This window comes from Schistocerca serialis, chromosome 2 (assembly GCF_023864345.2).
Source record: "Schistocerca serialis cubense isolate TAMUIC-IGC-003099 chromosome 2, iqSchSeri2.2, whole genome shotgun sequence".
NCBI lineage: Eukaryota > Metazoa > Arthropoda > Insecta > Orthoptera > Acrididae > Schistocerca > Schistocerca serialis.
The window spans coordinates 132,789,149-132,861,237 of NC_064639.1; the positions used below are offsets into that span (position 1 = coordinate 132,789,149).

The 72,089-nt window shown below is 43.8% G+C and overlaps 1 protein-coding gene across 1 annotated transcript; it reads right to left on the reverse strand.

Annotated features, from left to right (window-relative positions):
• Positions 1 to 11,040: 11,040 nt before the first annotated feature.
• LOC126455778 (venom carboxylesterase-6-like) lies at positions 11,041 to 57,934 on the reverse strand. Its single transcript, XM_050091543.1, has 6 exons — positions 57,916 to 57,934; positions 47,520 to 47,705; positions 39,586 to 39,785; positions 33,629 to 33,788; positions 29,795 to 29,985; positions 11,041 to 11,172 (listed from the first exon to the last, which is right to left on the reverse strand). Exons 1-6 carry the CDS (start codon positions 57,932 to 57,934, stop codon positions 11,041 to 11,043), a joined length of 888 nt encoding a protein of 295 aa, XP_049947500.1.
• Between the last annotated feature and the right edge of the window lie 14,155 nt (positions 57,935 to 72,089).

The window sequence follows — 72,089 nt, forward strand, 5'->3', positions numbered from 1 at the left end:
GATTCTCAGCTCCTGCACTTCACCCATCTCCTATCCCACCAGCTCAACACCTGGTTGCCTCTGTCGACCTAACAAAAGCCTTTTTCCTTGCATTCCATTTTGGTTTCTTTTTGAAACTTCGGACTTACGCACTTCCAAGTAATAATGTCACCTTGTTGCATTCTTTCTATCTAATCGTCCATCGTTTTGTCAATTAAGAATACTAATTCCTATACCATCAGTCCCGCTGCAGATGAACCCCAAGGCTCTGTCATCTCTCCAGTTCTTTATGTCCTCCACACTGCTGGCATGCCCAAACCGCCAATCCACCTCCTTCAGCATGCTGAAAATACTGTTTCCCAGGCCCTCTACCCTAAACTCCAAAATATTCCTCCAAATCCACCTGAATCAGTTTACCTCCTTGTGAAACCACTGGCTCCTCTAGACCATTCCCCCCAAAACCGAGGCAATAATTATAGTACAGACCACCCACACATTCTGTCTCCGTAACTTTTACCTTACGATTTATGACCTTCCTATCCAGTTAACGAATGCCTTAAAATACCTTAGACCAACCCTCGTCCGTCAATTAACATGGAAACCTCACCTACGAACCATCTAACAGGAAGCCCACAACAGACTAAGACTACTAACTAGCCAGACAGCACCCATGGCACCTACGGAGCCTTAATCCGACCTATCGTCTCCTATGCTAATGTTCTACGGATATCTGCCCAATCAAATCTTCGAACCTCATGCACTCTGCCTCGCTTTCTGCATCCGTTTACCTTCTCCCATGCGAATCCTCTACCGTTTCATCAAATTCCCACACCTCCTCGCCCACGTCGAACACCAGTACATATCCTACACTATCCAAAACTAGATTCCTATAACCGTACTGTTGCCCCTCTGATCGCTAATCCCGGTACACTGCCGCGTCTTTACAATCACATCCCATCGTTCCTACACCAACACAAATTCCAAAGCCTATCCCAACGGAACTTCAACCAACTCCCTTTCCCAGACAATGAGATCACTCCGATAATGATCCATCCTACGAACTGTAACTCTTCCCAACTTATTCCACTCCACATCAGGGTTCTCTTCTCCTTTGCCCTCTTCATTGCTCTCCAGCCCTATCCTCCTGATACCACTTCCCTAACTACACATTAAACTCCTCCTCACTTTGTCTTCCCACTTTCCATCCCGAAACCTATTTTCATCTCCTTACTTCCCTAAGAAATTATTCAGATAGTGAAGGGAGACGAAACTTTAATAGTCATGGGTGGCTGGAATTCGGTAGTAGGAAAAGGGAGAGAAGGAAACGTAGTAGGTGAATGTGGACTGGGGGCAAGAAATGAAAGAGGAAGCCGCCTGGTGGATTTTTGCACAGAGCATAACTTAATCATAGCTAACACTTGGTTCAAGAATCGTAAAAGAAGGTTGTATACATGGAAGAATCCCGGAGATACTAAAAGATACCAGATAGATTAAATAATGGTAAGACAGAGATTTTGGAACCAGGTTCTAAATTGTAAGACATTTCCAGGGGCAGATGTGGACTCTGACCACAATCTATTGGTTATGAACTGTAGATTAAAACTGAAGAAACTGCAAAAAGGTGGGAATTTAAGGAGATGGGACCTGGATAAACTGACTAAACCAGAGGTTGTACAGAGTTTCAGGGAGAGCATAAGGGAACAATTGACAAGAATGGGGGAAAGAAATACAGTAGAAGAAGAATGGGTAGCTTTGAGGGATGAAGTAGTGAAGGCAGCAGAGGATCAAGTAGGTAAAAAGACGAGGGCTAATAGGAATCCTTGGGTAACAGAAGAAATATTGAATTTAATTGATGTAAGGAGAAAATATAAAAATGCGGTAAATGAAGCAGCCAAAAAGGAATACAAACGTCTCAAAAATGAGATCAACAGGAAGTGCAAAATGGCTAAGTAGGGGTGGCTAGAGGACAAATGTAAGGATGTAGAGGCTTATCTCACTAGAGGTAAGATAGATACTGCCTATAGGAAAATTAAAGAGACCTTTGGAGAAAAGAGAACGACTTGTATGAATATCAAGAGCTCAGATGGAAACCCAGTTCTAAGCAAAGAAGGGAAAGCAGAAAGGTGGATGGAGTATATAGAGGCACTATACAAGGGCGATGTTCTTGAGGATAATATTATGGAAATGGAAGAGGATGTAGATGAAGATGAAATGGGAGATACGATACTGCATGAAGAGTTTGCCAGAGCACTGAAAGACCTGAGTCGAAACAAGGCCCCGGGAGTAGACAACATTCCATTAGAACTACTGACGGCCTTGTGTAGTGTAACGACGTATTAGTTTTCGTTTGATTTATGTATGACCATGTGCAGACTTCGTCACCTACGTCAGTTACAACCCACTTCAAAAATGATTCATATTCTTTTAAATTGTCATAGGATGGTTCTTGAACGAAACTGTAAAACATCCGTTGAGTCGTGTGCAAAGAATTACATCACTTGGGCCAATTGGTTTTTGTAACTTTTTCGAATTTAAATTTCGTTTGTTTCTCCTCAGAAATTATATTGACACACGTTATCTTGATCTAATCGATATCAGAATCACACATTAAATAAACTTTTTTAGATTCAAAGTTTCGGCGAACGCCGTAAGAATCACGAATCTTGTCAAATATATTATTAATCCGTTGACATAATTCTTCATAAATAAATCTTCAAGACACGTGTTTCAACTTTAGTAGCATACACTATTTTATTAGCTTCCTACACATACAGATGTGAACTTGAGCGTTGAGAGTTAGTGACTGACATTTCAATAAGATTAAGCTCTATATGACGTCATTGTTGTACAAAAAGAGTATAAAACTTCATTTTTAATTTTTAGAAGCACGACGCAACAACTCGGTTCCAGGATCTTCTGTTGCTCCTTGGCTGTCGACCCGCGACGTATAGCGGCCAGCAATTTCCTCTCTGGTCGCGGCAACGAAGATGCTGTCCCCGTTCGTTGCGCCGACCTCTCCGTACATGAAACACATAAAAAAAATACAAAACTTTTAGATAATTCACATCTATTACAAATAATAAGAAAACACATAAACAAAACTAAATTAAACTTATAGTCACCTGCAAACTGGGCTGACTTTGGTGGATGGGTGACGCTTAATTTCGTCCCACTACACTTGGGAGAGCCAGTCCTGACAAAACTCTACCATCTGGTGAGCAAAATGTATGAGACAGGCGAAACACCCTCAGACTTCAAGAAGAATACAATAATTCCAATCCCAAAGAAAGCAGGCGTTGACAGATGTGAAAATTACCGAACTATTAGTTTAATAAGTCACGGCTGCAAAATACTAACGCGAATTCTTTACAGACGAATGGAAAAAACTGGTAGAAGCCGAACTTGGGGAAGATCAGTTTGGATTCCGTAGAAATATGGGAACACGTGAGGCAATACTGTCCCACCGACTTATTTTAGAAGCTAGATTAAGAAAAGGCAAACCTACGTTTCTAGCATTTGTAGACTTAGAGAAAGCTTTTGACAATGTTGACTGGAATACTCTCTTTCAAATTCTGGAGGTGGCAGGAGTAAAATATAGGGAGCGAAAGGCTATTTACAATTTATACAGAAACCAGATGGCAGTTATAAGAGTCGAGAGACATGAAAGGGAAGCAGTGGCTGGGAAGGGAGTGAGACAGGGTTGTAGCACCTCCCCGATGCTATTCAATCTGTATATTGAGCAAGCAGTAAAGGAAACAAAAGAAAAATTCGGAGTATGTATTAAAGTCCATGGAGAAGAAATAAAAACTTTGAGGTTCGCCGATGACATTGTAATTCTGTCAGAGACAGCAAAGGACTTGGAAGAGCAGTTGAACGGAATGGATAGTGTCTTGAAAGGAGGATATAAGATGAAAATCAACAAAAGCAAAACGAGGATAATGGAATGTAGTCGAATTAAGTCGGGTGATGCTGAAGGAATTAGATTAGGAAAAGAGACACTTAAAGTAGTGAAGGAGTTTTGCTATTTGGGGAGCAAAATAACTGATGATGGTCGAAGTAGAGAGGATGTAAAATGAAGACTGGCAATGGCGAGGAACGCGTTTCTGAAGAAGAGAAATTTGTTAACATCGAGTATAGATTTAAATGTCAGGAAGTCGTTTCTGAAAGTATATGTATGGAGTGTAGCCAAGTATGGAAGTGAAACATGGACGATAACTAGTTTGGACAAGAAGAGAATAGAAGCTTTCGAAATGTGGTGCTACAGAAGAATGTTGAAGATTAGATGGGTAGATCACATAACTAATGGGGAGGTACTGAATAGGATTGGGGACAAGAGGAGTTTGTGGCACAACTTGACTAGAAGAAGGGATCGGTTGGTAGCACATGTTCTGAGGCATCAAGGGATCAGAAATTTAGTATTGGAGGGCAGCGTGGAGGGTAAAAATCGTAGAGGGAAACCAAGAGATGAATACACTAAGCAGATTCAGAAGGATGTAGGCTGCAGTACGTACTGGGAGATGAAGAAGCTTGCACAGGATAGAGTAGCGTGGAGAGCTGCATCAAACCAGTCTCAGGACTGAAAACCACAACAACAACAATACTTCCCTACCTCAAGGACCCCTATATTTTTTCTACCCACACCCCTCAACCCTGTAGAACACATTCTGTCCTCTAGAGATCCTTTTTCCCCAGTGAAAGTCCTTCAAGTTTTATGTGGAACTGCAGTGCGTTTTTCTTAGAAGAATGTCACCTTTCTGCGATGTGTTTTAAAAAAGTATGTACTTTTATTTTTTAGCTTTTAGTCCTATGATTTTAATTTAAAAAAGAAGACAACAGTCTTTTTTTATGTAGACGCCAGCAAAATTTATCCTCTTTATCGTTTTGATTTTGTTATTTTTTTAAGCTCTTGCCTGATGAGCGGAATTTTGTAGCGCTGAAATAATAACAAAGAAAACCAAAAGAGAAGAGAGGAAGAAATGCGTCCTTCCTGTATGGTGTACAAGGAACTAAAGACGACTGTTCATTTCCGTCAGACAAAATTAAAAGCTACAAAAGTGTCTGGAATGAAAAACAGCCCACAGTTGCACTAAATTGTGTCTGTTATACAGAGGTTGTGACAGAGGACATACGGTGCCATATGTAATTTTACTTATGTTCGAAACAGGCTTATGTCTGTTGAAGTTATTTTATTGGCCTTGACGCAGCCGCTGGGCTAAGAAATTTTTCATTTATTAGTGTGACTTCTGAAGAAGGCTATATTATTATAGCAGAAACCACAGTCAAGGTTTAAAATAAACATAATTTAGTGCAACTGTGGGCTGGTTTTCATTCGAGGCAATTTCTTAGCGGTTGTTGTTGTCCCTGCCATGATGAAAATAATGAAACTACAAAAGATCATTGTCGCTGATGTGGGACACAGTAACAGATACACTGTTGGCCATTAGAGCTGCAACCCCTTGAAGGCAACAAGTCATCAATACGAAACTGGCACAAAGTGCACAGTACATTTCATACGCAAATACTTGCATTTCATTGTCACTGCCGTACAGTCCTGCATGGCCAAGTTGAACAATATGTTCGCCCTCTCAGGCGCTAGTTATGTGGGGCCATAGAGGTGCTTCGTGTGGCTGAGTATGGCACTTCTGAACCCATCGATTCCATACTGGCGTGACAATCGCAGGATTCTGTGCATAATGGAAGAATACTAAACGCGTTTCTAGTTTCCAAATAGCATTTTAGTTGTTTGTTTGTGAGAAGATCATGTTAGGCCTTTTGTCAGAGAGGAAACGTCTAAGAGGATTAGCTGGAATTCACAGCTGCAAGATCGTGACTTATCGAGGCTGCAGTTTATAGTTCCGCCATATCGCTGTTCGTCTTGTTGGGAATCCTGCGACTGTCATGCCAATATAGAATCGAGGGGTTCAGAAGAGCCACACTCAACCTCACAAACGATCTCAATAGTCCCACTTGACTAGCACCTGAGAGGACACACATATTGTTGAGCGCCATCATGCAGAATTGTACAACAACTTCACGACCTTGAGCCAGTAAACGGGATTGTTTTGAGGAAGATAAGGATCCTCATGGGCAGCGCAACCACAGACTGTCCTGAACAGCGAAAGTTGTTGCGACTCCTCTTGGCGCTATGGAAGAGAGAGACGCGCCGACACTGGTGCGACCAACGACGACACTGGACGTAGGAATAGCATTATATCATCTGTCCAGATGGATCCCTGCTCTGTGTACAGCACCACGCGAGGTGTATCTGTAAGTGGAGGCTCCGACAAGAACGCACGTTGTCATATTACGTCCGTCACCGTCATACAGGCTCAGAAACTGGTGTTATGGGATGGGTTGCCGTTGGGCTCACAGCACGATCACCTCTGGTTTACACAACTCGTAATCCATTCAGAAGGTGTTACGTTTGTAATGTGTTAAGGGCAGTGACTGTGCCCTATCTCGGAAGACTCTGTATCATTATCTTTCAACTAAATAACACAATGCCTTCTGTAGCTGCCCTTACCTACCTTGACATAACTTGTTGGATTGCTGAGCTAGCCAGCATGTTCTTCCGATCTCTCACCCACTTAAAACATCTAGGTGCAGGTTGCCGAGAGACCAAAATGCCACCAATCACAAGCCACTTCGTTGTTGTTGTGGACTTCAGTCTCACGACTGCTTTGAGGCAGCTCCCCATGCCTCTTCATCTCTGAATAACTGCTGCAGCCTACATCCATTTGGACTCCTCTTTGCATTCATTGCTTGGTCTCCCTTTATAATTTTTTCCAGTCACACTTCACTGCAGTATTAAATTAACGATCCCTTGGTGTCTCAGAACGTGGAGTATCAACCGATCCCTTTTTTCAGTCAAGTTGAGACACAAATTTCTTTGGTCCTTAATTCTTATCGGTACCTATTCATTAGTTAGGCGATCTACCCTTCTAATCTTCAGCGTTATACTGTAGGACCACATTTCAGAAGTCTCTATTCTCTCCTTGTCTGGACTGTTTATTGTCCACTATTTTTTTCCGCGCAGAGTACTCTCCGGACGAATATCTCCAGAAAAGAGTTCCCAACACTTAAATTTATATTTAATGTTAACAAATTTATTTTGTTCAGAAATGCTTTTATTGTCGTTGCCGGAGTACAGTTTATAACCTCTCTACTGCCCAAATAGCAAAACTCATTTACTGCTTATGGCGTCCCTATACGTTGTCATAAAATGCAATTCGACGAAATATATGTGAGACTGTACTGTCATTTGGACGTGTAGACAAACCTATTAACAGAAATAATTAATTTTGCAAATCTTATTAATATGTTAAATCACAGATGATATCCGTCGTACAGACATATTGTGGAAATGTGTTAATGAGAATTATTATACATGATTTTTCTATATGTAGAGGAGACGATGTACGCTCCCTGTCTCTCGTTCTCTTGTTCCCGTATATGTGATAACAACTTACGTAGCCATATCAAGTTTGTAGCCGTATATGCTATGAATTAACTGTTAAAATAGAGAAATGTTTAAAACTGGTTATTTCATGTCTTTATTCCGTAGTTTTGTATGCCCTGAGTCAAATACCTATATCTGAATTATTTCACTATTCATAGCAAGCCAACGGCAAAACAATCTAGCAGCGCCTGATTGACCAGATCTCCGCCATTAAGCGGTAGAACTGAATTTAGACCTTTTTTCTTTCCAGCAGCACTCATATCAGCGCAACAAATACTAATACTTTCTTTCACAGGACTAACTTGATCTGGTGTAGCCAATATTTTATGGTTTCTTCCAAGTAGGTGGACTTTAAGTAATTTTTTGTGTTTCGGGCCTGGCTACGTGTAACGAAGAGCTATTAAAATTATTTCCTCAGTAAAATAGCATTAGACCAACTAAATGAGAACTGAAGTTAATCCAAACTGTTTGATATTTAATTTCGGTGAGAGATTTCACATGGAATTTTTGTTTTATAATGTCTATCTACTACGTAGTGAGTTAGCTAGCCACAGATGTGTGTTATCCCCTGATTTTAAAGCCATACTCTTATGCTAGAGAAGGCAGAAAGTACTATTAATTGCAATAATTCATTACAAGAATCAGTGAAATGACACTGTGACGCGTTAGTAAACAGGTCGAACTCAATGAAAATACATAGGCCGCAATTTCTATTAATGGACTTTAACTGGCAAACCTGTAAAGCTAAATAATAACCAGAAGTGATAATCGATAACAATTAAATCATTTTTCATTAGCAATAACATTTTTAGAGACATTACATGCTTTAAGCGTCTCGTTTTCTAATCTAAGTCAGCATCACCTGATTTAATTCGACTACATTTCAATATTTTTGTTGATGTTCATCTTATATCCTTCTTTCAACGCACTGTCCATTCTATTCAATGCTCTTCCAAATAATTTGCTGTCTCCGATAGAACTACAACGTAAACGGCAAACAGCAAACCTCAAAGTTTTTATTTCTTGTCCCTGAACTTTAATCCCTACTCCAAATTTCTCCTTGCTTTCATTCACAGCTTGCTCAGTGTACAGATTGAATATCGTCGGGGAAGGCAACAACCCTGTCTCATTCCGTTTTCAACCACTGCTTTCCTTTCACGCCCTTCGACCCCTATAGCCAATGTCTGGTTACTACACAAGTAGACATAACTGATGTCTGGCTGCTGAACAAATTTTAAATAACCTTATTCTTCCCGTATTTTACCCCTGCGACCTCCAGAATTTCGAAGACCTATTGTGAAAAGCTTCCTCTACGTCTAAAAATGCTATAAACATATGTTTGCCTTTCCTTAACCTATCTTCTAACAGCACTCCTAACCGCAATAGTGTCACATGTGTTCCTACATTTCTCCAGAATCTGAACTGATCTTCCCGTAGGTCGGCTTCTACCAGTTTTCCTCATTCAGCTGTAAAGAATTCTTACCAGTATTTTGCAACAATGGCTTATTAAACGGATAGTTCGGTAATATTCACATCTGTCAATACCTGCATTTTTTTAAAATTGGCATTATCGCATTCATATTGAAGTCTGAGAGTATTTCACCTTTCTGAGTCGCAGGTGGAATAGTTTTGTCATGACTGGCTCTCACAAGCATACGTCGTCTGCTTCAGGGGCCTAGTTACGACGTAATTCTTTCGGTGCTCTGTTAAATTATTCGCGCAGTATCATATCTCACATCTCATCTTCATCTACGTCCTACACCCTTTCTATAATATTGCCTTCTAGTACGTCTCCCTAGTGTGGACCCTCGGTATACTCTTTCCACTTTTCAGCTTTCCCTTCTTTGCTTAAGACCGGTTTTCCATCTGAGCTCTTGATATTCATATAGCTGATTTTCTTTTCTTCAAAGGCCTCTTTAATTTCACCGTAGGCGGGATCTATCTTTAACCTAGTGACATTTGCTTCCAAATCCTTACATTTGTGCTCGAGTCATTTATGCTTAGCCGTTTTTCACTTGCTGTCAGTAATTTTTGAGACGTCTGTACTCCCTTTAGCCTGTTTCATTTGCTACACTTTTGTATTTTCTCCTTTCATCTAATTCAAATCACCTTTGATATCCAAGGATTTTTACGAGGTGCGTCCAGTAAGTAAGTTTCCCTATTTTATAAAATAGATTACACGTGAGTGATATTCTACAACGCTTCTGTTACTTTTCTACATAGTCGTTATGTTTTTGGTAACGTGCCACAAGTTTTTCCAACCAAGTATTGTACCAGGTCGGGTTATGCGCTAGTAACCAGCTGTTTCCATGTAAGATAATCTTTGAGTCACTTGGGGAGCAAGATCTGGCGATACGGAGGACGCGGAAAACTTCCGGGTTGAGCCTCCCGAACTCCGCGTGGGTCATTGGAGCTTCATGAGGCCGAGCATTGTCATAAAGGAAGTGACTTCTGCGAAACAAAAGTCCACGACGTTTCTTTTGATGGCAGATTGCAGGTTCCTCGAGACGTTTTAGTACGTCTCTACATTTACTGCGGTGTTTCGAGGCAGGCGGTGAACGAGTAACAGCCCCTGACAACCCCAAAAGATGGTTTCCATAACTTTCCCTGACGAATATGTGATCGTTGCCTTTTTTGGGGCAATTTCGGCAGGTTTCTTCCAGGCCATGCTCTGATGTTTTGTCTCAGGGACCGAATGATGCACCTAGGTCTGATCCCCATTTGAATGCTCATACAGCCTTCCCCGCAGACAGAGATTAGCTCCTGATGGATATCGACAGTGGACAGTTGTTTTTCTGCGGAAAAAAAAACGAATGACAGAGCGCAGCTCACAACCGTACACACTTTGTCATGGTGCGAGCACTGTAAACACATACCACTCGAACTCGGCAGTTCTCACACGCCACGGGTACAGTTTATATTGCAGAGAAATAAAATAGGGAAACTTATTTACTGGACCAGCCTCGTGCTAGGTCGTGTTTGTTTACTTATCCGATCTTCTGCTGCCTTCACCATTTCATCTCTCAAAGTAATCTGTTCTTTTTCTACTGTATTCCAAGCAACTACAATTGATGAACTCGGGCATTCCAAGCGTCATAGAAATACGCACACGAATCTATCATCGAAGCTCAGTTCGGCTCGATGCCCATTCTGTTCAAATGGTTCAAATGGCTCTATGGGACTTAACATCTGAGGTCATCAGTCCCCTAGAACTTAGAACTAATTAAACCTAACTAACCTAAGGACATCACACACATCCATGCCCGAGGCAGGATTCGAACCTGCGACCGTAGCAGTCGTGCGGTTCCGGACTGAAGCGCCCAGAACCGCTCGGTCACCTGCGGCCGGCAATGCCCATTCGGGTTGAGCCACTTTTGCTGCCAGAGTTGACTGTCTTGTGCGCTAAATTTCGTGGTCTATGTACCCCTAAATCAGATACAGATTTAATCTTTTATTGCTCCTGCCATAATATAGACGCACAAAAGCAAAATTTTATTACTTGCTATGGTTCTGGTATCGCAGTTTTAATTACCAGTAGTGTAGCTTCTTTCGGCTCACTGGCTCATGTCGATCATTAAGCACACAAGCTGTGACCACTTACCTTATGTTGTGTTGCCCAGTTCAGGTCCCCGGTAGTCGAACTGGTAGTAGTACACGGGTGCAGAATCAGAATGATTGGCGATGATCCGCACAGCTGAGTCCGCTGGTTCCACAAGGAAGATGTCGCTCATCATCTGGGAAAAGAGTTTCAGGCTGGTGTTACATACAGAGCAAAAGTGAAAAATTTTGTCGTGCATAAATTAATAGTAGACTCCAAATTGGTTCAGTGCCCTTGAGTAGGGGACGGTGTTGTACCTTGGAACACTTTTCAGACTTTAGCCTCCAGGCAGCCATGTAAATTTATTTTCTCATTCGATTTTGAAATGATGGCATTCACTTTCTCTTGAATGCACAGAATCTCGTTTTTGTATCAAAATATATGCGTACATCTGGAAAACTTCGATTAGCTTTTCTCAGTTATATATTACTGTGTAATTGGGAACATTGGGCCAGGTTTGCACGCAAGCGCGTTTTGTTGTAATATGGCTGGCAAGGAATTCCTTGAGTGCGAGGTCGCATGTTTGCTGCAGGCTTTTTCTGGAACTACGAAAGTTACTCCAGAAACGTGTTTTCCCAGATGCGCGAAACTGTTCCAGGGTACAACATGACCATGTATCTACTAACAATTACTCTATTAGAATTTAAAAGTGTTACAACCGAAAAAGTTTTCTCAGTACTGTATTCAACACGCTATGTGCCACATTATTACTCCGCTGCACATCTATAATCGGTAAGAGAAACGAAATAAAGAAGTGTTATCAAAATCCATTTATAAGTCAAAAATATAGTAGTAATTCTGCAGGCTTTCGTGGCTGTCCTCACTGAAGTTAAAATCTTCTAGGTTGTTAGGCTGAGTCGTATTGCTGAGTCGTATTTCTTTTAAACGATAGACGTTTCGACCCTTCAGCTGGGATCTTCTTCAGGATCTTGTGATGTCCACTGTAAACTGAGACTGTCAGAGGGCTCTCCTCCCCCCCCCCTCCTCCCTTCCCCCCCCCCCCCCCCCACTTTGTTTCAGCCCCAACTTTTCCTCAGCGATCTCTGCTTCTCGGTGACACTTTAAAGTTTAGTTTGTTGGATTTGGGGAGGACTTGTAAGGGTCATAGGTCCATAAGTTTCTCTTCCTTACTTCTTTATCTGTAGTGCTTTGTGTTTAATTTCCTATTCAACTAATGCCGTGGTGACGCTGTAGCGATGCAAGGGTTCTGTTCTGGTAGTATCTCCTACTCGGATGTGTCGTATGAAAATTATGAGTTGGTCTAATTTCTCATGGATTTTAGTAGATCTGAGTTTGATCATTTCTACAATAGCTTCCATATTGAGCTCCAAATACAGTGCCTGGATGCGCGTGTATCGCGAAGTTCCAAGTAAGCACCGAAGGACTTTATGTTGTAACCATTGGATGCGCTGCATTTGGGTCTTGCTAGCTAGGCCTCTTGACGTGCTGCCATACAGTACTTTTGATAGTACAGTTGCCTTGTACACTAACTTTTGTTGAGATGTTGAGCTGCCTGCTGTAGAATAGTAGTATCAGTTCCCTTGGCATGCCAGAGACTTTCGTTTTAGGGCTTGCACGTGTCTATGAAAAAAAAAAGAAGGTGCCGATTGATGACTCCAAGATACTTGCCAGTTGAGCTCAATGGCACCTTCTGCTTTGTATAGTAAGGTTTCGTCTAGCTGTTTCGTCTTCTTGCTAAAGTATATTGACGTTGTTTTGGCCAGGGTAATTTGAGTTATGTCTGCACCACTATGTGATGAGGTTCAATTGTGTCTGTAGTCTTCTGATGTTGGCGTTATGTTGGCGCCAACTCGTAAAGTACACAGTGTCATCAGCGAACTGTGCCAGTTCGTTTGTAATGGCCAGCATCTCGTTGACGTAGATTGTAAACTGGCGTCAAGACCGAGCCTTGCGGAATTCTGGACCCTACGAGTTTGATCTCCGATCGGATGCCTTCAGTTTCTGTGGGAGAGAAAGGTTGGGGCCGTTGTTTGGGCCAGAGACCAGTGTCGCTTTCCCTTATAAAACGGAGATTCCCCGCGCTTGTGCTAGAGAAGTGGGATTATTGGGTAAAATTCTTGCGACTACTGTTGGTGACCCATCGTCATTAGGCAGTAACAGAAATGTTGCCGCGCTAATGCCGAAGAAGGGGGTATTGGCTAAATCTCCTGTGGCTGCCATAGATGCGCCAACGTCATGGTTAGAAAGGGATTTTTCCAGCACTAATGCTAGAGAAGAAAAATGGTTCAAATGGCTCTGAGCGCTATGCGACTTAACTGCTGAGGTCATCAGTCGCCTAGAACTTAGAACTAATTAAACCTAACCAACCTAAGGACATCACACACATCCATGCCCGAGGCAGGATTCGAACCTGCGACCGTAGCGGTCGCTCGGGTCCAGACTGTAGCGCCTAGAACCGCACGGCCACTCCGACCGGCGCTAGAGAAGAGTTATTGGTTAAAAATCCTCCTGCTGTCATTGGTGAGCCATCATAATTGGCTAGAAGCGAAACGGGCGGAGCAAGAGAGGGCTTACGTTTATTCAAAGCATTACTGTCCGCAGAGGCGGCTTCCAGGGCGCTGTCTGTGTTGCTCGCACGCCGAGGCCGCGTATCCACTTCCTTGTTGGCGGGAGCCACGACGCCGGAAACCTATAGCCGTCACCTCTATTGAAGTTACATGCCTTCTCGGAAATTTCAATCGCTTCTCGGACTTCTATAAATGTTAGTTTCCTTAGTCAGCACAAGTACTTTAGTGAAATCGATGTCAAGGCCACAGCTGTCGTGATGTTCCGCTACCACCGATTTCACACTTTGTTTTAGCCGCGTGTGGCATTCGCTTGCCTGTGTGCAATGCGGTACCAAAAGAAACCTTTCATGCTCCTTTTCATGCTTGGAAATAAGAAAAAGTCTCATGAAGCCAGGTCAGGTGAGTAAGGTGTGTGTGGCAGCGGAAACATGCCATTTTTAGTCAAAAACTGTCTAACGGAGATCGCTGTGTGTGCAGGTACATTGTCGTGGTGGAAGAATCAGTCTCCTGTCTGCCACATATTGGGTCTTTTTTTATGAACACTGCAGCACAATCTTCTTAAAACTTCCAAATTAAAGTATACTATGTATATACACTACTGGCCATTAAAATTGCTACACCAAGAAGAAATTCAGATGATAAACGGGTATTCATTGGTCAAATGTATTATACTAGAACTGACATGTGATTACATTTTCACGCAGTTTGGGTGCATAGATCCTGAGAAATCAGTACCCAGAACAACCACCTCTGGCCGTAATAACGGCCTTGATACGCCTGGGCATTGAGTCAAACAGAGTTTGGATGGCGTGTACAGGTACAGCTGCCCATGCAGCTTCAACACGATACCACACTTCATCAAGAGTAGTGAGTGGCGTATTGTGACGAGCCAGTTGTTCGGCCACCATTGACCAGACGTTTTCAGTTGGTGAGAGATCTGGAGAATGTGCTGGACAGGGAAGCAGTCGAACATTTTCTGTATCCAGAAATGCCCTTACAGGACCTGCAACATGCGGTCGTGCATTATCCTGCTGAAATCTAGGGTTTCGCAGGGATCGAATGAAGGGTAGAGCCACGGGTCGTAACACATCTGAAATGTAACGTCCACTGTTCAAGGTGCCGTCAATGCGAACAAGAGGTGACCGAGACGTGTAACCAATGGCACCCCATACCATCACGCCGGGTGATACGCCAGTATGGCGATGACGAATACACGCTTCCAATGTGCGTTCACCGCGATGTCGCCATCACGGATGCGACCATCATGATGCTGTAAACAGAACCTGGATTCATCCGAAGAAATGACGTTTTGCCATTTGTGCACCCAGATTCGTCGTTGAGTACACCATCGCAGGTGCTCCTGTCTGTGATGCAGCGTCAAGGGTAACTGCAGCCACGATCTCCGAGCTGATAGTTCAAACTGCTGTAAACGTCGTCGAACTGTTCGTGCAGATGGTTGTTGTCTTGCAAACGTCCCCATCTGTTGACTCAGGGATCGAGACGTGGCTGCACGATCCGTACAGCCAGGCGGATAAGATGCCTGTCATCTCGACTGGTAGTGATACGAGGCCGTTGGGATCCAGTACGGCGTTCTCTATTACCCTACTGAACCCACCGATTTCATATTCTGCTAACAATCATTGGATCTCGACTAACACGAGCAGCAATGTCGCGATATGATAAAACGCAATCGCGATAGCCTACAATCCGACCTTTATCAAAGTCGGAAACGTGATGGTACGCACTTCTCCTCCTTACCCGAGGCATCACAACAACGTTTCACCAGGCAACGCCGGTCAACTGCTGTTTGTGTACGCGAAATCGGTTGGAAACTTTCCTCATGTCAGCACGTTGTAGGTGTCGCCACCGGCGCCAATCTTGTGTGAATGCTCTGAAAAGCTAATCATTTGCATATCACAGCATCTTCTTCCTGTCGGTTAAATTTCGCGTCTGTAGCACGTCATCTTCGTGGTGCAGCAATTTTACCGGCCAGTAGTGTATATACTTAAGGCTCACCGGCTATTTGACCATCTTCTTCTGTGCGGATGCACAAACAGTGCTCGAATTCTTACGGGAATCGGCAAAAAGCCGCGAGTAATGAGTATAACGGACAGGGGCACTATGAATATAGTGCGGGACAATAAGTTGAGAATGTGGGTCTCACGGGAGGCGTGCCAGAGATAAGTCGCTGCAGTCGCACTATCCTCTGTGTCCTCGGTGGCTCAGATGGATCTAGGCGGCACGGTAGCTCAGCGTGTTCGGTCAGAGGGTTCGCTACCCTCTGTAACAGAAAACTGAGCGAATGGATCATCGAAGAACCTAAACGGGTGTCATCGGACGTTCGCCCCGAACAAGTTCAATGATCAATATAGAACAAAACGAATTTAAAAAGAAGATTGATAGAGCGTCTGCCATGTAAGCAGCAGATCCCAGGTTCGAGTCCCGGTGGGGGCACACATTTTCAACTGTCCCCGTTGAATTATATTAACACCTGTATGCACCTAGGGGGTATTCATTTAATTGTAATTCCAAATTAAAGCTTTGATTCACGGTCTGATCTGGGAAATAAATTCTGAATGAACTAAACCCTTGGCATAAAGAATGTAAATCAGCATTGTTTTGATGTTTGATTTGACTTGACGACATTTTTTTGGACGGGGTGGCGGTGACGTCTTCCATTGACTTGACTGTTGCTTTGTTCCTGGGTTGTAACCATACCACCATGGCTGATCACCAGCAATGACCTTTGACAGAAAATCTGGATCAGTTTGATGCTGTTCTTTCAAAGCACGACATGTTTCAACTCAACGCTCCTTTTCATTGTTACCCGAGGAACACACTTGGCAGCAGCCCTTTTCATTCCAAAACCTTCCGTTAAAATTCGCTGAACCGAGCTCCAAGATAACCCACTAATCTCTGACAGTTGATTAATTGTCCGTCGACGGTCTGTAGCACAAGCTCTCGAATTTTTTCAATATTTTCGTCGATTCGGACAGTTGATGGACGTCCAGAACGAGGTTTGTCACCAATCGACGTGTCGCCATTTTTAAATCGAGCAGACCACTCGTACACCTGAATTTTCCCCATAGCTTCATCTTGGTAAGCTGTTTTCAGCATTAAATCATCTTCAGCAGAACTTTTACCAAGTAGAAAACGAAATTTGACAGCTGCACGTTGTTCAATCAAACTTGCCATCATAAAAAACGAAACAAGAACAAAACAGCACCAGCAAAAACAATCACTGTAGTTGAACAGGACAAGCCAGGTCGACAGCATAGGCGGCGTTGAACAATAAGTTGCGCTGTACACGCTTAGCGGCAATAATGGGTGACACAGAAGCTCCGTCCACGGCTATGTTATTCCGTGATTTTTTGTGTACCCCCTCGATCGTTCTTTAACAGTCCTCCCATTTTCCCCTATGAACACTTTTCCGCCGCCACACGTCATTTCATAAACGCTCGCAGTGTGGAAAAATTAGTTACATCAGTTTTCGGTCGGAAGAGGTCTTTTATTTCGTTTTGACTGATGAAATTGGTCTGAATACCGTTTTTCCCTAGAAGCCTGCCTATACAGTCAGTTACGACAGAAAAAAACGATAACTTAACAGTGGGAGAAAGCGGTTCCTGGTCATTCCTACTTGCATAATTTTACTTCGCTAAAAAGTCCTGTTTACAGACAAACTGTCATAGCCATTGGCCTTCATTGTCTTCTTGAAAAATCCAAGTCCGATTTCAAGCTATAGTCATCGCTGATACTGAAGGCACGTGAAAATAGAATGTTGAGCACTGCGTGCTTCTGGGCTGGGAGGTGGTGCGATTGGCCTCTAAACACGTGTTTGTGATTGTAGGCTTTCTATACAGTCTGTGTCCTAGAGTGTGGTCAGATCTTCTATATACGAACACATTTAGGAACGGAGATTGATCTCACTATTAGTCTTCAAGGTAAGCTTGATTCTGGAATGAATTCCATTTAAGAAATTGTGCAACCCATGAAGTTCTTCTTCGCTCTGTGGTCATATAGCAAGTGTGTCATCCATACAGCGGAGCCAACAAGAAGGCTTCCGCGGAGCACTACTTAATGGCTATTACTCAAAATGTTCCATAAAAATATCAGCTGCTACAGCCGACAAGCGTGAGCCCATACCAAGACCATCAGACTGTTCATAGAATTCACCGTTTATTTAAAATAGCTCGATCGAATACATAAATCAATTAAGTCGCAAATATCTCTTTTGCTCTGCCCGTTTCGCTTGTAAGCTATGGTGATGGCCAATTCACATCTGCAGGAGGAATTTTGATCAATAACTCTTCTGCAGCGTAAGTACGGGAAAAGTCAATTTCTAACCATGACGTTGGCCCATCAATGGTAGCCACAAGAATTTTAACCAGTAACCCCATGTCTTCAACATCAGCGCAGAAATACTTCTCTATCATCCAATGGCGATGGCCTACCAATGGGGGCCACAAGATTTTTACCCTCCAGCGCAAGCTAGGAAAACTCCCTTTTATAAGAGAACGCGACACTCTGTGACAGTGCTCAGTCTACAGTGCTCCACCACAATATCCTGAAGAAGATCCCAGCAGAGAGGTCAGAAACGTCGATCGTTTAACAGAAATACGACGCGGCCTAACAATCCAGGAGATTTTAACTTCAAATTTAATTAGACCGGTAGTAACTGCATATGATTTGAGGAGAAATTTTCTGTTTTTCTTTTGTGGGAACTTACTACCCAGATTGTACGTACGAGTACATAGTTAAATAAGTTTACTGTTTGGAAGTATTCAAAGCAATTTTAATGCTCTGACAGTGGGCATATTACATTGTACTGAAGTAGCTGCGCAGCTTGTTATATTCTGCCTGGAAAGTGAGAAACCACACGAGAACTGGCGATTTGGAAGTGCGTTTTACTGTTTAACTTCATAATCGGTAATCGGAACTGAAAGGAATGGTTCAAATGGCTCTGAGCACTATGGGACTTAACAGCTGCGGTCATCAGTCCCCTAGAACTTAGAACTACTTAAACCTAACTAACCTAAGGACATCACACACATCTATGCCCGAGGCAGGATTTGAACCTGCGACCTTAGCGGTCGCGCGGTTCCAGACTGTAGCGCCCAGAACTGAAAGGAATTTGATATTTTATTAACGATCTTAGATGAGTTACCTCGAATGCTCACAAACGAATATTGCAGCAAATATAGCGCGTTATGGGATCTGAGGCTTTCCCAGCGTATATGTCGCTTCCGAGGTTCTCGGGTGTACTGCCGGATGCGTCGAAGATCCACAACCGTTCTGCCATCATAAGGTGGTACTGATGATGGCGGAACGATTGTCGCTGAAATATCGTGGACCTTCGACGACTGCATCCGGCAGTACACCCTGGAACCTTGGTAACGAAATATATCGCGCGTTTGACACATTGCATTCGCATTTCTGTGTGCACTCTATTGCAGAACACACTGAAATAGAAAGCATTTTAGAGGAATTTTCTTACCGAATGTAATATCACTCCGTTTGCTGTCAAAGCACAATAATGCTTAGCTGAGTGGTAACGTGTTTGCCTACCATGTAGCGGGCTCGAGTTTGATTCCCAGCCTGCCTGGAAATTTTCTGCGCTGGTGGACTGAGTGTTGTGTTGTCCTCATCATCATCGATACGCGATTCACCCAGTGTGGCGTCACCTGAAATAAGACTTGCAACTCTGCAGCGAAACATTCCCGGATGGAGCCTCCCAGCCATCAATGCCGCATGGTCATTTCATTTCATTTTACACCATCCATGTGTTCTCCATCTAATATCATTGGCTCTCATCAGCAGGTCACTATTATTAACACTGTTAGTGTTCATTTTATCACCGCGCTATCTTCTTCTACTGGCGACTGTATTATTACTACACTCCTGGAAATTGAAATAAGAACACCGTGAATTCATTGTCCCAGGAAGGGGAAACTTTATTGACACATTCCTGGGGTCAGATACATCACATGATCACACTGACAGAACCACAGGCACATAGACACAGGCAACAGAGCATGCACAATGTCGGCACTAATACAGTGTATATCCACCTTTCGCAGCAATGCAGGCTGCTATTCTCCCATGGAGACGATCGTAGAGATGCTGGATGTAGTCCTGTGGAACGGCTTGCCATGCCATTTCCACCTGGCGCCTCAGTTGGACCAGCGTTCGTGCTGGACGTGCAGACCGCGTGAGACGACGCTTCATCCAGTCCCAAACATGCTCAATGGGGGACAGATTCGGAGATCTTGCTGGCCAGGGTAGTTGACTTACACCTTCTAGAGCACGTTGGGTGGCACGGGATACATGCGGACGTGCATTGTCCTGTTGGAACAGCAAGTTCCCTTGCCGGTCTAGGAATCGTAGAACGATGGGTTCGATGACGGTTTGGATGTACCGTGCACTATTCAGTGTCCCCTCGACGATCACCAGTGGTGTACGGCCAGTGTAGGAGATCGCTCCCCACACCATGATGCCGGGTGTTAGCCCTGTGTGCCTCGGTCGTATGCAGTCCTGATTGTGGCGCTCACCTGCACGGCGCCAAACACGCATACGACCATCATTGGCACCAAGGCAGAAGCCACTCTCATCGCTGAAGACGACACGTCTCCATTCGTCCCTCCATTCACGCCTGTCGCGACACCACTGGAGGCGAGCTGCACGATGTTGGGGCGTGAGCGGAAGACGGCCTAACCGTGTGCGGGACCGTAGCCCAGCTTCATGGAGACGGTTGCGAATGGTCCTCGCCGATACCCCAGGAGCAACAGTGTCCCTATTTTGCTGGGAAGTGGCGGCGCGGTCCCCTACGGCACTGCGTAGGATCCTACGGTCTTGGCGTGCATCCGTGCGTCGCTGCGGTCCGGTCCCAGGTCGACGGGCACGTGCACCTTCCGCCGACCACTGGCGACAACATCGATGTACTGTGGAGACCTCATGCCCCACGTGTTGAGCAATTCGGCGGTACGTCCACCCGGCCTCCCGCATGCCCACTATACGCCCTCGCTCAAAGTCCGTCAACTGCACATACGGTTCACGTCCACGCTGTCGCGGCATGCTACCAGTGTTAAAGACTGCGATGGAGCTCCGTATGCCACGGCAAACTGGCTGACACTGACGGCGGCGGTGCACAAATGCTGGGCAGCTAGCGCCATTCGACGGCCAACACCGCGGTTCCTGGTGTGTCCGCTGTGCCGTGCGTGTGATCATTGCTTGTACAGCCCTCTCGCAGTGTCCGTTGCAAGTATGGTGGGTCTGACACACCGGTGTCAATGTGTTCTTTTTTCCATTTCCAGGAGTGTTGTTTCATTGTTTTTTTCTTCTTTGATTAATCTAAACTGTCACTGAAGCTCTTTCCGTGTTAATTTCGTATGATCGGACTATTATATTTAAAAATTTATCTTCATTTTCATGTAATGATGGGGTAAAAATTAACCTGCTGGCGTACAATTTCTGATCAAAAGTAACTAGGGAAGTAGGAGTAATCGGTTGAATTAGAGGTTCATATCAGTAACGTCGATCTGCAGTGGGGGTTTTGAACATATACTGTATTCGAACATTACGAAGTACCTCGAAGAAAACGATTTACTGACACGTAGTAATCAGCACGGATTCAGAAAATATCTTTCTTGCGAACACAACTAGCTCTTTATATTCATGAAGTAATGAGTGCTATCGACAGAGGATGTCAGATTGATTCCATATTTTTAGATTTTCAGAAGGCTTTCGACACCGTTCCTCACTAGCGTCTTCTAACCAAACTGCGTGCTATGGAATATCGCCTCACTTGTGCAACTGGATTCGAGATTTCCTGCCAGAAAGGTCACAGTTCGTAGAAATAAACCGAAACTCATCGAGTAAAACAGAAATAATATCCGGCGTTCGTAATATGGCTCTGAGCACTATGGGGCTTAACATCTGTGGTCATCAGTCCCCTAGAACTTAGAACTACTTAAACCTAACTAACCTAACGACATCACACACATCCATGCCCGAGGCAGGATTCGAACCTGCGACTGTAGCAGTCGCGCGGCTCCGGCCGGCGTTCGTCAAGGATTTGTTACTGATCTATATTAACGACATAGGAGACAATCTGAGTAGCCGTCTTAGATTGTTTGCAGATGATGCTGTCATTTACCGTCTTGTAAAGTCATCAGAGTACCAAAACGAATTGCAAAATGATTTAGATGAGATATCTGTATGGTGCGAAAAGTGGCAATTGACCCTGAATAAGGAAAAGTGTGAAGTCATTCACTTGAGTACTAAAAGAAATAAGCTAAATTTCGATTACGCGTTAAGTCACAGAAATCTCAAGGCTGTAAATTCAACTAAATACTTAGGGACTACAATTCCAAATAACCTAAATTGGAACGATCACATAGATAATGTTGTGTGTAGAGCCAAACAAAGACTGTGATTCACTGGCAGAACACTTAGAAGGTGCAAGAGGTCTAGTAAAGAGACTGCTTACACCACGCTAGTCCGCCCTATTCTGGAGTATTGCTGTGCGCTGTGGGATCCCCATCAGATGAGACTGACGGATGACATCTAAAAAGTACAAAGAAGGGCAGCTCGTTTTGTATTATCGCGAAATAGGGGAGATAGTGCCACAGATATGGTACGTGAATTGAAGTGGCGATCATTAAAATAAAGACGTTTTTCGTTGCGACGGGGTCTTCTCATGGAATTTCAATCACCAGTTTTCTCCTCCGATTGCGAAAACATTCTGTTGGCATCCATTTACATAGGGAGAAATGATAAAATAAGAGAAATTTATGTACTCGTTTCTCCCACGCGCCTTTCGAGAGTGGAACGGTAGAGAGACAGCTTGAAGGTGGTTCATTGAACCCTCTGCCAGGCACTTCATTGTGAATAGCAGCGTAATCACGTAGATGTAGATGTAAAAGTATGCGGACAGCCCTATGTAATTTGGAAGTGACTGCTAGATGTCACGGGAGTCGGACCCATCTGTATAACAGGAGGCGGAGAGTTTTGTGTAATAAGTAGAGAGTTGTGTTTGGTTGCTGTGAGGGAGGAGACCAGACAGCGAGGTCATCGGTCTCAACGGGTTAGGGAACGACGCGGAAGGAAGTCGGCCGTGCCCATTCAAAGGAACCATCCCTTCATTTGCCTGGAGCGATTTAGGGGAATCACGGAAAATCTAAATCAGGATGGCCAGAAGAGAGATTGAACCGTCGTCCTCCCGAATGCGAGTCCAGTGTGAAGCCACTGGACAGTGGGTGAGTGGAAACGAGTGATTTGGAGCGATGAATCACGCTGCACGTGGTAGCAATACGATGAAAGAGTTTGTGTTTGCCAGATGCATGGAGAACGTTACCTGCAAACATTTGTAGCAGCAGCAGTGAAGTGTGGAGGAGATGGTGCCATGGTATGCGGGCGCTTTTCATGGTTAAGATGTGGTATCGTTATTGCGTTTAAGAAAACACACCAAGAGAGGTGGCGCAATGGTTAGCACACTGGACTCGCATTCTGGAGGACGACCGTTGAAACCCGTCTCCGGCCATCCAGATTTAGGTTTTTCGTGATTTCCCCAAACCGCTTCAGGCAAGTGCCGGAATGTTTCCTTCGAAAGGGCAGGGCCACTTTTCTTCTCCATTCTTCTCTAATCCGAGCTTGTGCCCCGTCCCTAATGACCTCTTTGTCGACGGGACGTTAAACACTAACCTTCTCCTCCTCCTTTAACAAAACACTAAATGCGAAAGGATATGAACACATTTTATAGCATTGTGTACTGTGTGAAGCAGAGGACGTAGAGGGTGAGTGAGGACGTAGTCTTCGCTCCAGGCCCCTGCGTCCAACATTACTATATTCCCCTGTTTCGGCTTTTGAGGAAGAATGGGCTGCTACTCCCCAACAGACTTTAGACACCTTACTGAAAATGTTCTCAGCAGAGTTCAAACTGACTCTCACCCCACATTAACGTCCAGTAATAGATGTAGGGAGACTTTTGATCAAATGGTGTAGTAAAAAAAGGTCATCTGCCAGGAAGTAAAAATAAAATATAATTTGGCTGTTCAAATAACTTATGGGTTTGCTGCCGGGTGGCGTCGTCGAACACCGCCGATATTTCGACAGGAGCGCACCCTGCCAGCGTGGAGTACTTCGCACCTTGGTTCACAGGGCCCACGTTATCTCAGACCCTGAAAGTTTGGCAGCTGAGCTAGCACATCTCGAAGTCACCTTTCGCCAGAATGGTTATAGTGAGAGGCAGATCAAACGTGCGTTGCGCTATCAGCCTTCTGTGCAACGGGTGAGTGACGATAGCAACGAAGTGGCACCAAAGTCTACGGACTTTTTGTCTTACGCAGGAAGCATTTCCAACAGGATTGGCCGTACTTTGCGGAAATATGATGTGAAATGTGTTTTTCGACCACCTTCTAAGATTAAGGCCCTGTTGGCGTCGGTAAAAGATGATCTTGGTTTGCGTAAGGCTGGGGTCTATCGTATTCCTTGCAGTTGTGGCATGTCATATATTGGTCAGACAATCAGGACTGTGGAAGATAGGTGTATTGAACATAAGCGTCACACACGCTTACAACAGCCGAGCAAATCCGCTATTGCAGAACATTGCCTTGACACCGGTCATCCTATAGAATACAACAACACGCAGATTCTGGCTTGCACGTCCAGCTATTGGGATAGTGTTATTAAGGAAGCTGTTGAAATCAGACGATCAAGCAACCTTATTAACAGAGATGGTGGATTTTGTTTAAATGCTGCTTGGAAACTGGCTCTGTCTCTCATCAAAAAACAGAGGGACAGAATTAGTGCTACCTCATCTGTTGATTAATAGTAACTGTCGATATTTCTGATGTTGGTTATCTTTGGCTGTGTTGACACTTGTTCTGTGTGTGGTGTCTTCCTTGTTTCTCCTTTGTGAACCGAGGTATTAAATTTGCTTGCACATTTTTTCTTCCTTGCGAATGGCAGAGTGTGCTCCTGTCGAAATATCGGCGGTGTTCGACGACGTCACCCGGCAGCAAACCCGTAAGTTATTTGAACATTCGATTCGCCGGGAAAAGTTGAGGTCTCATATAATTTGGCTAATCATGGAATTTCAGCAGACCAGGAGCACCAAGGTAAAGGCTAGGAAAGTGTGAGTCCAAACAATTGATGAAACGTTTACCAGTTAACAGTTGTCTCCATCACATTGGGTGGATTTACAACGGCTTAACGGTTTCATCTCGAACGAGTTGTTACCCTAACCGTGGAATCTCGTTATAAAAGTAATACTCAGAGAATCACCTAATGCCCATCTTGATCAATATAATGTCTAATAGGCGATATAGGTGTTAGATAACTGACAGACCTGTCACTGATTCTGAAGACGACCTCGTAGCTACTATATTGTTATAAGTACATCCAGTGTGATCAAGACACCTGCGAGAAAAAAAAATTATTTCCCAAAACAGTTCGCATGCTCCAAACTGACAATGTCAAATTTCACTGAATCTCTTTCCGTGTCAGTTTCAAGAGACTGCACTATTATATTTCAATATCTATCATGCTTTTAACATAATAATGTAGAAAGTGATCATTTTCGATGAGTTGTACATTTTCTTTATCGATTAGCTTTCCTGTTTCGAAACGGAAGCTTTATTTTGATCTCATAGGTGTAATTATGTACAACTTGTGACGAAACAAGACGGCCGTTAAACGAGTCGAAGGCCATGAAAGGTAAAGAGTGGTTGAAAAGGCAATGAGACAGCTTTGTAGCCTATTCCCGAGGTTATTCAACCTGTACATTGGGCAGGCGGTAAAAGAAGCGAAAGCAAAATTTGGAGAAGGAATTAAAGTTCACAGAGAAAAAAATTAAAACTTTGAGGTCTGCTGATGTCATTGTAATTCTGCCAGAGAGAGAAAAGGAGTTGGAAGAGCTGTTGAACGGAAAGGATAGTGTGTTGAAAGGAGGATATAAGATGAATATTAAGAAAACCCAAATATGGTTAAAGGAATGTAGTCGAATTAAATCAGGTGATGCTGAGGGAATTAGGTTAGGAAATGAGACACTTAAAGTAGTAGGCAGAGAAATAACTGATAACAGGCGAAGTATAGGGGGGGTATACAATGTAAGCTGGAAGTGACAAGCAAAGTGTTTCTGAAAGAAGAGAAATTTGATAACATCGAATATGGGTTTAAATGTTAGGGAGTCTTTTCTGAAGGCCTTTTGTCTGAGAGTAGCCTAATATGGGAGTGAAACATGGATGATAAGCAGCTGACAGAAGAAGAGAATAGAAGATTTTGAAATGCGGTGCTACAGAAGAATTATGAAGATCGAATGGATGGATCATGGGGACTACTGAGGAGATAATGAATAGACCTGGGGAGAAAAGAAATCTGTGGCATAACTTGAAGGGAGCGGTTGATAGGGCACATTCTGAAGAAAGGAATCGTTAATTTAGTACTGAAAGGAAGTTGGGGGGGGGGGGGGGAGTAAAATTGTAGATGGAGACCAAGAGACGAGTGCAGTAGGTAGAGTCAAATAACTGTGGGCTCCAGCAGTTATATGGAGATGAAGGGGCTTGCACAGGATAGAGCAGCGTGGAGAGCTGCATCAAACCAGTCTTCAGATTTAAGACTACTACAACAACACAACAACAATAACCAACGGTATAATTTCACATGTTGACTATCATTATACGAGGGTAAGTCAATTATTACTCGCAATTTAGTTATATTTTTGTTTATTTTGGTAGTACTATAGTTTTACGTTGATGACGCATGCTTTGTTTATTTGTTGTTATATCTTTGCATTTTTCAAGCTGCTAGGTTAGTTTCGTTACCGCTGCCGTGATGTTAATCATGGGTGCTCCACTGTCTATTTGCAACAAAGAAGAGCAACGTTGAGTGATCCGTTTTTTTTTTTTGTGGTCGGAAGGCGTATCAGGGGCCGAAATTCATAGAAGACTTTCGGTACAGTACGGGAACAGTGTTTTGCTACAACGGAGTGTCTACGAATGGATTGAAAAATTCCGAAATGGTCGCACAAGTGTTACGCACGATGAAGGAGCCGGACGACCGTTTACCGCCAAAAACGAAGAAACCACTGAGTGTTTACGTGAAATGATTCTATTGGACAGACGATTAACTACTGACGAAGTGGCACATCGTGTGCAAAATTAGTCATGGTTCTGCCAACGAAATCGTCCACAACAGACTTGGGTTTCTTAAAGTTTGAGCAAGATGAGTCCCAAAACAACTCACACAGTTGCATAAACAAACATCAACAAAAAAAAACATTTGGATCGCTATGGTAACAAAGGGGACAACTTCTTAGACAGGATCATTACTGGTGACGAAACATGGATCCATCATTACGAGCCGGAGAGTAAACGGCAGAGCATGGAATGGAAACATCCAAATTCGCCGTGCAAGAAAAAGTTCAAGACCCACAGTCCGCAGGAAAACTGATGCTTACAGTTTTTTGGGACGCGCAAGGTCCAGTACTGGAACATTTTGGGGAAAGGAGTACAACAATAAACAGTGTACGTTACAGTGAGATGCTTACTGCCAGGGTAAAGCCTCCAATTCGAAGCAATCGCCGAGGATTGCTGCCTGCAACTCGTGGTCGTGCGGTAACGTTCTCGCTTCCCACGCCCGGGTTCCCGGGTTCGATTCCCGGCGGGGTCAGGGATTTTCTCTGCCTCCTGATGGCTGGGTGTTGTGTGATGTCCTTAGGTTAGTTAGGTTTAAGTAGTTCTAAGTTCTAGGGGACTGATGACCATAGATGTTAAGTCCCATAGAGCTCAGAGCCATTTGAACCATTTTTCGAGGATTGCTGTCAAAAGGTGTTGTGTTGTTGCACGGCAATTCCCGTCCGCATACTGCTGCCCACACTGCTGAAACGCTCCAGAAACTCAAATTTGAAGTACTGGATCATCCTCCATATAGTCCCGATCTAGCCCCTTCTGACTATCACTTGTTTGCACCACTCGTAAAGGCATTAACGGGCCGTCGATTTGCCTCGGACGAAGCAGTGAAAGAAGCGGTGCATTCCTCTCTCGCGGCTGAACCGAGAACCTTCTTTTATGAGGGCATCACGAAGCTTGTACAACGATGGACCAAGTGTGTTGAATCGCAAGGAGACTATGCCGAAAAATGATGTTCTTGTAAGTTTCCTATTTGATTACTGGCGCCAGGCGATATCGATTCTTACTTCCATCTTTGATCGTTCCTGTGCCCTGTTCTCTTTGCCTCTTTGAGGCACGTTATTTATGGTGGCGCGCGTTCTCAAGTCGAGGAGAGTGGTTCCGCGCATGAACCGAGTCAGTCTGTGACGTGACGTGCATTCGATGTTGTTGTGGGTAGTTGTCGACACCATGTCACGTGGCACGGCCGTATGCCGTGAGGACCAGTTTGGTTGGAGCAACTAAGAAGCATGGGCCGCTGCCGGAAAGTATTAAAGTTGTATTGACACGGCTGGCCAGTGGCGACCAGGATTTGCTAATAGCTCGAGAGCTATGTGGATGGATGGCGTGTGAATTTCACATGAAGAAGGAAAAAATTAAGCGCTAAGCTTTCGTGGTGGGTTCCTCCTTCTATATATAGTGAATACTATTGCGTACTTAAGGACTGTTGAGCCGGCCGAAGTGGCCGTGCGGCTAAAGGCGCTGCAGTCTGGAACCGCAAGGCCGCTACGGTCGCAGGTTCGAATCCTGCCTCGGGCATGGATGTTTGTGATGTCCTTAGGTTAGTTAGGTTTAACTAGTTCTAAGTTCTAGGGGACTAATGACCTCAGCAGTTGAGTCCCATAGTGCTCAGAGCCATTTGAACCATTTTTTAAGGACTGTTGACTGTTGCAGTTGCTCGTGGCCAGCAAAACATTCACTGCAGTGGTGGTGAGGCGAGCTATGATCTGGAACGGCCAAGAAATTATGTTACTAAAGTGGCTAGAAACAGCGCGTCGCATTAGTAAGTTTGGATTTGGTGCTTAGTGGCATGCTGAAGGTGGCTGGTTCACTTGAACGTCATTTCTTAATTTAGTTATAGATTTAGAATTTTCTGGTTTTACGAATTAGTGGTAGTTGTTGTTTCTTAATAATTTGTTGGGTGTATGGATTGTCCCGCTAGGTACTTAGTATCTAGATTTTTTTTGTGGATCAAAGGAAACTAAGCTCCTTAATTCTGTTCATGGGTTAACTTGTAATATGTTTGTATTAAGGTATTGCTTTTCTATGTGTGTATATATATATATATATATATATATATATATATATATATATATATATATATATATATATATATATATGTATATGTATATATATATATATATATATATGTGTGTGTGTGTGTGTGTGTGTGTGTAACTTGTATATACTACAGTGTGTCTGTAGCTCAAGTCTTTCTCTTTTCAGAAACGTGTATAGTGTTCGACGCGAGCAAACCTCGCCCTGCGAGCTTGCAGTGTGACGGAAATCCCAGGATTTGAACTCAGGGCCGTCCGGACCCCGTTAACGCGCTATTTTTCGATTCCATTCAACGAGAGGCTTGTTTTAGGCAGAAGATTTTCTACTGCGGAAAGTCGAGTATAAGTTCACCCTTGGGATCGTGTGTTTGTGAAATCGTAATAGATTAACGTTTGCTCGCGTCCATCACATGTTCATCAAATTGACCTTTTGCCGTAAGCTTCCATAAGTGTAAAACTGAGTGATAATAAAAAGAAGTCAGTAAATTTATGAACATAAACACACACAAAGGGCAAATTGTACCCTGGTTGTGCCTATCCCTAAGTGGTATATTTAAAGTAATTTAAGATTTGGTCATATTGCAGTATGGCTGTGGCAAGACTGAAGTACCTCCTGTTTGCTAGTTAATTTAAGTTACTGCTTCTATTACATCGAAAAGTTTCATTCCTGTATAACATTTTTAAATGACTATATATTTGAAGCTGTTTCTGTGCTCTACAATTCTTTATACTCATTTTGTGCATTTTTAAATACTAATTGTGGATAGGGCCTTGATATGAAAATGTTGTTAATTCATTATTACTGCTGATGATTTCATGTGTTTGTGTAATCAATAAAGAAGTGTTGCAACTACAAACTGGTCTTGTTACTGGTATACAAGTTTAGAGTGCGCAATCTCCACACCAATTACAATAAAATTTTGTAACTACTTTGCTGATAATAATTGACTTGCCCTCGTACGATAGGACTGGCAGAGTCACACAAGTGGAAAGACAGGTGAGCGACTTACGTCGACGATGGCCTGGGCGTGCTCCAGCGTGATGTTGGAGTGTCCGAAGTAGAAGTCCCGCACCTGGACGGAGGCCAGCAGGCGCGCGGCCTCCGTGGGCAGGTGCAGCAGGGTGGACACCAGCGGCACGAAGTAGTCGCTCACCAGCTGCAGCAGGGCCTCGTTCTCCAGCAGGGGAGGCCCGGAAGGAGCTGTGGAAACAACATCCTCACTCATCCGCTCCTGTAGGGCAACACACGCTCTAACAAGGAGACGGCACGACGATGGGGTCGGGGATTTGTCCCAAATTATATTAGGTCGCACTACCCGGAAAATCCTGGGAAAAATCAATCCAAAGGTGCCGATGAGTATAAAATGTTAGTGCATTTCCGTCTGGCCTAGATGTTTAGGGCTCGGTTCGATTCCTCCTCCAGCACTTTTTTCCTTCTGTTTCATTTTCTTTTGTTATTCCACCAATTATTCAGAAAGTTTCCCGAACCAACATTATCTTTAACAAATTAGTTACATTGTTGAATAAAGATTATTTTCTTTTTGTCCAACAACACAATTCATGGCGGTGGGTTTTCCATTTTTCATTGTAAAGTATATGAGGAGAAACATTGGGTTTTTAATCAGAATAGCAAAGTCGATTGGGAAACATTCAATTTTTATACATATAATAATTATAAACAAGAACCGCAGTGGTAATTATCGTAAAAAACAAACAAAGCAACAATTTTTGCGACACCTTGCGCAACATATAAAAGCGAATTTTTTACAATCACAGGGCGTTTGCAATAAAACTGTACAAAAATATGCCCCATTAACATTTACTAAAACGTTTTGAGTTTCTGATAATTTTGAGGCCAACCAGGAATATTGAATCATGTCTCGGAATATTGGTGACGATAATTGATGGTGAATTATGGAATGAATTTTTACACAATCTTCACGGGAATTAATTTCACGATTCTCCTGTAACAATGCGCTGCAATTTTTGCAAGCAACAGAAGAAAAAAAAATGTGCGGGAGTAGGAATCGAACCCGAGATCTCGGGCATAAAGTTCCGAACGCTAACCATGTAGGCCAAACGGCGGCTCGGCAATGTACTAACATTTTATACTCATTTGGCACCTAAGAAACTTTGGATAGATTTTTCTCGGGATTTTCCGAGTAGTGCGTCCTAATATTTTAACCAGGTGAGGTGTTAGGGGTCCTCTTTCAACACACAAAATTGCGGACAAATCCCCGACCCCACGGTCGTGCCGTCTCCTTGTAAGATAAGAAAAGATGCACCATAAATGAATTATCCGAACGGCACGGAAATCCCCAGATGTATCGTGCATGTACTGACAAACAAATGATTACTATTTCAGAAAGAAATGGATGATTCATTCAAGAGAAATAGCTTCATAAACTGAGCAAGACACTAACGTGTTGGTCTACCTCTGGCCCTTATTCAGGCAGCTATTCGGCGCGGCATTAGTTGATACAATTGTTGGATGTCCTCCTGAGGAATACAGTGTCAGGTTCTGTCCCAACGGTGAGTCAGATTGTCAAAATCCTGAGTTGGTTGGAGGGCCCTGCTCACACTGTTCCAAACGTTCTCAACTGGGCAGCGATCCAGCGACATTGCTGGCCAATGTACGGCTTGGCGAGTACGAAGACAAGCAGTAGAAACTCTCGCCGTGTGGAGCGTGCTTTATGCTGAGGTTTAAGCCCAGGATGGGTTGCCACGAAGGACAACAAAACGGGGCGTAGAATATCGTCGACGTTCCGCTGTGGCTCAAAAGCGTCCCACAGATGACAATCGAAGTGGTCCTGCTACGAAATTAAATGGCACCTCAGATCATTACTCGCGGTTGCCGGTCCATATAGCTGGCAACAGTGAGATTGGTGTCCTAACGCTGTCTGGAGCGTCTCCAGACAAGTCTTGGGCCTGTAATCTCATTGACTGTTGTAGAATTGTCTTCAGTGATGAGTCCCGCTTAGAACTGAGCCCTCATGACCAGCGAAGATGTGTCCGCAGACTTTCCACCGTTTGTCTTGGTGCTTGCCAAACCCTACCTTGGTCAGGAATTGTCGTCGGATCTCTACCCAACTGAGAATCTTTGCGACATTGTGGTAAGGATCTAGAATCAGCGCGGGATTTTGACTATCTAAAGCGCCCATTGGACAGAATATGGCACGATAACCCTTAACAAGACATCCAACAACTCTATGTATCAATGCTAAGCGGAATAACTACTTTCATAAGGGCCAGAGCTAGACCAACACATTATGGACTAGCTCAGCTTGTGAATTTCTTTCTCTCGAATAAATCATCCAATTTTTCCGAAGTTGTAATAATTTGTTTGTCTGTACATGTACATCACATATATCGTTTTCCGTCTAATTTGGATAAATCTTCGTGGTGCGACTTCCTTTTTTCGTCTTGGAGAGTGAGTATTTGCACAAATACATTTCTTGGCAACAGCGTGAACTCAGTTCTGCCAAATGTAAAGCGGAGTAGAATGAAGTACTTAGTTGCTACAGGAGGTCTTGTCCATCTCATCTCCAGCCATGGACAATACGCCTCAAATTTATATATGTGCAAATGATCTTCTTTGCTCTTAAACCTATATAAATTTGAGGGCCATAAGGACTAATGCGAAATTTACTCTTCCTGGCTAATCTCGCCACCGACCTGTGGTGGTCGAGGAAATCTATCGAAGGTTAACTCTGGGGAGTCTGGTCCCGAAGCGTGAAGAGGTGGAGACCATGACCGCACGGTAGGTACCTCGAGCTAACTGGCAATGGAGAGAGAAGGGAGAAGGCGTGTACAGAGATTCCTTACCTGTGCCAGGTACAATACATATCCTCGTGTGATCGGCCTCACTGCCTACTATGGTTAGAGATGCAGTTGATGTCATCCATTTAGGGGCTTGAATTAAGTGAGAGCTGCAACGAAATTCCGTAATGACGTTACAGACATTCAGGGATGATGTAGAATGGTAAATGTATGGATTTGGGGTAAGGGGCCCTCGTCTGTAAAGGGATAATCGTTCTGATACTTCTGACAGTGGACCTCGTCTACTACAAGCTCTTAGCTTTCCATATTTTTGGAGGACTTAGTATGGACCAAAACAAGAATAAACGTCCAGGAGCTCTAAAGTGCATACATTAAGGCCTATGCGCACTTATTCATCAATGGTACTCTTAAACACATCTCTTCTGTTGTGGACTGGCAAGACAGCCAATCCACAATGACGGGTAGCCGAAAGGCACGCCTTTAAGTTCACGCAGGCTGGCGTGAGGTCTGGAACAGGTAAAGGAAGTTATAGTAGCAAAGAACGTACGTAGCTGCGGGAATACTTAACTTTAATCCATAATTGGTGAACATCGGTCTGACGGTACATGCATCACAAGATAAATAGCAATTGATAATGGCGCCTTGCTAGGTCGTAGCAAATTACGTAGCTGAAGGCTATGCTAACTAGCGTCTCGGCAAATGAGAGCATAATTTGTCAGTGAACCATCGCTAGCAAAGTCGGCTGTACAACTGGGGCGAGTGCTAGGAAGTCTCTCTAGACCTGCCGTGTGGCGGCGCTCGGTCTGCAATCACTGACAGTGACGACACGCGGGTGCGACATATACCAACGGACCGCGGCCGATTTAAAGGCTACCACCTAGCAAGTGTGGTGTCTGGCGGTGACACCACATCTTCTATCGAACAACTGCTCATAGCTCTTAAAGAATGCATTTTAGAGCCCATGTAGAGCCCATGTCCTGAGGGAATGCAATGACGTTGATTCTGTGAATTGCAAACCGCCAGTGCACGGACGCGCGGCGCCAGTACTCAGGTAAGCAGCTTACGGCCCAGCAAGTCGGTCCCCTCTCCTGAGGTTGCTCCCTCCAGCAGCGGCACCTTGCTGAAACGCCCTGCCCTGAGGTTGTCGGCGGGCATCTCTGTGATGAAGGCTCCCTCCAAATCGGGCTCAACCACGGGCGCCCACACCACGGCCGACAGTCCGTCCTGTGGAACAACGTAAGACCGGTACATTGCTAAAAAGTGTTCTCAGGTATCAGCAAATACAACATCTAATCACAGAGTTACACGTTGAAATTATTTCTATCAAAATGTGTCACAAACCACAGCAACAGTAGCTGCCGTGCGGTATATAGTGACGTCAGTAGTTACCCACTTTTCGAAACTTCATTGCACCTTAAAACTCACAACTGACAGAAAAACGATACATTCTACTTGCCTACCTGAACGTCAATCAAGGTGCAAATTCCGGAAGGCTGTAATTTGAGAAGTGTGTTTTGAACACAAGAACTCTATTCCTGAAGCTGTTATGGAGGCCATCAACTGAATTTACAGGGGCCTAACTCAGTCAGACCTTCTCGAAAGTCTACATGTGCGGATTCAGAATCACAATGAGTCTCTCAGTAATATTATCGTATTTTACGAACTATAACACGCACTTTTTTCTTCGAAAAATTTCATCAAAAATTCAGATGCGTCTTATACTCGAAATTAATAAAAAAAACTGTCCACTGTTTGATTTAAGATTCCCATCAGTCTTAAATCTGGGGCAGCAACAGTACACCGATGTGACGACGATGAGTTGGGGTGAGGATTCACAAGCTTGCTAACACGGTCTCCCTTCCGCCATCACAAACTGAGAACATTGTGTAGCCTATGATGCGTCACTGCAGTCTGTAACACCTATTTTTGACCTATTTTCTATCTGCATCGATATTTTTATGTCAATTTGTAGTAATGGTGGATCTGTCACGGAAATTCTTTGACTATATATACATGTTTCAATTATGTGAATTTTTGAACGACGTTGTTTAAATTATGCTTGTCAGTTTAAATGACTACTGAAATGATTGTTATGTAATGTACTCTAAATGACTTGGTCCGTAATTATGGAACGTAAGGTTAAACGTAAAAGATGTAGAGAAGCCCCGCAGCTAAGGAAGTAGCTTGGCGAAGTGGAAAAGGTGTGGTTGGCGCGCAAGTGGCAACTCGTCCTTTGTGACGGGGAAGGAGTCAGGCCGGAGCAGTGCTGTGGTTAGCACCTGGCTAGCAGCAGAGCATCATAGTGGCTCATACTCCTGGAGTTTTGAGGCCAGAAGAGCTTAGGGGCAGTATTTATGGGCCTCGGATGCTGAATTTGGTGACACCATTATCATGGCATTGTTTTTGGCCCTATAAAAATATTATTTCGACGCCAAGAAGACCACTAATAGGCCGAGACCAACAGTACTGCCATGACCGCATTGCCGCCAGGTTAATAGCCACCGCAAATTGCGCCATCAGTGCCACCAGCATTCCACTGAATTGTTTCGTATTTGGCACTCTGTAAATGGACCAGGTATTTGTGAAGTCTGCTTAATTTCAGTAATTGTATGTATTATATATTAACCGGGGACCTAGAAAAGACGCAGACGCTCCGTCCCTGCCGCAGCCGCAGTGGTCCACAACCCCACGACGACTACCGCGGTCCACTTCACCCCTCCGCCGCCCCACACCGAACCACTCTTTCAGGGTTATTGTGTGGTTCGGCATCCGGTGCCCCCCCCCCCCCCTCAGGGAACGACTCACACCAGACGAGTGTAACCCCTACGTTTGCATGGTAGAGTAATGGTGGTGTACGCATACGTGGAGAACTTGTTTGCGCAGCAATCGCCGACATAGTGTAACTGAGACAGAATAAGGGGAACCAGCCCGCATTCGCTAATACAGATGGAAAACCTCCTAAAAACCATCGACAAACGGGCCGGCTCACCGGACCTCGACACAAGTCCACCGGGCGGATTCGTGCCGGGGACCAGGCGGTCCTTCCCACTTCGGAAAGCCGTGCGTAGACTACTCGGCTAATCGGGCGGGCATTTTAATAATAATCTTGGTGTTACTAAAAACTCTATCTTACACGCTTGATTATCCCAAATGACAAACATGGGAAGGATTCCTATCCTACTGAATTTAATTCCGAGTGTCCTAATTTATTACCGGGCGAGGTGGCGCAGTGGCTAGTACACTGGACTCGCATTCGGGAGGACGACGGTTCAATTCCGCTTCCGGCCATCCTGATTTAGGTTTTCCGTGATTTCCCTAAGTCGCTTCAGGCAAATGCTGGGGTGGTTCCTTTGAAAGGGCACGGCCGACTTCCTTTGCCATCCTTCCCTAACCCGATGAGACCGATGACCTCGCTGTTTGGTCTCTTCCCCCCCATATCAACTCAACTCCTAATTTATTATGAGAAAGTAGTTGAACTTGAATTTAACGTTGTGTTGTCATCTTCACAGCAATCATAATTTTGTGTAGGTCAAAAGACTGCTTATGAAAGCACATTTGTTATTTAAAGAGTTATAGTTTGTTGTGCTTTACTTAACTAATAATTAATGATAAGAGTACTTACATTTTCTCATACATCCTGGTGTAGTTTTGTTAATGAGCATGGTTCTTCAAACCACGAAAGTTTGAGGGTCCTCATGTACCAGCCTAGTTATTTAATGGAGCAGCGCAAAGACTCCTTCAGAGCCAGCGTAGTTAGACTTTCAGTTTAGTTGCTTCAAACTGAGTTTAAGGAAGAACTGTTTATTGTGTTATCTATTGCAATGCAAGTTGGTTAGTGCACAGCCATAGAGACCCTGTATTAGTCAATGAAGTTATAGATTATGATCATTAGTAAACCCCCTGATTTCAATTCAGAATCATTTCAAGCTTTTCCCTGTTCAGTATTGCTACTAGTTTCATGTGTGTCGGTATTTGGTTTTATAAACTGTTGCTCCTAGTTCATTTAAGGTGCTTGTTGTTGAGAGGCATGTATTGCTGTTTACTATCTCACTGGCCATTTGCTTATCTGACGTACTAGTTAGTAGCACATTTATCTGCAAGGTTAGGTTACTATGTTGTAGTGTAAGCAGATATAAGGGAAGAGTTAAGTATGTGTGTGTGTGTGTGTGTGTGTGTGTGTGTGTGTGTGTGTGTGTGTGTGTGAAGGAAGGATAGGTTAGCCTTCGCACTGCCTCCTGCTTTATCATTCTGCTTGACACATGAATGCCTAATAGGGCTGGCGACTTTTTTTAATATGTAACGTTACGACTTGCTTTTGTGCTAGGAGAACGTCTGCTCCATACCCACCGTTTACTATTGTTTATACTCTCTCAAGTACTTCGGAAACGAATCCCAGTTTGCTCTGTTTCCATTAGGTTATCTCACGGTCACAACTTTCAAAAATTCCTCGCAGAGGCATAACGTTAGCAGCGATTGCCGTTCAAGGTACCGTTACAAGTCTACGGTGCCAGTGAACTTGAATTGAACATGATTTGTATTATTGATAACAGCAGGGCCTACAATATTTTCGTTAGTAGCTAGTTTCGTAATGGAAAAAATGGGAAAAAATTTGAGGGCTATAAATTGGGAGTAATAGAATATGTAGAAGAACGTGGAAACGGAGCAGCTGAGCGGTATTTCGGCCCTCCACCAACAGAAAAAACCATTCGCATTTGGCAGGCTAATAAGAACTGAAAAAAATGAGAAGGACTAAATGTGCAAACAGAGGACTGAATACAAAATGGCCAAAACTAAAAGATTTATTGAAAGGGATTCTAGAACACCGTTGAAATGGCATTACAATTAATACAAAAATGCTTCAAATACACGTTAGTAAGCTAGCGCTACAGTGGAACTTAACAGACTTTAAGGGTGAAGTTGGTTGGTGCTACAGGTTTACGAATCATCATGGACTGAGCATGCGAACCAAAACCAAAATATCTTAGAAAATTCCACAAGAATATGAAGAGAAAATGTTATCTTTCCATCGCTTTATTATTCAACATCGAAAGAAAACCAGTGTGGAACTAAGCCAAACAGGGAATATGGACGAAATTCCTCTGACACTTGATGTGGCGAGTAACAGAACTGTGGCCATGAAAGGTGCTAAAACTATAACTAAAAAAAGCAAGTGGTCATGAAAAAACGCAGTACCCTGTTCTCCTTTCATGGGGTGGTGACGGTAAAAAATTTAATCTAATGATCCTTTTAAAGCTCAAAACAATGCCAAAATCTTCTGAAATACCGCCAGGTGTTGTTGTTCACGTACATAACAAGGGTTGGATGGATGAGGCTGGTATGAAATTATTGGTTAACGAATGTGGGAGAGAAGGAAAGGTGCTTTGTTGAAGAAGAGTTCTCTTCTTGTGCTAGATCAGTTTAGCAGTCATTTGAAAAATTATGTGAAAGAGAAATTGAAACAGGGAAATACAGAGCTTGCTGTTATTCCGGGAGGACTTACTTCACAACTGCGAGCTCTTGATGTTCCGATACATAGATCATTTAAAGTGTGTATGAGATACTACAGAAGAGGAAAAAATATTTTCCAGAAAAGGGAATAAGGTGTTGGACCATACGCCAAATCATCTGTAAATAGTTGACCTGACAGGCTATGGGGAAAAATTATGCCAGCAAGAAAATACACTAAAACACCAAAGAAACTGGTATAGGCATGCGTATTCAAATACAGAAATAAACAGGCAGGCAGAATACGGTGCTGCAATCAGTAACGTCTATACAGGACAAGACGTGTATGGCGCAGTTGTTAGATCGGTTACTGCTGCTACAAGATTTAAGTGCCTTTAAACGTGGTGTTACAGTCGGAGCACGAGCAATGGGACACAGCATCTCCCAGGTAGCGATGAAACGGGGATTTTCCCGTATGACCATTTCACAAGTGTTCCATGAATATCAGGAATCCCGTAAAACATCAAATCTCCGACCGGAAAAAGATACTGCAAGAACGGGACCAACGACGACTGAAGAGAATCGTTCAACGTGACAAAAGTGCAACCCTTGCGCAAATTGCTGCAGATTTCAATGCTGGGCCATCAACAAGTGCCAGAGTGCGACCCATTCAATCAAACATCATCGACATAGGCTTTCGGACCCTTTATGACTACACGGCACAAAGCTTCACGCCTTGCCTGGGCCCGTCAACACCGACATTGGACTGTTGATGACTGGAAACATATTGGCCGGTCAGAGGAGTCTCGTTTCAAATTGTATCCACCTGATGAATGTGGACGGGTATGGAGACAACCCCACGAATTCATGGACCCTACATGTCAGCAGTGCACTGTTCAAGCTGGTGGACGCTCTGTAATGGTGTGGGGCGTGCACAGTAGGAGTGATATGGGAGCCCTGATACGTCTAGTTATGATTCTGACACGTAAGTAATCATCCTCTCTCATCACCTGCATCCATTCATGTCCATTGTGTATTCCGACGGACTTGAGCAATTCCAGCAGGACAATGCATTACCCCAAACGCCCAGAATTGCTACGGAGTGACTCCGGGAACACTCGTCTGAGTTTAAACACCAAACTCCCCAGACATGAACATTATTGAGCATATTTGGGATGGCTTGCAACGTGCTGTTCACAGGAGATCTCCACATCGTTGTAGTCTTACGGATTTATGGACAGTCCTGCAGGATTCATGGAGTCATTTCCCTCCAGCACTACTTCAGACATTGGTTGAGTCCACGCCACGTCGTGTTTCGGCACTTTTGCGTGCTCGATCTTATGCAGGTGTACCAGTTTCTTTGTCTCTTCAGTGTATTAGAGTGCTCGAGTAAGATTATGAGAAGGCTGAGTATAGTCGCTGCGCAAGGATGAAAGTAGCAGCAGGAGTAGGGTATAACTGGTGGATGATATCAAACCATCAGAAAGATTAACGCGTATAAAAAAAGAGAGGACTGTCTGATCGTCCCCTTATTGCCTGTAGTGTTCGCAGACAGCCGTGCAGGCAGAGTACTCACCAGGTCGAGCAGCAGCTCTCGGTCGTGTGCGGCGAGTTCGTGAGCGTCCTGCGTCCTCAGGAACTCCAGCAGCTGCCTGGAGTCGTTGGCTGAGAATCCCAGGACCTCTCCCAGGCGGAATGGCTTCTGCCGCGCGACGGTCGACACGCTGAAGGGGGACACTGTGTCACCGCTCTCTATCGTCGTCGCCCGGTAAAATCCTGTTGGAAGTCACTTTCGCGTCCTCAGGAACTCCAGCAGCTGCCTGGAGTCGTTGGCTGAGAATCCCAGGACCTCTCCCAGGCGGAATGGCTTCTGCCGCGCGACGGTCGACACGCTGAAGGGGGACACTGTGTCACCGCTCTCTATCGTCGTCGCCCGGTAAAATCCTGTTGGAAGTCACTTTCGCAAATTAACTAGTTCAGCTATTTTGTCACTCATTTGGAACACCGTATGGTGCATTGTACATTACTGACAAGGGGAGGCCACGACTGTGGGATCACAGGTTTACTTCAAATTTTCCACACCTTTAATAGGGCATTAAAACAAAATAATGTGGAAGCAGTAAGGTGCACTACTCTGGAAATTCTGAGAAGATCGCAAGAGAAGGTTTACGCGTCAGTTATGTAAGGGATGTTTTGTGCGTAGGAGATGAATCTCAGAGTTCATGGTGGTCAAGTTGTTAGCGTTCGTCTCTAGTGCAACGAATATGGATCAGTCGATGAATCGACTCCCACTCAAACTTAATTTTTAATCTATATTGTTTTCATCTTTGGTCATATTATTTAATGTAGATGATATTTGAGAAGTAATATAATTAAAAAAGTCTTAGTGAATTTCAGGTTATTTGATGCTTACTATTTTAATTAAATTTAATTATTAGAACATGTAAGTAGGCTGTTTGGGTTTTTGTGTTGGTAACGCCACGTAGCGCTCCATATCAAAATCACTGACTGTGCTGTGTGAAGTCTGTGGCTGGTTTGAATTGTTGGAACATTTGCTATTGTAGTGTTGGGCAGTTGGATGTGAACAGCGCGTAGCGTTGCGCAGTTGGAGGTGAGCCGCCAGCAGTGGTGGATGTCGGGAGAGGGATGGCAGAATTTTGAGAGCGGACGATCTGGACGTGTGTCCATCAGAAAGAGTAAATTTGTGATACTGTATATCATGAACTGATATATATATATATATATATATATATATATATATATATATATATGATGACTTTTGAATATTATTAAGGTAAATACATTGTTTGTTCTCTATAAAAATCTTTCATTTGCTAACTATGCCTATCAGTAGTTAGTGCCTTCAGTAGTTAGTTTTATTTGGCTGGCAATATTGGCGCTCGCTGTATTGCAGTAGTTCGAGTAACGAAGATTTTTGTGAGGTAACTGATTCATGAAAGGTATAGGCTATTGTTAGTCAGGGCCATTCTTTTGTAGGGATTATTGGAAGTCAGATTGCGTTGCGCTAAAAATATTGTGTGTCAGTTTAGTGTTGATCAGAATAAGTTAAGAGAGAAATGTCTGAGTACGTTCAGTTTTGCTCAGCTGTTTGAAAATCAAATAAAGTAAGGGGTTAACCGGTACAGTAATTAATAAATTTTTCTAAGGGGACGTTTCAAACAACAAACATATTTATGACTATCGACAAGTAAATGAAGAAACGTATAGAGTTTTCCTAAAAATGTGTGCCTGTGGTGAGATACCGGGAACTACTTTCCACCTGGACGCTTCGAGCTGCAGACACACAGACGCAGGTCCCATTTGGCAGCTGACCTGCATAGCGGTGAGACGTAACTAATGTAGCAAGAACGAATAGTGTAGGTGCACTTTTTTTTTAATTTCACATAATTTACACTTGTACTACAAAAATCAAGATTTGTGCGGGAGTCGAACAGTCGCGTCGTACACGTACGTCCTATTACTTTCGAACGCTAACCACTTGACCACCATTAATTTTAATGTCCGGCACCCAAGCATAGACACATCAGTTACATAATAGACACGTAAAACTTCTCTTGCGATTTTCTCGGAATTGCCAGAGTAACACATCTTGCTGCTTGCACATCATGTTGTTTTAACGGCCTACTAAAGGTGTACAAAGTTTGAAGTAAATCTGTGATCCCAACATCGTGGCCCCCCTTGTGGGTTAAAAGAAGAATGATCTTTAGTCATAAAACAGTCTAACATTATAAAGAGATGGGTTTAAAGCCACAGAGCAGTAAAACACTGTTATGAATCCGAATTTGCTAAGACTACCTCACGTTCAAGGAGAGCCTCCCAACTCTGAGGGATCTGTTAACGAAGCCCATGTACGGTCACTAAAAGAATCAAATGTTCCCATGGAGGTATAATAAGGGAGTTGTCATGATGTGACACACTTGAACCCAACGTACGCCATGTTAGCTGTCCCTAACATTAACTTCTCGTGGAACTGTTTTCATTCAAAATGCCAGCTTGCGTCATTTACGGATGTACTAATCATTCTGATTATAGTCTAAATTGTAAAGCAAACAAATCTTATTCATAAATCGAGTCGTTCAGGCTATATTTTCTGTTATATGCGTGACATTTAGTTGCGATGTTTACTTTTAGTGTAGTGGTTTTATTTCTGTCGTTTGACTTTAGATTTCCTATCCATCCAGCTCGTAAAACTCTCTACATCTACATCTACATCTATACTCCGCGAGCCACCTTGCGGTGTGTGGCGGAGGGTACTTATTGTACCACTATCTGATCCCCCCTTCCCTGTTCCATTCACGAATTGTGCGTGGGAAGAACGACTGCTTGTAAGTCTCCGTATTTGCTCTAATTTCTCGGATCTTTTCGTTGTGATCATTACGCGAGATATATGTGGGCGGTAGTAATATGTTGCCCATCTCTTCCCGGAATGTGCTCTCTCGTAATTTCGATAATAAACCTCTCCGTATTGCGTAACGCCTTTCTTGAAGTGTCCGCCACTGGAGCTTGTTCAGCATCTCCGTAACGCTCTCGCGCTGACTAAATGTCCCCATGACGAATCGCGCTGCTTTTCGCTGGATCATGTCTATCTCTTCTATTAATCCAACCTGGTAAGGGTCCCATACTGATGAGCAATACTCAAGAATCGGACGAACAAGCGTTTTGTAAGCTACTTCTTTCGTCGATGAGTCACATTTTCTTAGAATTCTTCCTATGAATCTCAACCTGGCGCCTGCTTTTCCCACTATTTGTTTTATGTGATCATTCCACTTCAGATCGCTCCGGATAGTAACTCCTAAGTATTTTACGGTCGTTACCGCTTCCAATGACCTACCACCTATGGCATAGTCGTACTGGAATGGATTTCTGCCCCTATGTATGCGCATTATATTACATTTCTCTACGTTTAGGAAAAGCTGCCAGCTGTCGCACCATGCATTAATCCTCTGCAGGTCCTCCTGGAGTACGTACGAGTCTTCTGATGTTGCTACTTTCTTGTAGACAACCGTGTCATCTGCAAATAGCCTCACGGAGCTACCGATGTTGTCAACTAAGTCATTTATGTATATTGTAAACAATAAAGGTCCTATCACGCTTCCCTGCGGTACTCCCGAAATTACCTCTACATCTGCAGATTTTGAACCGTTAAGAATGACATGTTGTGTTCTTTCTTCTAGGAAATCCTGAATCCAATCACAAACCTGGTCCGATATTCCGTAAGCTCGTATTTTTTTCACTAAACGTAAGTGCGGAATCGTATCAAATGCCTTCCTGAAGTCCAGGAATACGGCATCAATCTGCTCGCCAGTGTCTACGGCACTGTGAATTTCTTGGGCAAATAGGGCGAGCTGAGTTTCACATGATCTCTGTTTGCGGAATCCATGTTGGTTATGATGAAGGAGATTTGTATTATCTAAGAACGTCATAATACGAGAACACAAAACATGTTCCATTATTCTACAACAGATTGACGTAAGCGAAATAGGCCTATAATTATTCGCATCTGATTTATGACCCTTCTTGAAAATGGGAACGACCTGCGCTTTCTTCCAGTCGCTAGGTACTTTACGTTCTTCCAGCGATCTACGATAAATTGCTGATAGAAAGGGGGCAAGTTCTTTAGCATAATCACTGTAGAATCTTAAGGGTATCTCGTCTGGTCCGGATGCTTTTCCGCTACTAAGTGATAGCAGTTGTTTTTCAATTCCGATATCGTTTATTTCAATATTTTCCATTTTGGCGTCCGTGCGACGGCTGAAGTCAGGGACCGTGTTACGATTTTCCGCAGTGAAACAGTTTCGGAACACTGAATTCAGTATTTCTGCCTTTCTTCGGTCGTCCTCTGTTTCGGTGCCATCGTGGTCAACGAGTGACTGAATAGGGGATTTAGATCCGCTTACCGATTTTACATATGACCAAAACTTTTTAGGGTTCTTGTTTAGATTGTTTGCCAATGTTTTATGTTCGAATTCGTTGAATGCTTCTCTCATTGCTCTCTTTACGCTCTTTTTCGCTTCGTTCAGCTTTTCCTTATCAGCTATGATTCGACTACTCTTAAACCTATGATGAAGCTTTCTTTGTTTCCGTAGTACCTTTCGTACATGATTGTTATACCACGGTGGATCTTTCCCCTCGCTTTGGACCTTAGTCGGTACGAACTTATCTAAGGCGTACTGGACGATGTTTCTGAATTTTTTCCATTTTTGTTCCACATCCTCTTCCTCAGAAATGAACGTTTGATGGTGGTCACTCAGATATTCTGCGATTTGTGCCCTATCACTCTTGTTAAGCAAATATATTTTCCTTCCTTTCTTGGCATTTCTTATTACACTTGTAGTCATTGATGCAACCACTGACTTATGATCACTGATACCCTCTTCTACATTCACGGAGTCGAAAAGTACCGGTCTATTTGTTGCTATGAGGTCTAAAACGTTAGCTTCACGAGTTGGTTCTCTAACTATCTGCTCGAAGTAATTCTCGGACAAGGCAGTCAGGATAGTGTCACAAGAGTCTCTGTCCCTGGCTCCAGTTCTGATTGTGTGACTATCCCATTCTATACCTGGTAGATTGAAGTCTCCCCCTATTACAATAGTATGATCACGAAACTTCTTCACGACGTTCTGCAGGTTCTCTCTGAGGCGCTCAACTACTACGGTTGCTGATGCAGGTGGTCTATAGAAGCATCCGACTATCATATCTGACCCACCTTTGATACTTAACCCAGATTATTTCACATTCGCATTCGCTAATAACTTCACTCTCTGAGTGAATGCTGCGAGAAGGAAAGATTGGAGACCGACCACACACGGTAAAATATGTCCTCAGAAATTTCAGGATCAGTACAAAGAACAAACATCACTTCCGTCAGTCAGTATTAAGGAAAATGCTGCATTAGGAAAGCATCTTTTCATATCACATAGGCTACTTCTCCTGCTGGATATTCGAAACTTATAAATAAAACAACGTTATATTAACGAGGCGAAATGCGTCGCACTAGTCGATCAAATATGCATTTAAGACCAGAAAAGTCTTCCTGGCCCGGTTTTATTCACGAATATACTGTAACATTACCCATTTAGAACATCTGTTGCGAACATACGACAAAAATTAAGAACAAGAAGCGTCCCTTATTATTCCTTCACACAGGTTGCAGAGAGTGGAAATAGAGTTAGATTCATTTACAAATTTTGGTTAGAGAGACAAAACACTCACCAATTAACAAATAATCAATGCTGGGTTCATTTTTCTCATTGATGATTGGAACATGCCAAATTACATGGCATTTTTCCCAGGGCTACGGTGAAAACTGGAGACACAGAGTTTGGACAAAAGAAAGATAAAATCTGTTATAAATCCGTATTTTTCTGAGACTACCTCATGTTGAAATAGAAAGCTTCCTAAGTGTGAAGGTTTTAATCTCTGAAATTCAATCACTGATACTAAAATAGTTGTGCACTCCCATGGACGTGCAATAAGCGGAGTTGTCATGACGTCACAGACTTGAAGTCGACGTCCGCCATGTTAGTTGCCCCTACTGTTAGTAAAATAAATCATAATTAATTGAAACCATCAGCTGTCGACAGGTGTTGCTGATATACCTCGATGGGGACAGCTGAAAATCGGGCACACCTTTTCGGCTGTCCCCATCGAGGTATACAAACAACACCTGTCGACAGCTGAGGGTTTCAATTAATTACCATTTATTCTAGAGAAGCTGCACGGTCATCAATGGTATCTGTTCTTTCGAGAACAGTTACTGCCTTCATATATAGCTAAATGGCTACCCAGCCATTGACCTTCGTCTGTGCGAATGCGCACAGGTTGCTCTAACTCTTACGGGAATCGTCACCTTAGTGTGCGCGAGTAATGAGTGGGTGGGCAAATATCTATAAGGTACATTACGTATGCCGATTGTGGACAGTTGGGAATGTGGGTGTCACGGGAAGCGTGCAAGGGATAAGTCCCTGCTGTCGCGCTATTGTCCTCGGTGGCTCAGATGGACGCCGCCATGGTAGCTCAGCGTGTTCGGTTAGAGGGCTGCTCGCCCTCTGTAATAAAAAAACTGAGTAAAAGGAATCAACGATCAACTTGAATGGATGTCTTGTGATGTCACCCCAGACCAAACGCAACGAACAATACCGAAAAAAAAAATGGATAGACCATGCCATGTAAGCAGGCGATCCCGAGTTCGAGTCCCGGTTGGGGTACACATTTTCAGCTGTGCCCACCGAGGTATATCAACAACACCTGTCGGCAGCTGAGGGTTTCAGTTAATTATCATTTATTCTAGAGAAGCTGCACGGTCATCAGTGGTATCTGTTCTTTCGAGAACAGTTACTGTCTTCATATATACCTAATATTAGTGTCTGGTGCAAGATACAAAATGGCACCTTGTGCCATTTACGGGTGTGCTAATCATTCTGATTATAGTCTAAAGTTTAAAGGAGTCATTTCATTCCTAAGTGGACTCGTTCATGCGGTATATTATTTTATGGTTCAAATGGCTCTGAGCACTATGGGACTTAACATCTGTGGTCATCAGTCCCCTAGAAGTTAGAACTACTTAAACCTAACTAACCTAAGGGCATCACACACATCCATGCCCGAGGCAGGATTCGAACCTGCGACCGTAGCAGTCGCGCGGTTCCAGACTGAGCGCCTAGAACCACTAGACCACCGCGGCCGGCTATTATTTTATGCATGGTGGGTGAGCTGCCCTTACCGATGTCGTTTTATGCAGCCCGCAATGATATATTTCACCTTCCAAAAGCACTTGCGAGATTTTCATTTACTCTCGCTCGCTACGTGAAAACTATTAGCGCCACAGAAAAAATGAAGAGAACCTTTTCGTAGGAAATTTAATGCAGTTAACGTTTGTACGGGATAGATTTCGACGGAGGCCACGGTTTTCGAGTTGTTGAAGAAAAACGTTCGAAAGTGACCTTCAAACGCATTTACACCCCCCACGCTCATCTCTCACCACTCAGGATTTCTAGTATGTTGTTCGTAGCTCTCCCTCCTGCCATTGTACAAAAATTTCCGTCTACACGACCTATTCCAGATATTGGACCTTTTTTGGTCTCTGTTGATTGGGCTATTACGCCGACAGCATAGTCGGCTATTTCATTAACATTATTAATTTCAACGTGTCCGTGAATGTAGTGAAACAAAAATTGCTTTTGTAAACGTTACGCCGAACTAATTACGTTGACAAGTCGATCTAAACTTACCCCTTACAAACATGGCAATTATGTAATCAGTAGGCCCAACGAAATAACGATGTAGTTGTTTATTTTCTGCTGTTAAAATTCGAAAAATTGTTAAGTAAAATTTACACGAACGTCAGTTTTGCAATTTATAAATGCTCTACTTAGCCGGTGGCGTAATAAATCCAATGACTCAGTAGCAAATACTCTACGTAAATTGCCTCTTTTCCGTATCCCTTGTCAAGACAACATGGGAACTGAATAAAAACTGTCCTTCACCCACCTGCGGAGCTGGGTGCTATGAGGTGGTGGGAGACAGATGCGCCATCAGCGCTCTCGCCGCCAATGGTCACCTTCGCCGGGTCACCGCCGAACGCCGCGAGGTTCTGCTGGAGCCAGCGCAGGGCCAGCAGCTGATCCTTCAGCCCTGCGTTGCCGGGGATCACCTCGTCCCCGGTGCTGAGGAATCCTGTGCACAAACGTCTCTCAATCCGCAGTTCATATATCCACCTAACAGCTTAATCCGATAAGCGAAACTCTCTATCAGTAACGCGAATAATTGTATAACAGTACGCATAGGAGTATGGCAAGAAGATCGAGGAAAGAATAAGAACAGGGAAAAAAAAACCTGATCGAGCCCTTGAAAGTCCACTTTCACACACAGATTTACGGCTTAGTACAACTGACAAAGTCTCCATTATGTGTGAGTGATCATGTCGTACGAGAGTAGCCCAGAAAAATAGATTCTTCGAATCATAAACATGTACACCTATGAGCGGTTGTCTTACACACTTCCCTAGTTGTTGCGAGAGCCTGTGACTCCACGCATTGTGAGCCATCCTGAAACACGAACACATCCGCTGACATGAGGAGGGTAGACTGGAATCACCTCCAATTGTACTTGGGTGTGTCGGGTACCTATTCGAAATTAGACTCAGATTTTCCTTGAACCTTTCAGCTGCTATTTCATCTGAGTTGGGGTGTCGATGGAAGAAACCAATTATTAATTTATTCTGGTTGACGAGCGTAGCCTTTGCCTATATAACTCGCATCACCTATCCGCTTCAGCTTCACTACAAGATAATCTACTTCCAGCAGCAATAAACACCCCACCATCAACTGAATTTCATATATCCATTCAGAACACATTTATGTCCTTGGTAAATCATTCAACTGCCATGAATGGTATTTCATTGACACATCTGCTCTAGGTTTACAAAGTTAGCTTGGAAGGAATATAAATTGCCTCTTAGAAATCTGTCAACCAAATTTTTATATGCTGTTTTAAACAGATGTATTTCTGCCTTTATTTTTTGTGGATTTGGACGTTATGGCACGCAGTATCGCACAACGACCTTGTGGTCACTGATCCCTATATATACATCACGATGCTCTATGTTTTCTCAGAATTTTTATTTCTAAGAGGTCCAGTATGTTATTGCAAGATGTAATTATCCTGTGTGGCCTCTCGAACTAATTGCTCAGAATAATTTTCGAAGAAGGAATATAATACAATATCGGACAAAGCATTGTGCCTACCACCGATTTTAAACATGTACATACGCTAACGTATTGAGGGTAGACTGAAGTCACTTCCAGCTGTAACTGTGTGACTCGGGTAACTACTCGAAATGAAACTCAAATTTTCTTTGAACCCTTCAGCTGCTGTGTCATCTGAGTCGGGATGTCTGTGAAAGAAGCCTCTACCTATACTGCCTTGCAACAACTATCTACTTCAGTGTCATTAACAGATAAACAAGCCATCACCAACTAAACTTCATCTATACTTTCTGGGCACATTCAGGTCCTTCGTAAATCTTCATCTTAGTTATCTCTGATCTCAGCCAGCTTCCAGTCCCCATAACGGTTTATGCTTTAGCGCTTTCTATCAGCGGTTGGAACTCTGGTTCTTTTTCAACAAAGGTATGACAATATACAACTATGTCTACCCTAGTCTTTTGTTTGACCTGCATTCATTGAGAGGAGCCCTTCCGCAACCCTCTAACATAAAAAGCTACCCACACCACTCTACACAGCCCCCACTACCCGTATAGCCGTCTCCTGTGTGTATTGGACCACTGATATATTGACTGGACCCTGGCACCCCTCTGCCCTATGGCGCAAGTCAAGGGATATGCAACCTACCACGACGCAGAAACGTCCGAGCCTCAGACTCAGAAATTCCACTCGGCTCCGTACCAAAGGCCACAATTGGTCCTGTCAACGATGTTACAAATGGTGAGCTCCGCCTTCATCTTGCAAGGGAAACTAGTTCTTTTTACCACTTCAGAAACCATAGAGGGTCTTTTCTGGTTCAAAGAGACACCCATCATTATTACTTACATGAGCCATCTCTTGAAGTTGGCTGCACCCTGTGCTCTTCCTGTCACCCGGAATCATCTGGAATGACTCTCCGAAATATGCTCACAGAGTGAACACTGAGCATCTTCCCCTCCTTGGTAGACAAATGCTTTCGGGACTTAACATGGCAGCTCCCACCTACTAGTAATCCCATCCACCATTAACGTCTGGACCTTGCTGACGGAGAGGCTTATCCTGAAACAGGACAGGCGACTGCACATAGGTTGGTTGGTTGGTTTTGGGGAAGGAGACCAGACAGCGTGGTCATCGGTCTCATCGGATTAGGGAAGGATGGGGAAGGAAGTCGGCCGTGCCCTTTCAGAGGAACCATCCCGGCATTTGCCTGGAGTGATTTAGGGAAATCACGGAAAACCTAAATCAGGATGGCCGGACGCGGGATTGAACCGTCGTCCTCCCGAATGCGAGTCCAGTGTCTTACCACTGCGCCACCTCGCTCGGTGACTGCACATAGCTTATGATCATGATCAGCCACGCATACCTCCTGAATCTTTTTGTCATATAAACCAGGGGGGGGGGGGGTCTTTCCATCCGTCTCCCGGACTATTTTTCGGTGCCTGGCACCTTCCACAGTCCTGCCAAATTAACGACAGGGCCTGGTTAGACGGCCAGCCTGGATATGGGTTTTAGGCGGTTCCCCACATTCGAATAGGTGAATACTAGGCTGGCACCCCCTTCTGTGTCAGTTACACGATCCACAAACGCTTCGAAAACGTTCTTACGCTTTCACTAGACGCAGTCAGACAGGGTACACAAATTCTGTCCCAGTGTAAATGGGGTGGCGACAGGAAGTGCATCGGGTCACCCTCTATCACCAACATTGCCAAATCTAAATTAACTTGCTGGCTCATGATGATAGTCCGCAGCTCGTGGTCGTGCGGTAGCGTTCTCGCTTCCCACGCCCGGGTTCCCGGGTTCGATTCCCGGCGGGGTCAGGGATTTTCTCTGCCTCGTGATGACTGGGTGTTGTGTGCTGTCCTTAGGTTAGTTAGGTTTAAGTAGTTCTAAGTTCTAGGGGACTGATGACCATAGATGTTAAGTCCCATAGTGCTCAGAGCCATTTGAACCATTTGAACCATGATACGAGATAAAGTCCAGGAACAGCTAATAGAAGAATGACAATCGAAGTAGGGTTGCAGCGATTAGATTACTAAACTAAATGCAACATATCCTGTAGAACCTGAGTAATGATCGTCATTGCAGTTGCCTAATGGACGTTAATATTAGTTGTGCATTTGTCTGCAGAATTAATATAACAATGAACTCATGTAATTTTTGGATAATTAGCAGCTCAGGAACAGAAGACTATGTTCGTTTAATAAAGATGATTGAAACTGACGCCAAATACAAGCTGCGCCATTTTCAAATTGATCTTGAGGCATACCTTTCAGGCATAAGTTCATGAGTAATAAATATTCATGCGTAACAAGTATTCATGCGTAAGAAATAATACCGCTCGTTATGCAACTCAAATGACAGTCACTATAAAGGTTCTACATATTATATTCAGTTAAGTAATCCGCTAACTGGAATCTTCCCTCCAGTGGTCTGAAATACTCGTATTATGACCATTAGTTATTTGAATTAACAGGCACTGCACTCTGATTCACATATATGCTAGAATCCGGCTACCAATGACCACTGGCGAATTAAAGTAGCGGTAGTTTGGCGTGATGGATCGGCAGCGTTTGGATAGCCTCTACAAATTCTAGAACCATGTGCCCATTTGTACCGTCATATTACACCTTGACAATTGTCATATGAATATTGTGGTAGCTTAGAGTTTTTCTATGAAACCATCAGGGATTAAATTAATAACACTCTACACCAACCTGTGAGTTGCGGCTTAGGACATCAGAACTATGCTGATACTAGTGAATCTATTGTTATTTTGAATTATCAGTGTCTTACCCATGGTGCAAGCTGAAAAGCTCTACAACATAGGTGCTTTACGCTTTTAGTCATAAACATCAGCAGCATTTATACTGTAATCATTGCGAGTAGATGACATTGTTGTTCTTTCAGTATTTATAGACTGTATCAACGATTTGCTGAAGGAAGATTGATTCTAGACATTACCACCAGAGTTTTGTGTTAATCGTTCCACGCTTGATGTTAGCAGAATCTGGGATCGAACTTTCTTCACAGCTTTTTAAGCCACTTTCTTCGGTCATTCAATATAGTTTTCTTTCACAAGAGATCTTTTTTTTAACTTTATGTTATTCGTAGCTTACAAAGTCTCTCTATGGATGTTCCAATGAATGTTGAGTTGTTTTTGCATTTGTGTTCCTCTGTGTTAGGAACAGTGACAATGACAGTGTTCTTAAGAAAGGAAAAAAAGATGTCTACGCATAATGTTTACAGCACAACCACAGGAGATGCTCAGTTTTAGTACCACTGAATAATCTGCTTTCTGTGTTTCTTTATGCGTCCACTCCGGCTGCCACATTTCCATATTACTTCAGTATGGCACAGGACAGCACGTAAACACAGAACAGTTTGAAGTCGAATATTGTTCTTAATTTGTGCCACTTTAGGCTTGCGTGAGTGAGGATAGGCCCCAAAAAATATTTTCGCACTCGGAGGAGATGATGACTGAAATCTTGGTAAAAAAATTTTGCTGCAACGAAAAACGCCTCTGCTTTAACGACTGCCACCCCAACTCGCGTATTCTATCCGTGACTGTCTCCTTTATTCCGCGATAGTACAAAACGAGTCGCCCTTCCTTGAACTTTTTCGGTGTCTTCTGTCAATCCTTTCTGATAAGGATCCCATCATACACAGCAATACTTAAGAGAGGACGGGTAAGCATAACATAGTCTCTTTAGTAGACCTGCTGTATCTTCTAAGTGTTCTGCGAATGAAAAACAGTCTTTGATTCACGTTTCCAGCAACATTTTCTGAGTGATCGTTCCAATTTAAGTTGTTGGAAACTCTCATTCCTTGCTGTTTAGCTGAACTGAGATTTGTGTGATGTATCGTGTAACCGAAATTTAGCAGATTCCTTTTAGTCCTCAAGTGGATGACTTCACACTTTTCATTATTTATAGCCAACTGACACCTTTCGTGCCATACAAGTATCTTGTCTGAATCATTTTGCAGTTGGTTTCGATCATCTGATGACATTGCGAGACGGTAAATAACAGCATCATCCGCAAACACTCTAAAAGGGCAGCTCAGATTGATTCATCAATCTTTTGAATGGTTAGTATCAGCAGGGGCCTACAACACTTCCTTGAGGAACGCCCGATATCATTTCTGTTTTACACGATGACTTTTCGTCAACTACAACCAACTGTAACCTTTATGACAGGAAATCACGAATCCAGTCACATATCTGAGACGATATTCCTAGGCACTCAATTTGATTAGAAGTCGCTTGTGAGGAACGCCGTCAAAACCCTTCTGGAAACCTAGGAATGTAGAATCGATATGAGAGCCTTTGTCGATAGCACTCATTACTTCATGCGAATAAAGAGCTAGCTGTATTCGACAAGGCGATGTTTTCTGAAGCCGTGCTGACTTTTTGTCAATAAATCGTTTTATTAGAGGTAATTTATAACATTCAAACACAGTAGATGTTCCATAATCCTACTACAAATCCACGTCTGTGATATGAGTCCGCAGCTCAGCGGATTACTTTTATTTCTTTTCTTGGGTATTGGCGTGACCTGATCCTTCCTCGAGCGAACGGTTTTACATGATAGCTGGGTACTGAGCTATTTTCTTTCTTTCATAAATCCGACCTTCCGACTCGTACATACAGGGTGGTTCATTGATAGTGACTGGGCAAAATATCTCACGAAATAAGCGTCAAACGAAAAAACTACAAACAACGAAACTCGTCTAGCTTGAAGGGGGAAACCAGATGGCGTTGTGGTTGGCCCGCTAGATGACGCTGCCATAGGTCAAACGGAAATCAATTGCGTTTTTTAAATACGAACCCCCATTTTTATTACATATTCGTGTAGTATGTAAAGAAATACGAATATTTTAGTTGGACCATTTTTTTCGCTTAGTGATAGATGGCGCTGTAATAGTCACAAACGTATAAGTACGTGGTATCACGTAACATTCCGCTAGTGCGGACGGTAATTGCTTCGTGATACATTACCCATGTTAAAACGGACCGTTTACCAATTGCGGAAAAGATCGATATCGTGTTGATGTATGGCTATTGTGATCAAAATGCCCAACGGGCGTGTGCTATGTATGCTGCTCGGTATCCTGAACGACATCATCCAAGTGTCTGGACCGTTCGCCGGATAGTTACGCTATTTATAAGGAAACAGGAAGTGTTCATCCACATGTAAAACGTCAACCACGACCTGCAACAAATGTTGATGCCCAAGTAGGTGTTTTCGCTTCTGTCGTGGCTAATCCGCACATCAGTAGCAGACAAATTCCGCGAGAATCGGGAATCTCAAAAACGTCGGTGTTGAGAATGCTACATCAACATCGATTCCACCCGTACCATACTTCTATGCAACAGGAATTGCATGGCGACGACTTTGAACGTCGTGTACAGTTCTGCCACTGGGCACAAGAGAAATTAGGGGACGATGACAGATTTTTTGCACGCGTTCTATTTACCGACGAAGCGCCATTCACCGATAACGGTAACGTAAACCGGCAACTATTGGGCAACGGAAAATCCACGATGGCTGCGACAAGTAGAACATCAGCGACCTTGGCGGGTTTATGTATGGTGCGGCATGATGGGAGGAAGGATAATTGGCCCCCATTTTATCGATGGCAATCTAAATGGTGCAATGTATGCTGATTTCCTACGTAATGTTCTACCGATGTTACTACAAGATGTTTCACTGCATGACAGAATGGTGATGTACTTCCAACATGATGGATGTCCGGCACATAGCTCGCGTGCGGTTGGAACGGTATTGAATAGCATATTTCATGACAGGTGGATTGGTCGTCGAAGCCCATACCATGGCCCGCACGTTCACCGGATCTGACGACCCCGGATTTCTTTCGGTGGGGCAAGCAGAAGGATATTTGCTATCGTGATCCACCGACAACGCCTGACAACATGCGCCAGCACATTGTCAATGCATGTGCGAACATTACGGAAGGCGAGCTTCTCGCTGTTGAGAGGAATGTCGTTAAACGTATTTGCCAAATGCATTGAGGTTGACGGACATCATTTTGAGCATTTATTGCATTAATGTGGTATTTACAGGTAATCACGCTGTACCAGCATGCGTTCTCAGAAATGATAAGTTCACAAAGGTACATGTATCACATTGGAACAACCGAAATAATACGTTCAAAGGTACCTACGTTTCGTATTTTAATTTAAAAAACCTACCTGTTACCAACTGTTTGTCTGAAATTGTGAGCCATATGTTTGTGACTATTACAGCGCCATCTATCACAAAGTGAAAAAAGTGGTCCAACTAAAACATTCAAGTTTCTTTACGTACTACACGAATATGTAACAAAAAATGGGGGTTCCTATTTAAAAAAACGCAGTTGATATCCGTTTGACGTATGGCAGCGCCATCTAGAGGGCCAACCATAGCGCTATCTGGTTTCCCCCTTCAGGCTAGACAAATTTCGTTCTTTGTAGTTTTTTCGTTTGACGCTTATTTCGTGAGATATTTAAACCAGTCACGATCAATGGACCACCCTGTATATCGTATAAAAACGTTTTCATTTTCTTTGCGATTTTATTACTCCATAAGACTGACTTCACACGCTTTCGTTATCGAATATTATTTTTAATATCTTCCGCATTTGTTCAGCTCGTATCTGTAGTTACATCTGGATGCTTAAAAGCAGAGCATGTAATGCTAAAATCCCCAGTATGTAAATCGTGCTGTGCGTTAGCGAATACTGTCGTACAGGGTGAACATCAATGAAAACGAGAAACTGCACGGGTGGATTCCTGGCTGGAAACGGAGGAAGAAAAGTCGTGTGGACGTATGTCCGAAAATGGACGGTGTGCGTGCAATGGCAACAAATCGTCCCAGAACACAGTGCAGTGCTGCATCGCATCCGCCTCACAACAGATGTTCAAAGCGGCCTCCATGGGACGCAAATGCACGCGTTCACATGTCGCATCATGAACTGCCACACTTTTTCGCATGTCCCGGCCTGTATCCAAATAACGTCACAGGCCTCGTGAGCACGCTGTAGAATCCGGTCCTCCAAATCTGTTATACGCACAATTCACCGCCTCCCTGCATGTTCATCTGTGTGAAAGGATCTATGGGCACACAAGAGCCAAAAGAGGGCTTGAAATATTGTGTGATGTGATTGGTGTTTGTGAGGGTACTCGTTTTGGTATAGCCGTGCTGATTCTCGACCGTTTTCATCTGCTTGGGCGATCACAAACACCGTCTTCGTTTGTTCCCGATATGAGTACTGGCTCATTCTGCTGCTTACAGTGTGCTGCGTCAATCACACAGTCTGCAACACACAAGGCACACGTCGTGTGGATCCTTTTATCGACCTCCCAGTTCAGATGATACATTTGCAGAAAGGTTCAAATAAAACTTGAGTTTGATTTCAAACACGTACCAGACTCATACGATAATAGTTGGTGGTGACTTTAATTTACCCTCGACATGTTGGCGAAAATACAAGTTAAATTCCCGAGGTACACATAAAATATCATCCGAAATTGTGCTAAACGCATTCTCTGAAAATTATTTCGAGCAGTTAGTTCATGAGCCCACGCGAATAGTAAAGCGGTTAAGAAAACACACTTGACCTGTTAGCAACAAATAATCCTGAGTTAACAACGAGCATCAAAACCGATATAGGGATTAGTAAACACAGGGTTGTCGTATGCGAGATTGAATACTGTAATCCCCAAATCCTCGAAAAATAAGCGAAAAATATACCTATTCAAAAAATCAGATATAAATTCACCTAACGTCTTCCTGAGAGACAATCTCCACTCATTCCAAATTAATAATATAAGTGTAGACCAGATGTGGCTTAAATTCAAAGAAATAGTATCGGCGACAATCGAGAGATTTATACCAAATAAACTAACAAACGACGGAGCTGGTACACACAACGGGTTACAACACTGTTGCAGAAACAACGAAACAAACATGCCAAATTTAAACAGACGCAAAATCCCCAAGATTGGCGATGCTTTACAGAATCTCGAAATTTAGCGCGTAGTTCAATGCGAGATGCTTATAACAGTTTCCACAACGAAACTTTGTCTCGAAGCCTGGCAGAAAATCCAAAGATATTCTGGTCGTATGTGAAGTATGTTAGCGGCAAAAAACAATCAATGCATTCTCTGCACGATAGCAATGGAGATACTATCGAAGACAGTGCTGCCAAAGCACAGTTACTAAACACAGCCTTCCGAAATGCCTTCACAAAAGAAGACGAAGTAAATATTTCAGAATTCGAATCGAGAACAGCTGCCAACATGAGTAATGTAGAAGTAAATATCCTCGGAGTAGTGAAGCAACTTAAATCACTCAATAAAAGCAAGTCTTCTGGTCCAGACTGTATACCAATTAGGTTCCTTTACGAGTATGCTGATGCATTAGCTCCATACTTAACAATCATATACAACCGTTCGCTCGACGAAAGATCCGTACGCAAAGACTGGAAAGTTGCACAGGTCACACCAATATTCAAGAAAGGTAGTCCACTAAATTACAGGCCGATATCGTTAACGTCGATATACAGTAGGATTTCAGAACATATATTGTGTTCGAACATTATGAATATCACCGCGATAAAATAAGGAAAATCAGAGCTCTTACGGAAAGATATAGGTGTTCATTCTTTCCGCGCGCTGTACGAGATTGGAATAATAGAGAACTGTGAAGGTGGTTCGATGAACCCTCTGCCAGGCACTTAAATGTGATTTGCAGCGTATCCATGTAGATGTAGATGCGTGGTCAGAGGAAGTTTCATTCGTCTGCACCATCCAGCGCGGCAACGATGCATTTGCGGATACATGTTCATACGACCTTTTTTCCTTCCTTTCTCTTCAGGAATCAATCCCTGCATTTTGTCAGTTTTATTACTGTTCACCCTGTATAATAACTTTTAATTGTATTTGAACCGAGCGAGGTGGCGCAGTGGCTAGCACACTGGACTCGCATTCGGGAGGACGACGGTTCAATCCCGCGTCCGGCCATCCTGATTCAGGTTTTCCGTGATTTCCCTAAATCACTCCAGGCAAATTCCGGGATGGTTCCTTTGAAAGGGCACGGCCGACTTCCTTCTCCGTCCTTCCCTAACCCGATGAGACCGATGACCTCGCTATTTGGTCTCTTCCCCCAAACCAACCAACCAACCTTTAATTGTATTTGACATACCGACAGTGGACCTACAGTAAATTAAACTTTATAGACAGTTAAGGCGTATGGAACAGCAGTATTACATGAGTATGAAGAATAATGGTATGTTAATATCCTACGTTAACCTAGCTAGAACTTCATACTGTGGATACACTAGCACAGAAAAAATGGGTAATGTTATATCACAGGAATTTCAAATTAGCCGAGGTTTTCTAAAGGGTTGTCTATTGGTTCTTTAAAGTCATGGAGAAGTATCGTTGATCAAACTTCCTGCCAAATTAAAACTGTGTGCCGGACCGAGACTCGATCTCGGGACCTTTGCCTTTCGCGGGCAAGTGCTCTACCATCTGAGCTACCCAAGCACGACTCACGCCCCGTTCTCAAAGCTTCAGTTCCGCCAGTACCTCGTCTCCTACCTTCTGCAAGGTATGCAGAAGAGCTTCTGTGAAGTTTAGAAGGTAGGAGACGAGGTACTGCCAGAATTGAAGCTGTGAAGACGGCTTGTGAGTCGTGCTTGGGTAGCTCAGATGGTAGAGCACTTGCCCGCGAAAGGCTAAGGTCCCGAGGTCGAGTCTCGGTCCGGCACACAGTTTTAATTTGGCAGGAAGTTTCATATCAGCGCACACTCCGCTGCAGAGTGAAAATCTCATTCTGGAAGTATCACTGATGACCAGAAGATAACTGCCGCAGTTAGTGACGGCTCTAGCAGTATGCTGAGTAATCTGATTTGAGACTGTGGCAGGTGGTCTTGAAAATGAACACCATGCTCCTGGTTAACATTGGTAAACAACTTTGAGGTATTAACATGTGCGAGCGAGAAATGTAAGAAGTTTACTTGTAACGAACAGTGTACCACCGTGGAAAAGCGCTGTGTGTGCAGGCTGCCTCAGCGAGAGGTCCGAGGCGGTAGTTGACGGTGACGACGGCGACGCCCTACTCTACGAAGAGGTCCGGCCCGTAGTGGGAGGCGGTGCCGCTGCCCGCCACGTAGGCGCCCCCGGGGAGCCAGACGAACACCGGGGCCAGCTCGCTGGTGTCGAGGGGCGCGCACACGTTCAGGAAGAGGCAGTCCTCGTCGCCGGGGTCGGTTCCCATCGGGAAGGTTGGCTTCGGATCCTGTGTACAGGCCGGGCCTTCCTTCAGGGCGTCGCGGACGCCAGACCAGTTTGCGGCCGGCTAACGTGCCTGCGGGAAAGAAAACGTGGCCGCTCATTTCTGGAGCGTAGCCTCAGTGCCGTGGACGATGTCGGGCAATATACAGTGGTTAGAATGAAATTTTCACTCTGCAGCGGAGTGTGCGCTGATATGAAACTTCCTGGCAGATTAAAACTGTGTGCCGGAACGAGACTCGAACTCGGGACCTTTGCCTTTCGCGGGCAAGTGCTCTACCAACTGAGCTACCCAAGCACGACTCACAGTTTTACTTCTGCCAGTACCTCGTCTCCTACCATCCAAACTTCACAGAAGCTCTCCTGCGAACTTTGCAGAACTAGCACTCCTGGAAGAAAGGATATGGCGGAGACATGGCTTGGCCACAGCCTGGGGGATGTTTCTAGAATGAAATTTTCACTCTACAGCTGAGTGTGCGTTGATATGAAAGTTCCTGGCAGAGTTCGAGTCTCGGTCCGGCACATAGTTTTAATCTGCCAGGAAGTTTCAACGTACAGTGGTTGCAAAATAAAAACCAGGCCGCCGTCAGTCAAAAATCGTGATTTTTACGAGGGTGAGTCAAATTAAAACCTTAAATTTGTAATAACAAATCGAAATTTCGCGCCGTTATCCTGTAAGTTGGTAAGCGTGCTACAAACAGCGAGCAGAATTGCCTGTAGGTGGCAGCATAGTGCAGATGTACACATACCGTCTCAGTATCAGTATGAAGATGGCCGCCCCGCTTGCGACTTGCACCAGGGAAGAACAGCGTTCTGTTATTCGGCTTTTGCGTAGTGGAGGTGTGAAACCTATTGAAATTCACCGACGAATGAAGGTTCAGTACGGTGATGCATGTTTGTCACGGCAGCGAGTCTACGAATGGAGTAGGAAGTTCGCAAATGGTGTGACTTCAGTGGAAGATGCTCCTCGTCCACGTCAGGCACAACGAGTTGTGACTCCACAGAACATTGCAGCAGTTGAAGCCATAGAGGAGGAAAACCGCCGAGTGACACGGAATGACATTGCAGCATGTTTACAGATTACTCATGGGTCAGCGCACCACATTGTCAATGATGTGTGCTCCAGTTTCACAAAGTGTCTGCAAGATGGGTGCCACGGCAGCTGACTACTGAAATGAGAGAACGACGTGTTAATGCTTGTGAAGAACTTCTTCGGCGCTTTGAACGAGAAGGTGATGGCTTCCTTGCAAGAATCGTTACTGCGGACGAAACCTGGGTTCACTTCCACCAACCAGAAACGAAGAGAGCGAGCAAGGAATGGCGCCATTCCCCATCACCAAAACCAAAGGAGTTTCGAACAGAACCGTCAGCAGGGAAGGTTATGCTGACTCTCTTTTGGGACGAAAAAGGCGTCATTTTGGAGCATTACGTGCCTAGAGGGACCACTGTCATCAGTGCATCATGCACAGATCTCCTAAAAAATCATCTGCGGCCTGTAATCAAATCAAAGCGAGGTGGATTGCTGTCAGCAGGTGTCCTTTTGCAACATGACAATGCAAGGCCCCACACTGCCCGTACAACAATTGCAACAATCACAGACCTGCATTTTGAGTGTCTTCCTCATCCACCATACTCACCAGACCTTGCCCCAAGTGATCTCCATATGTTTGGACCACTCAAAGAAGCAATGGGAGGAAAGAAGTTCCCTTCTGATGAAGAGGTACGCCACGCCGTGCATGAGTGGTAGCGCGGACTACCAAAAGAATTTTTTTCTAAAGGAATTTATGCGCTTTGGAGGACTTGCACTGAGCGTGGGGGAGATTATGTTGAAAAGTAATGCAGCTTTGTACCACTTCTGCACAATAAATAATATTAAAAAAAAAAATTTAAGGTTTTCATTTGACTCACCCTCGTATTTCCGTACACGATGCATTTAGAGCCCTAAATGCTTGATCTGCTTACGGCTCACATCATTTTTTGAAATTAACTAACTACTGGCCCTGTTAACCCTTTCAGATCCTCTGGCTACAATTCTGTATGTGTTGGCGTACGCCTTCGCCAGCACACCGGTCGGCACTAGGAAATATTGTATAGCAGGCGCTGAACTAGGCCAATGACGAGAGAAGACCAAGACACACCCCCAGGCTACACGCCGTTAACGCCCCCTGCGCAGCGTGCAGATAGGCCGCCGCCGCCGACAGAGTTGCCTCAATCTCAGTATTACAGTACGTCGCATCGGGACTCAAGTTCGCATTGCACCTCAATACGTCGCGCTATGCTCTGGTGTTCCACAGTGATAGTCGTCGCCTCTCACCTTAGCTAGCTGTGAGAAAACGTTAGTCATTGTTTATATTTATGATATGGACACGGACAACGTTCAAGAATTAGCACATGTTAGCTGATTGCTGTTAACCGCCGAACTTCAGATTGGACATTAGTGAACTTACACTACTGGCCATTATAATTGCTACACCACGAAAAAGACGTGCTACAGACGCGAAATTTAACCGACAGGAAGAATATGCTGTGATATGCAAATGATTAGCTTTGCAGAGCATTCACACAAGGTTGGCGCCGGTGGCGACACCTACAATGTCCTGGCATGAGGAAAGTTTCCAACCGATTTCTCATACACAAACAGCAGTTGACCGGCGTTGCCTGATGAAACGTTGTTGTTATGCCTCGTGTAAGGAGGAGAAATGCGTACCATCACGTTTCCGACTTTGATAAAGGTCGGATTGTAGCCTATCGCGATTGCGGTTTATCGTATCGCGACATTGTTGCTCGCGTTGGTCGAGATCCAATGACTGTTAGCAGAATATGGAATCGTTGGGATCAGGAGGGTAATACGGAACGCCGTGCTGGATCCCAAGGGCCTCATATCACTAACAGTCGAGATGACAGGCATTTTATCCGCATGGCTGTAACGGATCGTGCAGCCACGTCTCGATCCCTGAGTCAAGAGATGCGGACGTTTGCAAGACAACAACCATCTGCACGAACAGTTCCACGACGTTTGCAGCAGCATGGACTATCAGCTTGGAGATCATGGCTGCGGTTACCCATGACGCTGCATCACAGACAGGAGCGCCTGCGATGGTGTACTAAACGACGAACCTGGGTGCACGAATGGCAAAACGTCATTTTTTGGGATGGATCCAGGTTCTGTTTCCAGCATCATGATGGTCGCATCCGTGTTTGGCGACATTCCGGTGAACGCACATTAGAAGCGTGTATTCGTCATCGCCATACTGGCGTATCACCCGGCGTGATGGTATGGGGTGCCATTGGTTACACGTCTGGTCACCTCTTGTTCGCATTGGCCGCACTTTGAACAGTGGACGTTACATTTCAGATGTGTTACGACCCGTGGCTCTACCCTTCATTCGATCCCTGCGAAACCCTACATTTCAGCAGGATAATGCACGACCCATGTTGCAGGTCCTGAACGGGCCATTCTGGATACAGAAAATGTTCGACTGCTGCCCTGGTCAGCACATTCTCCAAATCCCTCACCAATTGATAACGTCTGGTCAATGGTGGCCGAGCAACTGGTTCGTTAGAATACGCCAGTTACTACTCTTGATGAACTGTGGTATCGTGTTGAAGCTGCATGGGCAGCTGTACCTGTACACGCCATCCAAGCTCTGTTTGACTCACTGCCCAGGCGTATCAAGACCGTTATTACGGCCAGAGGTGGTTGTCCTGGGTACTGATTTCTCAGGATCTATGCAGCCAAATTGCGTGAAAATGAAATCACATGTCAGTTCTAGTATAATATATTTGTGCAATGAATACCCGTTTATCATCTGCATTTCTTCTTGGTGTAGCAATTTTAATGTCCAGTAGTGTAAGTACTCAACGGGTTCCTTCAATAAAGTGCATTTTAATCATCTAGCCAGGAACCACAAAACATTACAGGAGGGCACAGTCACAACAATGTACGTTACATTTTACTGTGTCTTAACTGGAACGAAAGTATTTTTTGCCCCAATGGAAACCTGGGGACACATTTGTGAATGTTCAACCTTTTTACCATGCTCAAGTGCTGCCAACTGTTGGGCATCATTTATAAGAATATCAGCAAGCCGGTGTAGCAGTGCGCAGTAGCTCGTGACCATTTGCATGGTGACTACTGAATCATTATTTTACTATTTTTTACAATAGAAATATTTCGCAGTTACTTATTTTAATCCACAAAATGGAGCCAAGTGTACAAAGTATGTTTTGGAAACGGGTACATATTTTTGTGTAAGTCTTGCATCTAAAATCATTAAAAAAACACCTAAGAACATTATCACATAAATAAAAAGTTTCCTTCCCCCAGAAAAAAACTCAGGTATGAAAAGGTAAGGCGGCACATTGTCACTACAATTTTGACAAAACTAGCAGGAAACCGAAAAATTAGACATGGGTTACATTGTTTTCAGGCTTGGCCTGAGTAAATATACAGTGTAACTCAAAAGAATGGGAAATTTTGGAACGTGTTGTGGCAACGTTGCGAGGTAGGTGGTTTGGGTTGCTTGCGGGAGGAGACCAAACAGAGAGGTCATCAGTCTCATCGGATTAGGGAAGGATGGCAAAGGAAGTCGGCCGTGCCCTTCCAAAGGAACGATTGTGGCATTTGTCTGGAGCGATTTAGGAAAATGACGAGGTAGGTGGCACCGGATGACATACAGAATGCTGCTCGCACTGTCTTGCCGTTTAATGACCAATAAACGTGGGGCCTTGGAACCAAGTGCATTGTGGCTTCACCGTAAAAGCCTCTTACACGAGTGGAACTGCGGAGGCGACGCGTCGAGAATTTCTGCGTTATTTCAACGTCAGACGGCATGGTCGTGTTTCCGCAGCTCATACAATCAACAACTGGGTCCGCAATTTTGAAACAGCTGGTCTTGCATTGAAGAAGCAATCTGCAGGGAGACCTCGAACCGCTCATACGGGAGACAATATCGAGGCTGTGCGACCTGCTTTCCTAAGGAGCCCACAGCGCTCTGTTCGACGTCACGCAGACTCGAGTGTTCAACGAATACTGAAACTGGATTTAAAATTCCATCCGTAAAAGCTGCAGATCGTTCAGCAACTTCAACCTAACGACCTGATACTGCGTACACTTCATGCCTAAGGCGTGTTAGCAAAAGTGCACGAAGACGACAATTTCAGAAACAACTTGTGAATGTCGGACGAAGCTCACTTCCGCCTCAGTGGTTTTGTCGGTACACAGAATTTTCGCTATTGTTCTCAGCAAAATCCACGTCAGCTGCACATGCGTCCATTGCTTAGCAGCAAGGTCACTACTCTATGGTGCTTCAGCCATCTAATGACGTAATGGAAATGCCGTGTGGCTAGGGCCTCCCGTCGGGTAGACAGTTCGCCTGGTGCAAGTTTTTCAAGTTGACGCCACTTCGGCGAGTTAGGTGTCGATGGGGATGAAATGATGACGACAAGGACAGCACAGCACCCAATCCCTGAGTGGAGAAAATCTCCGACCTAGCCGGGCATCGAACCCGGGCTGTTACGTATGACATTCCGTAGCGCTGACCACTCAGCTACCAGGTGCGGACATCGAGTGGCGTTATAGGCTTCTAGTTTTTTGAAGGTGATGATGGGTGCGCAGCCACTGTAACGCCTGTCCAGTATGTTGCCATGGTGGAAAGTTTTGTTGCGTACGAACTGCCCCATTTTCCTGCCAACAGCTAGTTTCAATATGACGGCGCAGCGGCACATACAGCGCGAACATTGATGGGAGCTGTGAGACGATAATTAGTAGCGATATCGATCCAAGACGCCCTGACACTGCCTGTCCCTCGAACATCGCCTGACCTGACAGTGTGTGATTTTTTCTTTCGGGGTCACCTCAAGGGCGCGGTTTACCGTACGACATGCTACCGCCGGAGAACTTAAACCAAGAATACGAGAAGAAATATCCAGGATCGCTACTGAAATGTCAGGTCGAACCACGCATAACGTTTCTATCAGGCTGCAGAAATGTGTGCGCCGAGGGGGAGCCCATCAGTCGGATAGGACATTCGAGAAATAAAAATGCTTGCGACATTCAAAATGTCATACTCTGTACTATATATTGGCATAAATAAGTATGTGTAAAGTAATTGTGCTCATCCATTAACCTCTATTCCAAAATTTCCAATTCTTTTGAGTCATCCTCTATTTAGTTGTGACCTTGGGTTATGAAATGGTTGTATCTATTAAATACTCGTTACTTTAGGGCAACACAAACTTTTAAAATTGCTGAAAAAACTGCGGTTGTTCAACCCTCTTCAATATCTCCGGATGTAATTAACATTTTACAATGCAACAAACGGCACTGATTACGTATTTGTTTATATGTTCAGATGTGCTAACAAAACTAACAGGATTCCATTTAAAAAAACGTAGGTTTGTGTTAAAAAACATACTTCCGTGCATTTTTTATGGTTTGTATTAACCAATTACACTAGCCCCTCTCCTCACGTTCGGTCTGTGGAATCGATTCGTCAGTATTTGATGTGGTTTACGTAATATATCCTGCGGTAATGTTAGGTGACTCACCCTGTATACCAAAATTAAAAAGAATGTAGAGAAGCTAATTATATGTACTGATGGCGTCCGATAAGGTCAAGCAGGCCATCATGAAATGCATAGGCAAAATATCACATAGAACTAAGCTCTTATTACGGAGAACGGGTGTTATAATTGCATTCAGACGTCAGATAACAGAAAAACACAGGGTGTTTATAAACGAATATCGGGGTTTTAACGATTTGTAATATTTATTATATTAAACTTACAGTTATAAATGGTATTAAATGAAAGAGCAAATCAGTTTTACCAAGAACCTTATAAATGTTCAGTGTGAGCACCATTTGTCACGCGGCACACATCAAGTCTATAGCCGAGTTCTTTCCAAACGTTGATAAGTGTGTCTTCAGTGATTGTAGCAACAGCTGCTTCAATCTGGTCTCTTAATTCAGGGAGGTCTGCTGGTAGCGGAGGCACGTACACACGATCCTTGATGAAGCCCGAAAGGAAAAAATCGCATGGCCTTAGGCCGGGTGAACGTGGAGATCATACGAAGCAAGCCCTGTCATTGGGCCCCTTGCGGCCTATCCAGCGCTTGGGTACAGTGAAGTTCAACCAATCGCGTGCTTCGCTATGCCAGTGAACAATTGTAAGGTTCTTGGTAAAACTGAGTTGCTCTTTCATTTGACATATCATTTATAACTGTACGTTTAAAGTAGTAAATATTATAAAGCGTTAAAACGCCGATATTCATTTATAAACACCCTGTACATCGCCACATAAGAGTAATGAATATGAGAAATCTGGGTTCTACAAAATATTATGCAATGACTACGACAAAAGCTATATCGGCCAGAAAGGTAGGTCTTGTGAGTTGACTTTAACGCCGTCAATAAAACATTAGCCTCATAAAAGGAGGGACGTATGCTGAAGTGACAAAAGTCATGGAATACCTCCCAATATCGTGTTGAACATTTTTTGCCCGGAGTAGAGCAGCATCTCGAATTACTATGGACTCAACAAGTCGTCTGAAGTCCCCTGCAGAAATATCGAGCCATACTACCTCTATAGGCGTCCATAATTGCTGAAGTGTTGCCGGTGCAGAATTTTGTGCACGAAGTGACCTCCCGATTATGTCCCATAAATGCTCAATGGTATTCATGTCGGGCGGTCTAGGTGGCCAAATCATTCGTTCGAATTGTCCAGAATGTTCTTAAAACGAATTCCGAACAATGTGACTCGGTGACATGGCACGTTGTCATCCATAAAAATTCCATCGTTGTTTGGGAACATGAAGTCTATGAATAGCTGCAAATAGCCTCCAGCATGCCGGACATAGCCATTTACAGTCAATGTTATTTGCAGTTAGACCAGAAGACCCAATCCGTTCCACGTAAACAGAAGCCACGCCAGTGTGGAGTCACCACCAGCTTGGACAGTGCCTTGTTGACAACTGGGATCCGTGGCTTTGTGGGGTCTGCGCCACACTCGGACCCTACCATCAACTCTTACCAACTGAAATTGGGACTCATCTGACCAGGCCATCGTTTTCCAGCAGTTTAAACTAAAACCGATATGGTCACGAGCCCAGAACAGCTGCTACAGACGATGTCGTGCTGTCACCAAAGGCAGTCTCGTCGGGCGTCGGATACCACAGCGCGTTAACGCTAAAATTCGCAGCACTTACCTAACGTATACTTTGAGCGTACGTACCACATTGACTTCTGCGGTTATTTCGCGCAGTGTTGCTTGTCTGTTAGCACTGACAAGTTTATGTAAACGCCGCTGCTCCCAGTCGCCTTATCCCGACGGTCAGTTGCTCAACAGTTGCACGTCTATTCGCCCGTACACACTTCCGTACTCGTTGTTCATCCCTGTCATATATAGCCCGTGTTGCGGCACATTTGTCTCTCCACCAATTCTGGATAATGCCATTTTCCTCAAAATGGTTCAAATGGCTCTGAGCACTATGGGACTTAACATCTGAGGTCATCAGTCCCCTAGAACCTAGAACTACTTAAACCTAACTAACCTAAGGACATCACACACATCCATGCCCAAGGCAGAATTCGAACCTGCGACCGTAGCGGTCGCTCGGTTCCAGACTGTAGCGCCCAGAACCGCACGGCCACTCCGGCCGGCTCAGGTCTTAAAAACTGTAACACAATACAGGATATAAATTAGAGGGACACATAAAAAGAAAATTGGCTTTAAAATTACAAAACATAGATATACGCATATTGATCGACAACAGCTGCAGGAACCTCTGAACGGTGATAATCAACTACCGGAGAGAGCATCGCAGCTATTTCTTAGATACTGGAACCCCTGCCTACAGCTGACAGCACGGTGTCAGCGTTAGCAAAGCAAGTCAAATTCAAAAGAATTATGTACAAAAATATCTATTTATTAGTAAATAGAATATCAAATTTATATGGATAACTTTATAATAAAGAACAAATAGCTTGTTAATGCAGCTGTTGTCAAAAAATGTACTAAAATTTTTAAAAAAGAAACAAGGAAACATCACATTATTTCAGAATGAGATTTTCACTCTGCAGCGGAGTGTGCGCTGATATGAAACTTCCTGGCAGATTAAAACTGTGCGCCCGACCGAGACTCGAACTCGGGACCTTTGCCTATCGCGGGCAAGTGCTCTACCATCTGAGCTACCGAAGCATGACTCACGCCCGCTCTTCACAGCTTTATTTCTGGCAGTATCTCGTCTCCTACCTTCCAAACTTTACAGAAGCTCTCCTGCGAAACTTGCAGAACTAGCACTCCTGAAAGAAAGGATACTGCGGAGACGTGGCTTAGCCACAGCCTGGGGGATGTTTCCAGAATGAGACTTTTCACTCTGCAGCGGAGTGTGCGCTGATAGGAGACGAGATACTGGCAGAAGTAAAGCTGTGGGGAGCGGCCGTGAGTCGTGCTTCGGTAGCTCAGATGGTAGAGCACTTGCCCGCAAAAGGCAAAGGTCCCGAGTTCGAGTTTCGGTCGGGCACACAGTTTTAATCTGCCAGGAAGTGTCATCACATTCTTTGTTTGCAGATTGCCCTTTGGATGCATAAAGGGAAAATAATTACGATGTTGTTGGTTTCAATGTAGATGGTGGTCGCCGTTCCAAAGATGTAGCAAAAGGTCTATTTCCAAAGAGATGGCTGTGAGTATCGATAGGTGACGTACAGCAGAAAACCGTCCATAGACCTACGAAGGAGGTGGTAGACGCCGAACTCGGGCGTTTCCCATTGAAGCGGCCACAAATATCGATAAATGAAGTGTAGTAGGGAACAAACACTCCTTAGATGCAGTCTCCATTAATGAACGTCTGAATCTGTAGTAAATAGATGTTGGTCGTTTACAAAAAATAAATATCTTTTTACAAAACTAGATCTCACGCTGTATAGCATCGCTTCTTGAAAAGAGTAATGGGAATGAACTTATCGATATTTAATTACAATGGAAACGCTATACGTGCTCATAGAATTGTAATTACTATTATCTCTGTATCGTAGTATATAAGAAAAATATTTCTTTCTTTCACGCTCTTGTCCTCTTCTTTGTCATCTGTGTCTGATTGGTTCTGATGTCCTATCTAACGGTCGCACATAGATCACAATCTGTAAATAATTATTTCAGTTATATGTAGTGTCATGATAATTTTTGTTAAATATATATGCAAATAGCTTGGTAGTTTGTGTTTTTCTGTTGGTAGCAAAAAGTACCTTCTCTGACCCATAATTATCATTTACGTAATAATTAAATGTTGTCTTGGCCATTTTGTGTAAGTCCATTACTGCAGCGAAGCCATTGTTGTTAAAAATGATTAAACTATTTTAATAATCATTTAATTGCAAAAAGTATTAAAGACTATAATCTAAATAAATGCAGAACGGTGTCTTGTAATATTTTTCATTTCCTTTTGTAGACCAGAGGTACAGTTTTATTAAAAACAATTATTTCAATTGTATACGCTACCATTGCACATAGGCAGTTATAGTGGAACATCATGCCTCACAGAGAAAAATAAATAATTAATTGAATATTATATTTAATTTTCTTACCGCGTAACATTAAAGAAAGATATTTTTTTATCCATCGCGAGTGAGACGGATGTCTTCGCGTTGGAATACGTATGATGTTTCTGGCGATAGCGCCCTGAGAAAATTTAGCCGTGGCTTTTAACGAACATAAAAGAGCTTTTTTTAACAAAACATTTCATTCCCAATTTAACAGGATATTTTATTTCATTCACTTTTTCTAAAAGTTAAGCGATAGCTGGCCAGTGCGATATCCCGTTTGTCCATTTCCCACTCTTCGTGTGGCTATGAAAAATCTGAGAAAAACCCATTTGTAGGAACTCAAGAGTTTAATAAAAAAAATGGTTCAAATGGCTCTGAGCACTATGGGACTTAACATCTGGGGTCACCAGTCCCCTAGAACTTAGAACTACTTAAACCTAACTAACCTAAGGACATCACACACACCCATGCCCGAGGCAGGATTCGAACCTGCGACCGTAGCGGTCGTGCGGTTCCAGACTGAAGCGCCTAGAACCGCTCGGCCACAAAGGCGGGCAAGAGTTTAATAAGCCACGGCTGCAAAATACTAACACGAATTCTTTACAGATGAATGGAAAAACTGGTATAAGCCGACCCCGGGGAAGATCCGTTTGGATTCCGTAGAAATGTTGGAACACGTGAGGCAATACTGACCCTACGACTTATCTTAGAAGAAAGATTAAGGAAAGGCAAACCTACGTTTCTAGCATTTGTAGACTTAGAGAAAGCTTTTGACAATGTTGACTGGAATACTCTCTTTCATATTCTGAAGGTGGTCAAATACAGGGAGCGAAAGGCTATTTACAATTTGTACAGAAACCAGATGGCAGTTACAAGAGTCGAGGGGCATGAAAGGGAAGCAGTGGTTGGGAAGGGAGTGAGACACGGTTGTAGCCTACCCCGATATTATTCAATCTGAATATTGAGCAAGCAGTAAAGGAAACAAAAGAAAAATTCGGAGTAGGAGTTAAAATCCATGGAGAAGAAATAAAAACTTTGAGGTTCACCGATGAGTTGGGTTATTTGGGGGAAGAGACCAAACAGCGAGGTCATCGGTCTCATCGGATTAGGGAAGGACGGGGAAGGAAGTCGGCCGTGCCCTTTCAAAGGAATAATCCCGGCATTTGCCTGGAGCGATTTAGGGAAATTACGGAAATCCTAAATCAGGATGGCCGGACGTGGGATCAAACCGTCGTCCTCCCGAATGCGAGTCAGTGGGTTCGCCGATGACATTGTAATTCTGTCAGAGACAGCAGAAGACCTGGAAGAGCAGCTGAACGGAATGGACAGAGTCTTGAAAGGAGGACATCAGATGCACATCAAAAAAAGTAAAACGAGGATAATGGAATGTAGTCGAATTAAATTGGGTGATGCTGCGGGAATTAGATTAGGAAATGAGATTCTTACAGTAGTAAATGAGTTATGCTATTTGGGGAGCGAAATAACTGATGATGGTCGAAGTAGAGAGAATATAAAATGTAGACTGGCAATGACAAGGAAAGCGTTTCTGAATAAGAGAAATTTGTTAACATCGAGTATAGATTTAAGTGTCAGGAAGTCGTTTCTGAAAATATTTATATGGAGTGTAGCCATGTATGGAAGTGAAACGTGGACGATAAATAGTTTAGACAAGAAGAGAATAGAAGCTTTCGAAATGTGGTGCTACAGAATAAGAAGATTAGATGGGTAGATCACATAAATGATGAGGAGGTACTGAATAGGAGAGAAGAGAAATTTGTGGCACTACTTAACTTGAAGAAGGGATCGGTTGGTAGGGCATATTCTGAGGCATCAAGGGATCACCAATTTAGTATTGGAGGGCAGCACGGAGGGTAAAAATCGTAGAGGGAGACCAAGAGTTGAATACTCTAAACAGATTCAGAAAGATGTAGGTTGCAGTAGGTACTGGGAGATGAAGAATCTAACACAGGACAGAGTAGCATGGAGAGCTCCATCAAAGCAGTCTCTGGACTGAAGACCACAACAACAACAGGGACTCAAGTTTTTGTTACACTCACCATTGACCGATGAAAGACAATATCAACGTGTTTGAGGCAAGTCAGTGAATAAGCTAGACATCCATATAATGATGTGCGCCTGGATTAGTAGCCCTAGCACACTGGTAGCAGTTCATGCAGCAGTCCGCGAGCGCTGAGCGAGGTACCCACCTGGAAGCGAAGTTCGCCCAGCGGCGGCGTGGCGTAGGGGACGCCCCTGAAGGCGGCGTACGGAGTGGCCAGGGCGCTGGTCACCACGCTGCCCTCAGCACGCCCTGCTCCACCGTCACCACCACGTCCTGGGCCTGCCACAACGAGCCGCCACAACTTTAAGGGTGCTGCCACTTCTTAATCTCGCCAAGCCAAAGCACTTGTGTTTTCACGTAAACTAGCATCTCGTAAACTAGCATCGTATTTAATATATACAGAACAAATTTGTATAACATACAATTAACCTTTCTCTCACTTACAAGTTCTTCAAAACT

Coding starts and splice junctions, on each gene's coding strand:
- LOC126455778 (XM_050091543.1), bottom strand. Junction 33,789..39,585: donor GAGAGCTGCTGCTCGACCTG/GTGAGTACTCTG, acceptor GTTGTTCCACAG/GACGGACTGTCGGCCGTGGT. Junction 11,173..29,794: donor ACGCCCAGGCCATCGTCGAC/GTAAGTCGCTCA, acceptor CTCTTTTCCCAG/ATGATGAGCGACATCTTCCT.